At 56.0% G+C, this 60,948-nt stretch overlaps 3 protein-coding genes across 4 annotated transcripts; all 3 read left to right on the top strand.

The window, feature by feature from the left end:
* Positions 1–222: 222 nt before the first annotated feature.
* On the top strand, positions 223–30,433 carry TBC1D10A (TBC1 domain family member 10A). The gene is made up of 9 exons (XM_061168993.1): positions 223–495; positions 19,445–19,544; positions 23,115–23,222; positions 26,640–26,746; positions 27,430–27,544; positions 27,627–27,692; positions 28,392–28,581; positions 28,700–28,854; positions 29,588–30,433. Exons 1-9 carry the CDS (start codon positions 287–289, stop codon positions 30,056–30,058), a joined length of 1,521 nt encoding a protein of 506 aa, XP_061024976.1. The 5' UTR covers positions 223–286; the 3' UTR covers positions 30,059–30,433.
* Positions 30,434–32,783: 2,350 nt separating this feature from the next.
* Positions 32,784–37,385, top strand: CASTOR1 (cytosolic arginine sensor for mTORC1 subunit 1). Of its 2 annotated transcripts, none has more exons than XM_061169480.1 (9): positions 32,784–33,044; positions 33,637–33,707; positions 34,898–35,085; positions 35,171–35,303; positions 35,578–35,701; positions 36,160–36,273; positions 36,445–36,527; positions 36,623–36,717; positions 36,845–37,385. In XM_061169480.1, exons 1-9 carry the CDS (start codon positions 32,932–32,934, stop codon positions 36,911–36,913), a joined length of 990 nt encoding a protein of 329 aa, XP_061025463.1. In that variant the 5' UTR covers positions 32,784–32,931; the 3' UTR covers positions 36,914–37,385. The 2 variants fall into 2 exon arrangements, with proteins under 2 accessions (XP_061025463.1, XP_061025464.1); XM_061169481.1 differs by lacking the exon at positions 32,784–33,044 and adding an exon at positions 33,215–33,427.
* A 13,297-nt stretch (positions 37,386–50,682) lies between these two features.
* On the top strand, positions 50,683–53,712 carry OSM (oncostatin M). Its single transcript, XM_061170172.1, has 3 exons — positions 50,683–50,752; positions 52,390–52,523; positions 53,146–53,712. The coding sequence occupies exons 1-3, from the start codon at positions 50,719–50,721 to the stop codon at positions 53,710–53,712; spliced, it is 735 nt and encodes a 244-aa protein (XP_061026155.1). The 5' UTR covers positions 50,683–50,718.
* Positions 53,713–60,948: the final 7,236 nt, after the last annotated feature.

Raw genomic sequence — 60,948 nt, 5'->3', positions numbered from 1 at the left:
CTAGTGATTGGCAGCCCAGGGGGGAGGGCTTCGGGTGACGGCTGCCCCGCCCCCTCACGTCGGGCCTGTTGGCGCCAGCCTGGGGGAGGTGGGCGGGTCCCGGAGTCTGCGGCGCCCATTGGGCATGGGGGGGAGGAGGTGCCAGGGAAGGCCTAGGGCCCCGCCCCCGGCTTTGTGGCGACCAATGGGCGAGGCTCGTGGGCGGGGCGTCGGCGGCGTCGGCGGAGGTCGGGCGGCTGAGGTGGCTGAGGTGGCCGCTGAGGCTGAGGCGGCGGGCGCGGCCGGGATGGCGAAGAGCCGCGGAGAGAACGGGCCGCGCGCGCCTGCAGCGGCGGGGAGCCTGTCGGGGACCCGGGAGAGCTTGGCCCCGGGCCCCGACGCCGCAGCCGCCGACGAACTCAGCTCTTTGGGCTCCGATTCAGAGGCCAACGGCTTTGCCGAGCGCCGCATCGACAAGTTCGGCTTCATCGTGGGCTCGCAGGGCGCCGAGGGCGCGTGAGTATCTCCGGGGCTCGGAGCCGGGGGGCCGGCGGCCGGGGGCGGGACCCGCGGGGGGTCCTCGACGCGGACAGAGCCACTCTCAGAAAGGACAGACACGTCTCCCTTCCAACCAGGAACAACCGACCCCTTGTCTCCCTTGCCCCACCCCCACCTCGCCCCCAGGCTGACTGACCCACCCCTAGGAAGGGCTGACTGGGCTCTCCTCACCAGTGCGGACTGGTCGACAGATACCTGTCCCAACCCCAGCGCTGCCACCCTCGCCTTAGGGCTGGCTGACTCGGCCAGCCCCTGACAGGCTCATAGGTGGCCGCCCCTCCCCCAGCAGACTGCTATTCTCCATACCCAGCCTCCCACGAGACCCACAGACGCCCTTGTCTCAGCGCCCCACTACCCCCACTTAAGGGGGACACCTTAGGCAGACTTCAGAGGGACGGGCTGCCCTGCCCCCACCGCACTCCGGGACAGACTGAGCCTCACCTCAAGACACACGGACCTCTGGATGAACTGACATTGGTCAGCTCCCTACCACCTTGGGACAGACAGTCCCTTCCCCTAATGGAAGGGTCAGAGAGAGCCCCCCTCTCCCCCCTCAGAGGCAGGTTTCTCCCTGTCACCAGCAACAGGTGGGCAGGCACTGCCTCTTCCCAGTACCCACAGGATGATGGTACCTCACCTCCAGGACAGGCTGTCAGCTGTCTGTGTATGCTGTGGAAGCATGCACCTCCTCTTCAAATGCAGACCGGGCGGGAGGCAAGGAGACAGCAGGGTCCCTGCTCATAGCACACCCAGATCCCCCACACCCAGGCACCCAGCTGGCAGGCAGAGAAATGTGAGGCAGTGGAGCAGCACCTTCCCTCCAGGCAGGGTAAGCTGAGCAGCCACATTCTGCCCCCACAGAACTCCCTGAGTCCAGTCCTCACAGAGATCATATGTATGGGTTGGTGATGCCCTTAGGAAAGATGGACTCCAGACCCCACTCCCAACCCACCTGTCCTATCAGCCTCTCTTATGACTTATGGAAGAGCCTTAACCATCTGTAAGATCCCCACCCCACACCCCATAAAGGTCCCTTCTGAGATTTTCCGCAGTCCCAAAGCCTCACATTCACCAGGCCTCCTTCTCCTTTGGAGAGCTGGAGAGAAATGCAGGCCCCTCCCCTAAGGAGTGTTCTCTTTTACCCACTGGATCTGTCTCCTCCAGCCTCTTCCCACTTGCTCACAGCAAGCTAAGCCTAGTCCAGTCCAGGACTCAGAGAGCACCCCTTATTCTGATCCCTCACCCTGACTTGCAGCTTTGTCACAGTTCCCCAGGGATTAGCTTGTGAGAACCCAAAGGGTACTTAGGGTATATTTTTGAATTGAAGAGCAGACACCAAGGATCAGGGTCCTGGGAGGCATGAGGTCTAGAAAAGTGGAAAAGGAGTTCTCAGTTGCATTTGTGGGTGCTTGGAAGGAAGAGCTCAGATTTGCTGGTGAATTCTGGGAGATAAGAATTCCTACTCCATGCTTATCAGGCAGTTAACCAGGTATCAGGGTACAGAGCAGTGTGATATAGTGGAAAAAGGCCAGATTTAGGAAGAAATCACTCTTGCTGGCTGTGTGACCTTGGACAAGTTCCTGAATCTCTGAGCCTGCTTACTCACTGTAAAGGGAAACAGTAATACCTACTCCCAAGATTACTGTGGGGATTAAATGAGATCAAGTATTCGAAGGTGCCGCTCAAGTAGTGGCCCAGGAAAATGTTGTTTCCTTTCTTTTCCTTCTAAGGGTCTGAAAATTGATGAGAAAATGAGGGCGTACCTCTGGTATTTGTGGACAGAGAGGCCCCAGTGGAAGCACCGCCCTTTGGCTGTAGTCCCTAGCCAAGCAGCCAGACATCTGTCTTTCCCACCCTCCAACCGCAAACCAATGACACTGTCTGCATCATTGGTGTCTATAGCGCTGGGGCTTAGGTGGGATTCCACATCCCTTCCTCTCTCCCTGCCTCACTTTCTTGACCCTGTTGGTCAACTTAAAATCTCTGGTGTCTGAAAGCTTGGATGTTCCCTGTATAGTTTATATTGTGGTTCAAAAAAAGCCAAAAGTAAGTCCCTGCTCAAGGCCATAAAAGAGGAAGTTATGGGAAGTTCCAGGGTGACTGCCCTGAACCCAGTCTCGTGGTTGAGGGCTAGGAGACCATGTGCTATCCCAGAGAAGTGAAACATTAGCACTGATGGCTGCAGTGGAGATGGCAGGGACTCTGGCTCCAGATTAAAGGTCTGTTTCAGCCATCCTGGGCCAAAGGTTGTCTCAAGACAATCAGTTTTGGCAGTTGCCAGGGGTTAGGGGGATGGGGGAAGAAAACAGATCAGAAGCTACCCCACTCAGGTGACTGCTGGGTACCTGGCATGAGTAGATCATAAAATCATAGACTGTTAACGCTGGAAGGGATCTTACGAGTTTGACCAGCTTAACCCTAACTTATTATACAGATGAGGAAACTGAGGTCCAGAGAAGAGAATAACTTGCTTAAGATCACACAGCACAGGGCTTCCCTGGTGGCGCAGTGGTTAAGAATTCGCCTGCCAATGCAGGGGACGTGGGTTTGAGCCCTGGTCCAGGAAGATCCCACATGCCGCGGAGCAACTAAGCCCATGCGCCACAACTACTGAGCCTGTGCTCTAGGGCCCACGAGTCACAGCTACTGAGCCCACATGCCACAACTACTGAAGCTTGTGCACCTAGAGCCCGTGCTCCACACGCAACAAGAGAAGCCACCACAATGAGAAGCCTGCGCACCGAAATGAAGAGTAGCCCCCGCTTGCCACAGCTAGAGAAAGCCCACGCACAGCAACAAGGACCCAACGCAGCCAAAAATGAATAAATTAAAAAAAAAAAAAAAAGAAACATCACACAGCACATTAGTGTCAGAATCAGGACTTGAACCCAGGGTTTCTGACTCCCCAGTCAGGACCGTTTCCACTGCCTTTACCACCCATTAATATGGCATATGGCCCCAGCAGTAAATCGAGTGCTGGACAGGTAGAATAGAAGGTTCCTAGAAGAACCTGTCTGCTCTCACCTTCCCTGGCTTAGGTCAGCACTTTTGACTCCCTCAGCAGTGTGGGAGGCTAACAGGGATGGTCCAGCAAGGATAAGGCTGTGTTGTCATTACCACTTCATTAGACTGATGAGCTTCAGGACTGGAACCAGGCTATTTTTTTTGGGGGGGGGGTGGGCTGTGGCTTGTTGGATCTTAGTTCCCTGACCAGGGATTGAACCCAGGCCCTCAGCAGTGAAAGTGTGGAGTCCTAACTACTGGATCGCCAGGGAATTCCCTGGGACCAGGCTTATTCACTTTTTCCTCAGGCCTGCAGAGAAGTAAATGCTCAATTAATATTTATTTATTGAGTGACATTTATCAGCACACATTTCAAATCAGGAAGCTGAAAGTGAGCTTAGAGATGGCCATCCTCATATGGATAGGTAAACTGAGCCCTAAGAGAAGTGATTAACCTCACCTCTTCAGTCAATTAGGAGCAAAGCCAGGAATTAAACCCAGAACTCCTGATTCCCAGCCCTAGGCCTTTTCTACTTCACCTTGTCCGTCTTTTTTTTTTTTTGGTTGTGTTTGGTCTTGTTGCTGCCTGTGGGCTCTCTCTAGTTATGGTGAGCGGGGTGGGGCTACTCTTTGTTATGATGCGTGGGCTTCTCATTGCAGTAGCTTCTCTTGTGTGGAGCACGGGCTCTAGGGCGCGCAGGCTTCAGTAGTTGCAGCATGCAGGCTCAGTAGTTGTGGCTCGCGGGCTTAGTTGCTCCGCGGCATGTGGGATCTTCCCCGACCAGGGCTCGAACCCGTGTCCCCTGCATTGGCAGGCGGATTCTTAACGACTGCGCTACCAGGGAAGTCCCACCTTGTCTGTCTTTTGAGCCTACTCTACAGGGAACCTTTGCTGGGCCCACGATGGCCCCTGCCTGCCCTTGAGCAGTAGCCAGTGAGTGGGAAGAGGCAAGAAAGCAGCCAGCCAGTGAAGGACCCTGTGGTGGCATGGGCACAGACAGGAGTGCTGGCAACATTAGTTCTTTTGGCTTGGCTGGCAACTGAGCTGGTTGTTGAAGCCCAGGAAGGACCAGAGGAGGAGAAAGAAGTATCCTCAGCAGGGAAGGGTGGGAGGAGTGATGTTACCATTCCTATCACTTCGGGGTAGGAAGAGCAGATCTGTTTGTAGCGGGGTGGGGGGTCCCTTCTGCAGCATAGAGGACTTGGTCAGGAAGGGAAAGAAGGATATCAGTTGGATACCAGGTCTCTGGCCTGAGCAAGATGACCTGAGAGGGGTGGATCCCTGACCTCCCTTTCCTTTTCCTGTGTGATTGCCAGGACTGGCCTCCTGAAGCTGGAGTTTCCCACCCAGCTTCAGTCTGCTCAGTGCTTCAGGCCAGATAAGGTGAGGAGCTATGCTCTCTGGGGTCCTGTGGGTGTTGGCTTCCTGTTAGGGGAGAGAGGGATCTGAACTGGGCCCAGGGAGAAACATCTGGAACAGCAATATTGTCTTTTGCTGATTCAGTTCCCCTGTCCCCTGGGCCCTCCACTACTTATAGCCAACTATGGCAGCCCTATGACTTTGGAAATCTTAGAAGTGGCTTAATTGAAATCCTGATAGTTTGGTCTGTGCCAGTTATTGTTGGGCCAGGGCCCTCCTGACAGGCCAGGGCCTGCCTCCCTGCTTTTCCACCACCTTCTCCAGTTTGTAGGTTCAGAACATCCTCTTTTCTTGAGCTATTACAGTTCCCAGGAGAGCATGGAGCTGGCAGTGGAGTGGTCCCTGGGTAGCCCATCTGGAAAGAGACAGCTGTACATGTGGAGCCCTGGTCTATGACTCTGGGCCACAGATCCTTCATTTTCTCTCCTCCTTCTCTTCCTCCAGTTTCAAAGGAAAATCCGGTTTGGTAGCCCTGTGGGTGTTCTAGGGCCTCAGACAAGACTTGACTTGGTGAAGGAGGGGGCCAGCACACCAGCTGCTGCCCTGGGAAGGTGCCTGTGTGTCCGCCTGCTAGGAAATCCTAAGCTGTGGGAAAGAGATAAAGTGGTGGGACCTGCTTGATGTTTTGTCCTCCCAGCATCTGGGTCTGAAACAGGACCTTCAGGGGGCCGGTGAGGCCTGGCTCTGGTTCAGCCTCGCAATCTGTTTACACCACGGTGGGAAAAGAAGGTGCTCTGTGCTCCCTCCTCACCTAAGCTCTGGAGTCTGGCTGTTTGTGTGACCTTGGACATATTGCTTCACTTTTATGAGCCTCAGTTTCTCACTGTGAAATGGTTATGATAATACTGACTTTGCAGGGTTGTTGTAAGGTTTAAATGAGCTGATGTTTGAAAAGAGCCTGCAGTGAATGCTCAATGAATGTTCTACCTCCTCATAGAGACTGGAGTAGCTAGCGGTCCTGTCTTTTCATTTCCTACTTTCCATCTCTGGCTGTGATGATGAGCATCAGTGAGGTCCATCCACTGTGGGCAGGAGTGACCCCTAACCCATGGTGAACCCTTACGTTCCCCTGAGAGGGGTGGTTATCCCATTTTGTAGATGAGTACACTGAAGTTCTAAGAAGAAAGCGTCCAAGGCTTGCCAGCTGGTCAATGGCAGAACTGGGACTAGAACCTGTTTCTCGACACTGAATCCAGTGACTAAACCTTGCTAAGGTGGAAGCAGGCGAGGCGCCAGGTGCTCACCAGTCCCTGAGGCCCCCACACCCAGAGCAGCAGTTAGCAGGAACCTGGCTACCTCCCCATCCCAGTGTGGAGGGCAAGGCAGGTCTCTCAGTACAGTTGAAGTCCATGGCCAGCCAGGCCAGAGAAAGACCCAGTGAAGATCCTTGGGGAGGCCCTGGAAGCCTGGCCAGATCAGCCCTGGTCTATCCCTCCCATAGGCCAGAGTCTACACTGCTCTTGACCCCAAAATACTGCATAATGACCATCTGACTTTGATATCCAGTGTGTGCCTTTTGGAAGAAGTGTTTCTTTGTAGGTAAGGCAGGAATTATGCACCCCGTACAGGTGAGAAATCTGAGGCTTGGAGAAGCCTTGCCCTTAGTTAACAGTGGAGCCAGATTTGGGAGGGATCCCAGATCTTCTGACTCTCAGCCCATTGCTACCACAGCTACATGGACCTGCCCATTCTCTTCCTCACTCCAAGCCAGTTGAACCTCAGGCCAGGATGCATTGCCCACCAGAGCAGAACCCAGTCGTCATCCACCCATTGTCAGTGTCCTAGCTGATCACTCTCTTTATCCTGCTGGCAGCACACCTGACGGGGAAGAGGCCTCCTTTAGCTGCTTTGTCTGCCCCTGGAAAATCTGCTGCTGTCCTGGGTCCAGGAAGGGAGACCCTGGCAGAGAGAAAACTCCTGGCTGCTCTACTGGCAAACCAACTCTTTAGCTGCTTTGTCTGCCCCTGGAAAATCTGCTGCTGTCCTGGGTCCAGGGAGGGAGACCCTGGCAGGGAGAAAACTCCTGGCTGCTCTACTGGCAAACCAACTCTCCTGATGCTTGACCTGCTTAGAAGCCCCCTTTCCAGGATTTTAGGGAAGCTGCCAACTTAGGCTTTCCTTTTCTCATCTTTCTCTTTCCCTTCTCTATCCCACCCCACCCTACTCTATTCCATGCTCTGTCCAGTTCCTCAGAGGCTGGCACAGCTTAACTCTTCTCTGCTCTTCATGTAGGGAAGTAGGCAGCAGACTCAGGAGCCTGGGAGAGAAAGCCAAGGCTTTACTTTCACCAGTTTATCCATCTTAGCAGTGAGTTTATTTATCAAACATTTATTGAGCCCCTACTCTACCAGCCTCTGTGACTGGGACTAAGGATACAGAGTTGATCAAGACATCTGTGTCTTGTTGCCCTCAAAGCGTTCACAGACTGGTTGGAAAATAGAAGCACAACCAAATCATTACAATGTTGAGCAATAAAGCCTGTAATGGAGGCATGTGGTTGCTCTGGGAATATATAGGAAGAAGAAGCAGCAAGCTCCATCCATAGGAGCCCAGAGAAAAGAAGTGGCATTTGATCCAGGCCTGAGAAGGAGCAAGGAAGGCCATTCTGTTGTATGGGAGGGGACCCGTGTGCAGAGTCCCACCAGAAGCCAGCTGTTTGAGAAATGTGGTGTGCCAAGAGGTGACAAGAAGAATGGGAGGCGGGAGGATGACGTGAAGCAAGGGGAGGGTAGCAAAGTAGGTTGGGCAGACTGTGACTAGCCTTGAATGTCAGACTGAGGCCTCCTATGTTTCATTAAGGTCAGTCTGGTGCTGGCATGGAAGATGGCATAAAGAGGAGCTGGGCCACAGGCAGTGAGAGCAGTTGGGAGAGGTTGGGACAGCCCAAAAGGGCTGTAGAGAGGCCTGGAAGAGCCCTGGAGCTATGAGGATGAAGAGATCAGCAAGTAGGGCTTGGTGCCTGATTGGCTGTGTGGACTGAGGGGAACTGGGAAGGCTTTGGCCAAGCTGAAGCGGCCCTAGCCATTCCGGGGCCTTCTGACCACAGGGAAGGAAGGCCATCTGTGGCCTTCTTTTGAAGCAGACAGTGGGCTGCTGCTGACTCTGCTTTGTCACAGCCCTGGGCTCCCCAAGGTGCCTGGCATGGCTGGCACGCTCAGGGCATATCAGGGGGTTCTTTGTCTCTCTCCAGTAGGAGAGTGGGTTTGGCCTGGTTGGGATGGGGTGGGGTGAGTGGAACTGAGCTTTGAGGTCTCTGCCCAGTAAACATATTGGATAGCAAGGAAGGCTGCAAGAAGGGCTAGACCTCTCCAAGGAGAGAGGAGTAAGGCCTGAGGGCATGGAAAGCCTACCTTAGGATGATATGTAGCTGGGGAGGGTAGGTTTGGGGCTTTTAGGCACAGCGTAAGCTGATCAAGGGGAGGCAGCTGAGGGCTGACTTCATCTCACCTTTATTCTGTTCCTGGAGCTGGTGCCTCAGCTGGGAGGTGGAAGCAAGTCCAGTGCCTATGAGAAAGTGAACCCCTCAGCCCTTTGGGGCACCACCAGCCATTTCTCAGAGATGATTCTGGCTGGATATGTGGATTTAGGCTAATATGGGAAAGGGTTCTGAACCCAGGGGTCAAGGTGCCAGTGCTGCCTCCACCACTGCCCCTGGTGGTATGTGACTTAAGCACGTCCTCTCACCTGACCATGGGGCTAATGCTCCCTGCTTTTCATCCAGCACGTACTATGTGTGCAGCCATGTGCTAGGCTCTGGGGACTTGGTCCTGCCCTCCCAAGACCTAGAGCCTAGCAGGGAAGTCAGACATTCAACAGTAGATAAAAGTGTGGTCTGTGTACAAAAGGATTGTGAGGATCAAATGAGATAACTGGATTAGGAGCATGTGTAAACAAACACTGCTGAACAGGGGATCAGGAGACCTGAGTCCTGGGCTTCCCTGAGCCCCTAACTAGCTCTGCGACCTTGAGAAAGTTGCTTAATCTTTCTAAACCTCAGTTTCCCCTGCATATAAACTAAGACAGTTTTAATGGGTGATGTTGAAGAGGTCTTCTGCTTCTAACATTGAGACTGACCTTGGAGTATATGAAAAGGGCTTTGAGAAGTTTTTTATCAGGTACCACACAAGTGCAAGGGGTCGTCAGGGCACAGCCCACAAAGGCCAATGCTTCCAGCATGCTCTGTTCCTCTTATGAGAGGACCTCCCTTTGTCAGACCAGTGGCCGTCATGTCTTTGGGAGTGCAGTCAAATCAAAGAATGCTTTGATTTGTCTAGCTCTTTGTTCTGCAAAGTGCTTTCTTTCTCATTGCCTTGCAGTAATCCTTACAGGAGCAATGGGAAGTCAGTAGGGTAAGTTTTATTTTGCCCTGTTTACAGACAAGGAAACCCAAGCTGAACGAGTAATGGAATTGTGCCTAGAAGCCAGGGTTCCTCCTTCCCAATTTTCCATCTTACCAAAGCTTGTTGCTACTGTGTGGCCTGTCCTCCCTCTTCCTGTCCCAGCCTTAGGACTTTCAGTCCAGCCCCAAGTGTCTACACTTTTCCTAGTAGGCTTCTCGAGTTGTTTTTGTTGTTGAGTTGTTATAATGGATGGCGCACTTCCTGTCCCAGGTCTCCACACACAGCCCCTCACATATACCCCAAGATAAGGCAGGAACAGCTGGGTAGTAAGGGGCCCAGGAACATAGTATGGAAAACTCTTGTTCCTCCTCTTCTGTGTGTCCAGAAACCATCTTTCCGAGCCAGCCTCTTTTGGAGGATGCTGTATATTTCCCTTTCCTCTCTGTCTTGGTTTCACAAAAAAGGAGAACCTAAATTTGGACTTGGGAGATCCTGGGTTCAAGACACCAGCAGACCTGACTTCAAGCCCTGGCTCTGTCACTTCCTAGCCATGTGACCTCTCTGAGTCTGTAAATGGGCCAGGTGGTGGCATTGGGAGAGGGAACTGGCCCCACGCCACTTATGGTTATGAATATTAAGGGAGGAAATGTTGGTAAAGCACCCAGCACAGTGTATGCCACAAAGTAAGAGTTCAGTGGTACATGGTGGCTCTTATAATTCGAGTGTGAATTATCCTCTAAGGTTTACTTCAGGCCTTTGGCATAATGGTGAGAGAACAAGGCAGCGTGGGTGTGAAGATCCAGACTCCCTCATGTGCTCTGCCTACCCACCCTTGGACCTTGGGGGTAAAACGGAAGCCAATCCCACTCAGCTTGTGGTCTGGAGCTTTCTGTCCTGCCAGGGCAGGTTGGGAATCCCCCAGTCAGTTCCTCATTGAGTCATTTGGAACAGAGCCCTCAGGTGACCCTGACTCTGAGGACCCTGATGCGAGGGCCTGATCTTCTCCTCGGTCTGTGAAGATAAAGCAGAAGTGAGAACAAAAGTGGGTCTCCTGAAAGATTCAATTCAAAGCATGCAACTGTAGGGCTGCCTGGGGCCTCTGCCCTCTTGGGTAGTGGCAGTCACTTGGGGAAGGAGTAAGAGTTTGCTTCATAATTACCACCACCCTCCTGGGTTCCTTGTAGACTTTCATCCTGGGCTTCCTGTCCTGCCTCTGAGTGACCCCTTCCAACCTCCCAGCATAGTCACATGGTAATGCCATTTCACAGAAGAGCCTGCATGGTGGACCATGCTTTCACCAATACCACCTCATTTAACTCGTGAGATATAGTTATTATCATCATAATCTCCATTTTACAGAGGTAGACACCAAATCCCAGAGTGGTAAAGTGACTTGCCAAGCATCACACAGTATATGGCTCTGAGGTCACTAAGTTCCAAGCTCCCTGGGAGCAAGGCTTGTGCTCACCCAGCCTAGTGGATAGCAGTCAGTGCCAGAGTTGAGTGACAGAGCAGAAGAGCAGGGCCCGGGTATACCTCCCAGAGCTGTCCTCTGCTCACCCTGGACATTGGATAGTTACTGGCTTGCTGAAAACCTGAGTTTCTTCATCTGCAGAAGCGGGGGGAGGTGATAATTAGAGGACCTATTTCATGTGCTTGTTGTCAGGATTAAATGAAATAATTTAAGTGTTGAGCACCATGTCTGGTCCATAGCAAGTACCTGGTAAGTGTTATAACAAACATTCAATTATGTTAATTGAATATAGAATTATAATGTTGTAAAAGGCCATCATCAAGCACATCTGGGCTCAGCCCTGTGCTGGGCTTCAAAGAAGATCCAGAGCTGGTATCAGGCCAGAGAGGGAGTGCCCTTTATGAAGCACTTTCTGTGCTTGTGCTTTTCCCATCTGATCTCAAGGTAGAGGATAGTATTCCCATCTCAGTGGGGAGAAAACTGAAACTCAGAGTGCCTGAAGTCACAAAGCAAATGAATCTGTCAACACACATTTATTGAGCACCAGCTAGGTACTAGGCTCTGTTCTAGGGCCAGGACACACTGTGGAGGGTGTGATTGGCAGAGCCTCTGTCCCCCAGGAGCACACCTTCTCGTGGAATGCTGCCTCAGCGGAGTGGACAGTCCAGCAGAGAAGCCAGACTCGCTCCACTGGACTGCTCACATTCCCCAAACAAGCCAGGCCCTTTTCCATTCACTTGTGCTTTCTCATACTGGGTCTTCTGCCTGATATGCTCTTTCCCCTTTCTCACCCTGGCCACTTCCTGTCACCCTTCAAGGACCATCTCAAAAGTCAGCTCCCCTTTAAAGCTTTCTCTAACTCCCCCCACCCCCACCCTGAGGGCTTCTTGCAGTCTCCTAGCACCTTCTACCCTTCTAGTTTTTCTGTGATAGCACCTCTGTGTGTGCTAGTTATTTACTCACCCATCTGTCTCCTCTGCCAGATTGACCTCCCCAAAGGCAGGGACTACATTTTATTCAACTTTGTAGATTCAGAGCCTGGAACACAGGCTCTAGAGAGATGTGTATGGAATGTAATGAGGTGCTGATTGTGTTCTGCTCCTGGAGTGGTTAGGAAAGGCTTCGTAGAGATGAGAGGGTATTCTGAAGGAGGCCTCAGAAGATGAGTGGGCCTGAATTAGAGTTGGGGTAGGGGTGAGGGAGGGCAGCTCAGAGAGAGGGCCATCTAGAAATAGGGCTGGGAAAAAAGAAGGACGTGTAGAAGGAATAGGAAGGCCTGGGAGCCAGGGCCTGAGGTTTCTGTTGAGCAAGTAGGGCAGTAGGGAGCCTTGAAGGAGTCTTGGCAGAGATAAGCAGTGAGTCAAGACTAATTTGATAAGACCTATCAATAAAATTTAGCAGTTTTGTAAGGATGGGTGAGGGGGGATGTAATTGAGTCATGGGGGCCCCCAGGTGCCCACAGTGAGATTGTGACCTGAGGACCCAGTTGCCGGTGGGGAATTTCAAGTAGTACTCTGCCCCATAGGGGTGGGGGGTTGGGGAAGGGTTGTCTTCTGTTGAGAATAGTCTCCATACCTCTCTGCATTTGTCAGGGAGAGCTCCCCTGGGAGTTTTTGCTAAGGTCTGTGCCTTTCCCTAGCTGAGTGGGGGTTGGGGGAGGAGGATTCCTTGCTTTTTGGAGCCAGCAAGGCTGGTGCTTAAAGGAACCATTTCTTGCCTCTGACGTGGGGGGGAGGGTGGGGCTGTGCAGAGTGGAGAGTTGGGCAGAGGCCCATGGCACTGAGGCCAGAGAAGGGTGGAGAGAACCTGTTTACCATTGTGCACTGACCCAGGGCTGGAAGGAGCAAAGCCAGGGAATTCCTTATGGGAAAGGGAGGCAGGCCGGGAACGAGCTTGTACCAGGAGTGGGGGAGAGTGAAGCAAACCAGACTCTCTCTCTCACCCAGACAGGGAGCCTGGACACTGCCCTACCTCCAAGCCAGGGGTTGCCAGGCTGCAGGAGGGAGCACCAGGCTGCTGCAGACCATCTTCCTTTTCTACACTGACTCACAGCGTTACCTTGGGCAGATCACTTACCCTTTGGTCTCTAGGCTTCCCTGGCTGTCTGGGGAGTGGGTGGACTCGTTAGGTAACCTCACAGGCCTCCCAGCCCTGATCATCGGCCATTTGCACACCACCAACCCACCCTCTCTTGATTCCAGTTTCCTGTCATTGGTTATTATGGAGCTGGCATAAAAGCTATTTATACTTTAGTCCTTACCACCTCTTAGGTTAATGAACTCCAGAGGCTGTTACTCAGTGTGCAAAGTAGGTCAGCCTTTTGTTTATTCTCACTTCTTTTTCCAGCTCTGGGTGGGAGAGGGGAGCTCCCCCATCTTTGTTGTCCCTGGATCTGTGATTGCACATCCATTTCCCAATTTTCTGCACTTTCATCTTGCTCACTCTTGCCATCTCAGCACAGGGGGTAGTGGTTCTTACTGGGTGATGAAGGAAAAAGAAGGGAATGTAACAGGTATTGAGGCCCTGTTACATGTGGGTCACTTTATATTTATTGGATAGTTTAGTACTCAGTTGGCAGCCTCTACTTCCAGGCTGTGTAACCTTGGACAGATTATTCAGCTGTGCTAAGCTTTAGTTTTCTTGTCTATTAAGTAGAGATAATAAAAACTACTTCCTTGGGGACTTGTGTGCCTATGTAGTGCTTGGCAGAGCTAGTACAGAGCGAGTGCTGGAAGCGTATCAGCTCTTACTGTATCATGTGGTCTTTATTGCTGCCCTCTGAAGGGGTGGTATTGCCCCCATGTTACACCTGGGGAACCAGAAGCTCAGAGGGTGGAGTAGTCACAAAGTGGCAGAGCTGGGTCAGAAGCCAAGAGTTACAGTCTATGTGTCATTGAGTAAATGACTTAATCGCTTGGGGCCTCAATTGCTTCATGGGTAAAATGGGGATAATCGTGCCCTGCTGCGCGTGTGTATGGACCAGTCAGATGAGAAAAGGGATGTGAAAGTGCTAGGTAAGCTGCAAATACCAGTCACCTAAAGCTACCATTAGCCGACCACCCACCAGGCTGGGTCCTTATACACATCTATTCTTCATTTAGGCCTTATAAAGTATGAGGTATGTGTATGGTCCCACTTGAAGATGAAGTTGAGACTTAGAGGTCTGTCTCCCAGTTGGAGGAGCTGGAATGGAAACCTAGGTTGGTTGGCTTCAAGGTTCCCGCTCTTTTTACTCTCTCCCACACTCCAGCTGGCCTTCCCGATGGTTGAGATGAGGAGGATCAATCCTGAGGTCTGTGACCTTGGGCCTTCTGCTTGGGCTGGTTTAGAGAGTGAGGCTTGGAGGAAGCGGTTACACTGGTTCCTTGGGACCAAAGTTTATCTGACACCTTTCGATAAAGGGGTCATGGGCACAGGCACCACACCTGGCTGAGTCTGCCAACCGGAGGGGCTGAGGTGTGCTTGGGTGGAAAGTATTGATACATGGCTGGAAGGACAAGGCGGAGAGAGCCCAGGTCTTGGGTAGCCTTGGGAACTGGTCTTCTCCCTCTGAGCTCTTGGAAGTCTTCAGCTTCTGGGTTTGGGGAGAAGGCTAGGGAGCCTGCAGAGCCTGGTGTCAATGGAGTGTCACTGCTGCCTTGGGCCATGGCATGGCACAGCACGGCTAAGCCTAGCTCAGCCTGAGAGCCCGACAGAATCTGGGCTCAGTCACTCTCTGGCTGCCCATTTCTGTCTCCTCTGTGCCTCTCTCCCTTAGGAGGTGGTGGCTGAGGGTGTGCTTGTGAGCTTTGCCCATCCAGCATATTGGCCTCACTGAGCATTGCTAGGTAGGGGCAAGCCGCTCACTGAGACAGTCAGAACACTAGAGGAGGGTTTAGACTGTCTCCAGGGGTTTTGGGGCCAGAGATAGAGCTACACAGTGGCACCTGGAGAATGGCCTGATTTCCTCACAGCCTTCCCAGGGGAGTGAGAAGCAGCACATGAGTCACTACGGCAAAGGAAAGCCCTGGTTTTGCCACTTAATAGCCTTGGACTTTGCCCAAGTCATACAATCTCTCTGATTGGGTCAAGTTTCTCATGGGTCTAATGGAAATAGTAATTAATCTATGAGGATCTCACTGGGCTATTAGGGGCACAAATAAAATTGCTGTAGGCAACAGTGGCTTGTAGCCCTGAAGGCAGTACAGATGAAAATAATGATGTCATGGAGAAAACCAGGCAGGCATCTGTTGAACACCTGTGAGGTACATGGTGGGAGTTACAGAAGTTCAAGACCCAGTCCAGTTAGGGAGGGACAGTGCTGAGCAATATGACCAAGTTGTAATGAAATGCTCATTTCAGACCGTATCTTGATTCATTAGTGATTTAGTGCTGAAATCAAATTTAGGGGATTGTGACCAGCATTAAAAGAAGAAGGAAAAAAAAAGAAATAGAATAGAATATAGGGCTTCCCTGGTGGTGCTGTGGTTAAGAATCCATCTGCCAATGCGAGGGACACGGGTTCAAGCCCTGGTCCGGGAAGATCCCACATGCTGCGGAGCAACTGAGCCCGTGTACCACAACTACTGAGCCTGCGCTCTAGAGCCCGCGAGCCACAACTACTGAGCCCACGTGCCACAACTACTGAAGCCCGTGCGCCTAGAGCCCGTGCTCCACAAGAAGAGAAGCCACCGCAATGAGAAACCCGCACACCACAACGAAGAGTAGCCCCTGCTTGCTGCAACTAGAGAAAGCCCGCGTGCAGCAATAAAAACCCAACACAGCCAAAAATAAAATAAATTAAAAAAAATAAATTAATTAAAATAAAAGAGTAGAATAATATAAAAATTGAACTGAAAATATCCGGTACATTAGTACATGTAATAGTAAATTGTTTCATAAAATGTGTTTTGGTTATGTGTGTGTGTGTGTGTGTGTGTAGTCTCAGTCTAAAATGTATTTCTTACTGGGAGTTTCAGTTTAAAAACTTTGAGAAATGGTGTTCTAGGTCAGGATGAAGGTCTTCAGGTTGGAGGACAGCCAGTGAGATCTGGGCAGGCATGGAGGCTGCGTGGAGGCTGCGGGCTTGACCTTTGCAGGCAGAGGAGTATAGTACACAGTCAGGAGCATGGGCTGTAGAGTGAGGCAGGCCTGGGTTTGAATGCAGCTACATGGCCTTGAGCAAGGCACTTAACTTTACTAAGTCTTGGATTCTACTTCTGGAAAATGGATATATATAAGTGTTTTGGAAGATGTTGGTAAGTAGTAAATGATGTACAGATGGTAACTACTATTGCTGCTGTTATTGTTGAAGTTGTCATTTTTATTATTATATTGGGCCCTGAAAGTGTTGCTGTGACTTGGAGAGGGGAGAGGAAAGGGCATTCCAGGTAGGGATGGGTGGATGACAAGGGATAAGTACGTGTGTGCCTGGTGTGGGGCTGATCTGGCTGAGAATTGTGCAGCCTTTGAAGGGGGTATTGAGATTATAGATAGAAGATACCAGGAAAATTTGGGGGAATTAAGTTTTAACAGTAAAAACTTCAACAGTAAGGGTGGCTTTACCTAGAGATAATGAGGCCCCATCCCTGGAGGAGTTCCAGCAGAGGCTGGGCCACTAGAGACTGTTATCATTAGGCTCTTTTGGTTGCAGAGACTCCTTCAGGTCACCTTAAGGACAGAGGGGTTTTCTGAAAGGGTGAGTGAAACTCTCAGACCTGAAGCATCCCCCGTGGGCCGTTTGGTTCCTTAAACTGCCATTTGGTCAGCTTCCCTGTCACTGGAAACTGGCTCATGCTCTCCCCCCACTGTTAGGAGGAAGCCACCTCAGGGCCTCTACACCATTATGCCATTTGCAGGGATACCCAGACCCCAATTCCATCTCACGGCTCCTTTCTGGGCATCTTTTGAGGGTCAATTCACAATGTAGGCCATCCAATCGTATAGGGAAACAGCCTGAGAGAGGGCAAGGGACTATTGTAGAAGGGATTCCTATATCAGACAGCAGTCTGATCAGATGCCTTCTGAGATCCTGACTGACCAGACTGAAGAGTATGTGAACCTTCTGATTTTTAAAAAAATGGGTAGCCTGCAGCTTTTCAGGCGCACATCCTGTATGTAAAGAGAAGTTTACCTGTAGTTAGAGAGCATGTAAAGTGCTGAATGCTCCGTTCAACCAGACCTCCAGACCTCCAGACCTCCAGTGTCTTCCTTCCCACCCTCTCCAGGTGGGTTAAACTCCTCTGCTGTTGGAGGAGAAGGCACTCAAATGACCATATTTCCTCAAACTTTTCCCAATTTAAGATTTTAAAAATCAAAATGGATCTTTCAATTGACATGTACATTTAAAGCAGTGGTGGGTTTTTTGTTTGTTTCTGAGCAGATCTTAGCAAATCAATGGTGTAGTTTAAAATCAGTAGTGTCTTAGAATCCAGGAAATATGGTTGTTTGTTTTGTACCCATTTGAAATTCCGGTTTGAGGTTTGATGTTGGGGCTTTGAAACTGCCAAAGCTGTTATCTGGAATCATTTAAAAGAACACCGAACTTGAACGTGTTCCCCTGTGTATTTGTAGTTGGGAGAATGGGTATCTCTGGGGCCCTGCTGTCAGATCTTATCAATAAAGACAGACTGGAGGGTTGAGGTATCAAATGGGCGTATATTTAATCAGATGGGAATTCTCTGGAAACTGGTAATCTCAGGCGAATGCCTTGCCCTCTTATGAGCGTCCATTTTCTCATCTGCTCTAGGGAGGGATTGGATCAGATATTATCCACATCCATAACTGCCAGCACTTCCTGTTGACTCAGTGTGGGTACCCCTTTTGTTTAGTCAGCTAGAAGGCTCATCCCCTGACTTGTATAAGTGAGTACTTTGTAGGTGATGGGAGGGCACCTGGCCTGTGATGCTGGGCCTTTGGTTTCTGCTCCCTGGGTGTTTTGGGGGCTGCCTGGAGACGTGCATAATTTACATTCCTTTGTAAATTACCTGATCTAAAGGTATGGTCTCAGGTTTTCTCCTATGGGGAGGGATAGGAAGGAGAGTATCCTTGTGCCCTGGTTCCATCTGTAGGTGGTGAGAGGGTCAGCAGTTCCAGAGGGTGGTAGCCTGTGACCCTGTGTAGAGGGGGCCAAGTTTGCCCAAGGCTCTTGTCTCTCCTTGGCTGTTCAGCTCCAAGGCTGCTCTCAGGCCTGTGCAGTTCTCCAGATAAAGAACACTTAAGAAGAGGACCTGCCCTTTGTGTCTGGGGGCCTTTGCTCTGCCAGGGCCCCTCCCTTTGCTCTTCCAACCAGTAAAAGTTATAGCAGTGCATTTCCTTCCGGTAGAAAGAGAATCAGAGAATCAAGGCCTGGGCCAGACTCTAGCCCCACCATGTCCTGTTCCTGCGAGCCTCCTCCCAGCTGCCTGAGTGCCTCAACTTCTTCCTGGGAGGTCAGGCAGCTCCTTCCTGGGAGGTCAGGCAGCACTGAGTGCAGGCACTTGGCTAGGATCTGACTTGGATTTGAGTCTGGGTTTTTCCACTGATTTGCTGTTTGACTCTAAGCAATATACCCTCCCTTGGTATCTTGCCTCTCAATAATGTCAGTATTTTTTTAATTGAAAAAAAAAAGGCACAAAAAAGAAATTTAAAAGATCCATAATCCACTACTTTAAAAATAATTTTAAGAGAGTGTGTATGTGTGTGTAGAGAAGTGCACATATATATTTTTTTCATTGTTGTTTTCTTACCAGTATTGCTCTGTAGGCTAAATAAGGAAGCAGCCTACAAACACTAGTCTCCTTCTTCTGTTTGCCCCTTAGTTACATGAACTCAGGAATTTCCAGGGTCTCACTCCTTGGAAGAAGCTCACTCACTTGAAGCGCCCTCTAAGCCAGGGATTTCGCCTCAGCCTACCTCAGCTGCTTTGGTGCTGCCTGGCGTGGGTCTTCATGCTGAGCTGTTTTCCCCACCAGCTCTAGCGGACATTCAGAGGCCAGTAGGAGGGCTGGGAGTTTGTTTTTGTCACAGGAGTTCTTCTAGGAGTGCTTCTAGGGCCAGATACCCTGGCCCTAGAGCAATGCCTGCGTAGCTGTGACAACTGCACAGTTAGTAGATGTACAAATACAAGTGGCATTTGATGGGGCTTTGAAGTGTATTTAGGATTTTGATAGGTAGAGACAACTCGGAGAGCATTCCAGCAAAGGGACTGGCATGAGCAAAGGTTGAGAGGTGGGAAAGGGCCAGGGGGTAATTAGGGAAACTATGAGTAACTAGTTTTGTAGAGTGCAGAGGTGAGCATGTTATTTCTGTACTTGTTTGACTAGTTTTTTCGTCCAGCTCTGAACCTTGCATGCTGGCCCTGCGAAGAAGCTTATTTATCGGGACAGACCCAGCATGGGAATGCTTTGCCATGGTGCACAGGTGCAGGCATTCAGGCCTCTGCCCCAGAGAGGCACGGTGACCCCTGGCCCCTTGACGCATTGGGGGAGTGAGCACTTGAACCTAGTGTCTCTCCAGCCTATGTCTTCCAGGGAGGGGGTTGCATTCCCTCGCATCTGTGTTAGGGTGTCCATGAGTTAGCAGCTCCAAAGGGAACTGCAGGGATGGAGGGCAGGGGGAGGAATGCAGACCGACCAGGCTGGTGGCTGGGGCCTCAGCCAGGGCCTTTGCTTCTCTTGGCACCTCTGACAGGCCCTGCCCTCTGCTCCACAGGCTAGAGGAAGTCCCCCTGGAGGTGCTGAGGCAGAGGGAGTCCAAATGGCTGGACATGCTCAACAACTGGGACAAGTGGATGGCCAAGAAGCACAAAAAGGTGAGGGTCCTGGCCTTGGGCCTCAGGCTGGGAGTCGCAGCCGGGGGAGGAAGTGAAGGGGGAAGAGTTGCATCAATTTGGAGGAGCAGGAGCTTCTCCAACCGCCAGCTGCCTTAGGTGTCCCCACCTGCCAGCTTGGAAGTGCGGACAGAAGCTGGCTGGAGGGCAGGTCCCAGGCTTCACTTGGTCCTCCCAGATGACTTCAGACTCTCACAGAACTTTGTCCTGGAGTCAAACTTCAAAGCCGCTCTTAGCCAAAAGCCCTTCAGGCAGCTTTCTTCCAGCTCTCCTGGGGGAAGTCCTTACTGCTGCTCACCACCTATCAGGGAGGACTTTATAATACTAATAATAGCCAATGTATGTTAAACACTTGCAGTGTGCTGGGCACTTGACTTGGATAATCCTTACAACACCCCAGTGAGATTGGTGGTGGTAATATCCGCACTTTATGGATGGTTACAGAATCAAGGTTTGAACCCGGGCAGTCTAACTTTAGTGCCTGCACTCTTCACCACCACAATAAGGGGCCTTCTTCACCCTCTAGATTAATTTGATGAGTTCCCTCTTGCCCCTTGGACAAAGCAAAAAGAAAGAAAAGTAACCTCACAGTTTAATGGTCTTATAAAAATGAAAATACCCTGTGGTCCTTTTCTGGTGGGCTATATTTAGGCACTAGCTCTATCACCCCGTAGGAACATCCTTGCCCACCACATGTATGTGTTGATACTCTTGTCCACCTCAGCAGGGTCTACTTACTCCCTGGCCTAGCGGAGGCCTGTCCACAGTCCCACAGCCGGGGTCTCTCTGCACAAGTACCCAGTGCACAGTGACCCCGCTGGCCTGCTGTTGTCTGCTGACATGCTGGTCTCCAGGCTGGCACAGCTGGCTGCAGGGCTTCGCAGAAAGTCCAGGACCAAAGGTCACATAAGGGCTTGGGCCCAGCCCCACGGCCTCCCTCTCTTCGTGCCTGTGGCTAGCTGTGTGACTTTGGGTGAGTCACTTCACCCTCTCAGCCTCAGTTTCCCTGGTCAAGTGGGAATGACAGTCCTGTTGCGAGGCTCCTACTGTAAAGCCCTGAGCCCAGGGCTCTTTCTTGCTGTTCTATGTGGGCTTTGGGGCATTCATTTTTCGCTTATTAGAAAAACTTTCACTTTAAAAAAAATATTTTTTTAGGGCAGCTGTTCTTCAACTGCTTCCTGACTGACTCTGGGGTCAGTTTTCCTGCTTCCTCAGCCCTCGGGCTTTTACCCTGAGCTTCAGCTCCCTCTCCACTGTCTGCTGTGGTGACTAGTGGCTGGCAGGGAGATGGCTGTGGAATTCTCGCCCCAGCCTCCCTCGCAGATGGGGATTCCAGAGGGGAGCCTTGGGGAGCTCCTCTCAGCAGAGCAGCCAGCATCACTTCCTCTTCCCCTTTGCTTCCCTGGCACTGTGGTTAGAGGCCAAGGCTACTCCTGCCCAGCAGGGGCCAGTGCAGGAGGCTGCACCCTCCCCTCCCCAGAGGCCCTAGCCCTCTGCTTCTCTCCTGCCATGCTGGCCCTGGGAGCTCTTACTGCCTTGCTGTGCAGGCTTGGGCTTTCCCCATGGTCAGGAAGTTGTGGCACAGGAAGGACAACACCTGCATCAGGAAGTGGATCCAGACCCACTGCACTTATCCTGAGTCCCCAGGACTGGGGCTAGGCCCTGCAGGGAGGCAGGCTCTAGCTGGAATTCTGTCTTCCCCTGTAGGGCTCTGCTCAAAGTTTGGCCCTGCCCTCCTGGAGTTCAGCAGGCTGGGTGTGGCTTCACACTATTGTCATCAGAGCTCTCCTTTCCCAAGGCCTTACCTCAGATAATGATAATCCCTTGTGCTTTCTGTTTGCTGAGCACTGTCTCTAGCTTTATCATTGCTGATCCCCACCTTTGCCTCCTCCCTAAGGAGGAGATTATGATCTCCAGCACCCCTGTGCTGAGGATTCCAGAGGCCAGAGTGGGAAAGGCTGGTTGTATTCCTGGCTCTCCATCCCCACCTCCCCAGCCTTGGGCCTGGGTGAGGGTGCGGCCTCTTTGAGAACTTAGTGGACCTAAGGTATTCCTGGGCTCCCCTGGGGCAGGCCAAGTTTGATAGGGCTGTGATATGTGGGGGCTGGCTCCAGCTGAGCTTGGCCCTAGGGGAGCCTAAAGGGCCTGTGGCTCTGGGCCATACTGCCTCCCCTTGCCAAAGCCTGCCCAGACCAAGCGGCTTCCTTCAGGAGACCCTTGTCCCACAGCAGCAGGAAACTGTTCGTGGAGTCTGGGGCAGTTTCCTTCTGCTCCCTTCCTCTCCCCCCTTTGCAGGCAGTCCCAGAAGCTCAACTTGGCTCCTATGACCAGCCACTCTGCTCTTCCCCTACTGCCCTCAGCCTGTCTGCCTGTCTCCTTCCTGGTTCTTGACTCTCTCTGACCCTTGGAAAATTTTGCCTTGTTTATGCTGGTCATCAGGAAGCCCGGGCCTTCTGTGCTCCCTCCTCTGAGAGCTTCCAATGGGACTCTTTGAGGGGGTTTCCAGGTGAGGGGAAGTTAGGTGCGAGCCCGAGGCCCAGGGCTTCTGTGTCAGGCATCCTCCTGGGATTGGAGGGGTGGAGATGAAGCCATCATTTATTGAATACAGACTGTGTCAGGCTAGGCATGTCCCCCCCGCCATCACCCCACTTCTAATAGAATCATAGTTGTTATCATTTTGATCTTACTGTTGATGAGAAGTGATTGGCTCAGGTCAGTGCTGTGAGTAGTGGGGAAGGCCTGTGCCATTTTATTTAGCAAGGGCTGGAATCAGGACTTGTACCCAGGCCAGCTGCCTCGGCCGCGGTCTGGTAATCCTGGAAGCTTAGGGTCAGGGAGAGGAGAAGAGATGGTATTCTTGACCAAACAAAGAGGGAGCCATTTTGATCAGCTCCCATCTTCCTTCTGAATTCTGCTGAGGTCTTTCCTCTAGGCTGGATGTGTCCTGCCACACAGCTGCTTAAACAAACACTCCCATGAAAGTGCCCAGGCCATGTGTCTGGGCACATTCTGAGTCATCTCGTGAGCTACTCGCCCTGTGGCTGAGCTGTGTTCCACATTGTGCAGATCCCTTCCTGGTGACATCCCATGGGGATCCTCTAACTTGTATGGTTCCATTTTAATTCAGAAAATGGTGATGGGGATTCATAATCCTGTGGTAGACTTCAAGAATACCTGTGTTGGGGACTTCCCTGGCGGTTCAGTGGTTAGGACTCCGCACTCTCACTGCTGAGGGCCCGGGTTCAATCCCTGGTAGTCGGGAAAATAAGATCCCATAAGCCGCACAGCATGGTCAAAAAAAAAAAAAAAAAAGAATACCTGTGTTATCACTGGACCAGAGAATATGGGGACTCTGCCATCACCTGGTGGCAGCATATCTGATTGCAGTATTGTAGCCACAGGGGAGAAGTCCTCTTTTCACCACTTTTCTGCTCTTGCTGACGTGCTCACTGAAGGCCTGACAAGCACCAGCAGAAGGGGTGGGCTAGCACACAGCCTCTGCGGGAGCAGCCCAGCGGGATGCATAGGCACAACCCTCCTTTTGACTTTCAGATCCGTCTGCGGTGCCAGAAGGGCATCCCACCTTCTTTGCGGGGCCGTGCTTGGCAATACCTGTCAGGAGGCAAGGTGAAGCTGCAGCAGAACCCTGGAAAGTTTGACGTGAGTTGCCCTTCCTTCACCCTGTCCTCCCTTCCTCGTCTCTTGACTTCCTTTGCGTGGCAGTGATCCTCTGTGTGCTCACCTGGACCTCAGCAGTATGAGTGATTATGAGATCACTTGTCAAGAGCCTGACTGCCAGGCCTGGTCAGTCTGTGACTCCTGGGGGCTCTGCTCATCTGAGGCTCCAGCCCTGAGAAGGCCTCAGTGGGATGGACAGATTTGAAACCCCCCAATTCCAGCTCTTTCTCTTGACAACCGCCCAGGTTTGCTCTCTTGGACTCAGTGGGCCACCTCCCAGACTGCCTTGGGCCCTGTGCTCTGGGCCTTTGGGGGCCTGCCCAGCAGGGCCACAGAACCCTAACACCTCTTGGCCTCCCATCCTCTACTCTTTCTCCTGCCTTGTCCAAGCCAGCTAGACATGGTTCACCTGTGTTGCTTATGGGCTTGTCTGCACTAGGGATGGCAGAGCCAAACCAGTATCCTTAGAGGTTAGAAGCTAGTCAGGGTCAGAGAGGTTACCCTCTGCAGCCATGCCTTCCCCTCCTGCTGCCCCCTGGCTCCATGATTGCCAGGGTGAAGAACACCCCCTCCATTCATGGGGCTTCTTGGGGCCCACCTGGGCTGGGCAGCTCCGCTAGCCTGCTCCTCTAGGGAACTAGGGGGGTCAGTTGGCTTCCCCGGGGTTGCCCCGGCTCACCTGCCAGACTCGATCCCAGGCATCAGTGTATCTCCCAGGCTCTTGGAGCTGGTGAGAGGCAATGAGACAGAGCTGCCGGCCACCAGCTCTTTGTTGACATGCTTCATGCTTCAGTGAACACTCCTGTGCCGCCAAACCTGTTCCTTGAGAAGAGTAGGCAGGGTAGCCTAGAGTTTCTGCAGTTGACCTGGAGGAGGTGAGAGCTGTTTGCTGGCAGCACTTGGCCCCGGGGGATCGGGGGTTGGTGGAGTGTCTGGCCGGGGTCAGACCTGAATCAGGGCGATTGGACTGTCCCACAGAGCACCAACATTGTGCCCCACTCAGGCGGCCTCTGGACTCCAGAGTCTTCCATCTCTTCCATTTCAGGGGGCTGCATCCTGGGCAGAGTGGGAGGTTCAGGGGTGGGAGTCTCATCCCAAGCCCATAGCTTACCTTTGGCTGCCAGAGCGCAGGCATGAGAGCCAAGACTTGGGTGGCCCAGTCAGCCTCCTGGTTCCACAGTTAGCAGACGTGAGCGCATCCTGTGTGAGCAGCGGAGCATGGAGTTCTGTGTGCTTTACATGTCTGGGGAGTGGTACGTCCAGAGAGGAATTGACCACCTCTGTGGAGTCTTGAAGGTTGCTTGTGGGAGGAAGTAGATTTGCCAAGAAAGGCCTTCAAGATGCTCTGAAGCTGAGTGGTGGGTCCCCAAAGCAGTCCTGGGGGCCAGAACAGTGGTTTGTGAACACACCGGAAGGACTTTGCCTGTGGGTGAGGTAGAGGAAGTGGACGGGGATGAGAAGCTCCCTCTGGCTGCTGTGGGCACAAGAGCCCAGAGGGAAGGGTGCAGTGATGGGGCTGGTGGTGGCAGCATATCCTGCTCCTGTGCTCCCCTGCAGACCCAGGCGGCTGACCCCAACCTCAGCTGTCAGGGCAGGTTCCTCAGCCCCTGGTGGCTCCTTCTTCTCAGCACTTGCTACTTCTTCCTCCTTCCTTAGGCAAGGCAGGACCTTCCAGCCTTTTTCTTACTTGGTTTTCTTCTCTGGCTTCACTTCATGATGGCACCAGTGCCTGCAGGCTCTCTGGGGGCTGCGGTAGCTGCATCATCCCCAGCGGCCCACACCTGCCTTTGATTCCCAGTACCCTTTCTCCCTGCAGGCCCTTCAGCTACACCTTTTCCTTTCTCACCCACCCCTGTGTGGCCGAGTGCCTTGGGCTGCTGAGGTCACCGGCGAGCATATCCTAGCAACTGACTTTTTGGGTTCCCAGGCCCCCACCTCACTAGAACCTTCAGGAGAACTTGTGGGACCCTCCTCTCCCTCCGACAAAAGCAAACCTGCATTGTACTCGGACAGTATCCAGCCCTGGGTCTGACCTGCAGGGTGCATAGGACACACACAGGCCCCCATCTTGAGGGTGTGCGGGGCCCTACAGGTTGCACGTCCACCTCTTCAGCCATGTGCCTGCTCCAGGGCCCTCCTTGGAAGCGCCTGGCCCCTCCCTCCACCCTCCAGCCTCCAGCACTGCGTCAGCTTTTTCTCTCAGTACTTCTTCTCTCATGTCAAATTACCTGGCACCCAAGGGCCCATATTTCAATGCTGGGACACCCCCACTGAGGGGGCACAAAAGGCAAAAGGGACTTATATGAAGTCACCTGCTGGGCAGGGACCTGGGTCTACACCCATCCATGTGTTTGCTGAGGACCCAGCCTTCCTCCTGGGGGCCTCTCCTGACACTGCCCAGCATGGAAGGCTATGAGTACTTTGTCTGCTTCCCTGCTCAGCCCTCTAGGTTTCCTTCCCGTTGATTTTTTTCTTTCTTTGGTTAAAGTTGAGGTATGAACTTATGTAAAGTAAAATGCACAGATCTTGACCATGCTGTTCAGAGTTTGGACAAATAATAAATACCAACAAGCAAGTCAAGAATATAGAACATTTCAAATGACAAAGTAATGATTGTTTTGTGTGTAGTAGCTTTGTTTTTATAAATGGAACTCATGCTAAAATGCTCACGGAAGTTCAAAGAAAAGAGTAAAAGTTTGTTGAAACCCCAGCACCCAGAGATGGCTCCAAGGCTAATGGTTTGACAGGTGTCATTACAGTGCTCAGTGCAGCAGGGCACACACACACACCCCTTCCTGAATATGTGGCACCACTTGTACAGGGAGATGGGCAGCAGAGGAGTTGGGATTGACAGCTCTGAGTCAACCTGGCTTCCAGGCCCAGCAACACCGTTTTTGTAACCACGAGGCATTGGGCAAGTAGCTTTTCTTTGATCCTCAGTTTCCTCATCTGTGAACAGTGTAATGATAGGACCTGTCTTTTGGGGGTTGAGGAGGACAGTCAGTGAGGCCCACGGGTGCCGTCTTGAACAGTGCTCAGAGTGGTGCTTCCACGTGGTAGCCATTGCTTTGATAGTCGCCTTCCATCTTAAGGGTGTAACATAAGGTGTCTGAGTCCTGAATGAAGTGCCTAGAGGTTATTTCAAGCCACAGCTATGATGGACACTCTTGCCCACACTGGTCTTCCTGGAGCCTGGATCACCTGTCAGGGTTTCCAGGACTCTGCTCCGCTTGTCTCTGCCCCTGCCCAAGCTTTCTGACCTGTCCTCGGGAAGGCCCAGTCTCTGATGGGATCGGGTGGACATTTTCCCTGGTGGTGGGTGCTCCTCCAAAACCTGGGACAGTTGTATCCTCCTAGCTATCCCTAACTCCTAAGAGATGCTCTTGACCTTGCTTCCAGGAGCTGGACATGTCCCCCGGGGACCCCAAGTGGCTGGATGTGATTGAGCGTGACCTGCACCGGCAGTTCCCTTTCCACGAGATGTTTGTGTCCCGGGGGGGCCACGGGTGAGCAGGCTGGGCCTTGTGGGCTGGAGGTGGCTCTTCACCCTTTCCCTCAGAGGGAGAGAGGAGGTAAAATGAGTTTGAGGGTATCTTGGGGTCCCAGGAGTTGGGGGCCCCAAACTACACTGTTAGTTTCCCCTCTTTTGTTTGAGTCTGATGGGTCCTCTTAGTTTCTCCTCTTACGTCTGGGGCAACTTCATCATTTACTCCCCAGAGTGCTAGGGCTTGCCTGGCCTGGCCTTCTTCTGGAAACAGGTTTTGGTGGGGAGAAAGAAGGATAGAGAGAGTTGGGTGGGCAGAGGGTATGTAGGAGAGGAGAGATATGGCAGGCCAGGCCCTGGGACCAAGACAGACACCTGGAACAAAGCTGGCCTGGCTAAGAGGCCACAGCTGCTGAGTGAGGGGCCTACACTTCCAACCCAGACACATCCTTACCCTGTATCTGGCATCTTGCCCTGGCCCTGACCCCTGCTTTCTTTTTGAGCCGCTGCCCTCACCTGTCAAATGGGGGAGGTGAGAGTCGATGTGCTACAGTGGGAGACTGACCTCTTGGTGACCACAATCAGGTCACATCCCTCTCCAGGGAAGTGCAATTCTGAGACAGGTTCGATCTGGTGGGGCACAGGTGAGGGTAGTGGGTGGCAGAGTGACACCTGTCATTCCTGCCCCGCTTGGCCTCTCCACAGCCAGCAGGACCTATTCCGTGTGCTGAAGGCCTACACACTGTACCGACCTGAGGAGGGCTACTGCCAGGCCCAGGCGCCCATTGCCGCCGTCCTGCTCATGCACATGCCTGCTGAGGTACCGCCAGGCTTCGGGCGGGCGAGCGGTGGGTGGGCAGGGAACAGCCAGCAGCAAGGCCTCACGTCTCTTTTGCCCACAGCAAGCCTTCTGGTGCCTGGTGCAGATCTGTGAGAAGTACCTGCCCGGCTACTACAGTGAGAAACTGGTGAGTACTTGCTGGGCCTGGGCCCTGGCCTCAGACCCACCCCAGCCTGGACGCCCTTTGTCTAGGCCTTAACTCTTTAAGCCATTCCTGTCCCCGCTTAAGTCCTTCCCAGCCTTCTGTTGCTTTCAGGCTGAAGTCCCAAGGCCTGCCAGGGTCAGGGCTCCCAGGCTCCAGCCTCATCAGTCCCACACTCCCTCCTTCGCTGCCTCCAGCCGCAAGGCTGTTGGGCAGGATCGCTGTTCCTCCAGTGCACCGAGTTCCTCCCTGCCTCGGCCTTGTCATAGGCTTAAACCTCTGCCCCTTTCCTTCCACTTCTAACTCTACTTTTCCCTCAGCTTTCAGCCCTCCGGAGCTGTCCTTGACTCTGACAGGTGGCACCTCCGGCACACGCTCCCCCAGTGTTCCTGTTCCTGCCATGTTCTGGTCACTTAGCCCCCTCCCTCTCCCCTCCCTCTGGTCTCATTGCTTCTGTAATTCATGTCTGTCTGGCCCTCTGCACGACATGCCCCATGAGGGGGACTTAGCTGTGTCCGGTTTGCTCACTGTTGTAACCCAGCACCCAGCATGAGCTTGACACCCTCCAACATTAGCTGCCTGAGGAACGAATGGGTGCCTGCCTGGAGCTGGGGCCGGGCGTAGTTCCCGCCCTGGCTGCTGTGGGCCCATGGTCATGGCCCTGTGGCTTCACTGTCCCCCCAGGAGGCCATCCAGCTGGATGGAGAGATCCTCTTCTCGCTGCTACAGAAGGTGTCTCCCGTGGCCCACAAGCACCTCAGCCAGCAGAAGATCGACCCGCTGCTCTACATGACAGAGTGGTTCATGTGTGCCTTCTCGCGCACCTTGCCCTGGAGCTCCGTGCTGCGTGTCTGGGACATGTTTTTCTGCGAAGGTACCAGGCTGGGCTCGGGGGAGCACCCTTGCCCCCAGCCCAGCCCACAGGAGGCCTCTATTTCCAGAGAAACTCTCTAAAGGCCCCCTTGCACTCACTGCCCGCTTCCCCCATGCAGGAGTCAAGATCATCTTCCGGGTGGGGTTGGTGTTGCTGAAGCACGCACTGGGCTCCCCCGAGAAGCTCAAAGCCTGCCAAGGCCAGTACGAGACCATCGAGCGGTTGCGGAGCCTCAGCCCCAAGATCATGCAGGAGGCCTTTCTGGTCCAGGAGGTACAGCCCAGCCCACACCTTCCCCTCACCACCGGGAGGGAGGGGGAGACTTGAGGGCCCTTTGGCAGGGGGCCTGGTAGCCCTCTACCCCTGAGGCCTTGTGCTCAGCAGCCCAGAACAGTGTGGACAGACCTCATCCTTCTGTCTGAACAAGAAGAGGGGGAACAGAGAGGCCTAGGTTCGAGGGAATGAAAGTAGGTGCAACCCACCACCCTCCTCCTCCCTGGCCCTACAACCATGGCCTTGGCTTTCTTTTCTTTTTTTTGTGGACCATTTTTAAAGTCTTTATTGAATTTGTTACAATATTGCTTCTGTTTTATGTTTTGGTTTTTTGGCCCCGAGGCATGTGGGATCTAGCTTCCCAACCAGGGATCGAGCCCTCACCCCCTGCACTGGAAGGCAAAGTCTTAACCACTGACCACCACCGAAGTCCCAGCCTTTTTTTCTTTCTTTTGTGGATTTTTGTCTCTCTGGGGCTGTAATGAGGTGACACATATTTAGGCAAGTGGACTCATGAGCTTTCTCCTCTGAGGCAGTGGGTCTCAAGTGCCTGGCTCACCTGGCCCTCACTTCTGGGACTTGTGACCATCATAGGGTCCAGACCCCCCACCCTTCCTGTGGTCAGCCTTTAGTGACCAGGGCTGGGGGAGCTGAGGGAGAGCAGGGGCCCAGGCTGGGAGGCAGAAAGGGAAGGTTCTTCCTGGTGCCCACCCGCCTGTCACTGCCCCCACAGGTGGTAGAGTTGCCAGTGACAGAGCGTCAGATAGAGCGTGAGCACCTCATCCAGCTGCGGCGCTGGCAGGACACCCGGGGTGAGCTGCAGTGCCACTCTCCACCCAGGCTGCACGGTGCCAAGGCCATCCTGGAGGCAGAGCCAGGCCCGTGGCCCACCCTGCAACCTTCACCGTCCATCCGCCTGCCCCCAGATGCCCCCCTCCCTGGTTCCAAAGGCAAGTACAAGCCGCCCAAGCAGGTTCAGAAGGAGCAACGGAAGCAGGCAAAGGCGAGTGGGCAGCGGGACAAGCCCCCAACCCCAAGTCAAGCCAAGGTGGCAGCTGCTGCGGGAGATACATGTCCCCCACGGGATGTGCCCCCAAAGGACCTGGTCTACCAGGACCCCCAAGACTCAGCTCCCCAGGACTCAGCCTACCACTGCTCCCAGGAGAGCCTGACGTCCCAGGAGAGTGAGGACACCTACTTGTAACCCTGGCAGCTCAGGCCCCTGGGCTGGGGTCTCCACACACCTACACGGTTCACGGACTGACACTCCAGGGCCTGCCCACGCTCTGAGGGCCTGGCTGCCTGGCCCCTGGGCGGCAGAGAGTCTAGCTGGCCCAGCACAGATTCTGCCTGAGCCTCCTTATTTATTTTCTCCAGAGTGGAGCTCTGGCCGGCCCAGCTGGGGCAGGCAGAAGTGAGGGCTGATGGGTGGGGCCTCACTCAGCCCCCTCCTCCTGGGGGGATGCTCCCCAGGGCTAGGGCACTGACGTGAGGGGAAAGGGAGGGGAAAAGGGTGGGGTGCTCTTTGTGTAAAATAGAAACATGGTTTTGTACAGAAATAAACACGCTTGTATAGAGAGCTGCTGTGCAGCTAGGGACTGGGAAGGGGGTGCCAACCCTGGTGCTCAGCATCTCTTCTGCACACCCTCCAGAGCCCCCCATCCTGGTCACAGCCCAGCACTAGAACCTCTCTGAGAAGTACCTTTGCCAGAGGAGATGCCAGGTCTAGGGCCAGCCCCTATTCCTGGCCCCTGTATCCCCTTACTCCATCCCCTCTGCCCCATGGCCACCATCTGCCATGGATGAGGGTCACCAGTGCTGGGGCAAAGCAGGGCCTGCTCCCAGGCTTTGATGCCTACCCATCACAGAAGGGGAGGGGCTCCTTAAGGAGCCTTCCTCCTTTCAGGGTCTTCCTCCTCCAAGGGCTGGCCTGGCTGCCACTTCGGACCCCAATAAGGTACTGAGTGCTCATTCTGGGTCAGGTGCTGGTGCCAAGGGTGGGTGATCATGAATGCCCTCACATGCTCAGCCCAGGCTTCCATCAAAGTTAGAGGGGTGTGGGGTGAGATCTGGATCTGTGATAAAAGGTCGCCTGCCATTTACTGAGCACTTAGCATATGCCTGGCTGCACTGGTTGTGTCACGTGTTTGATCAGGTAGGCTTTATTATTATCCCCATTTTACAGATGAGGAAACAGAGGAGCTGAGTGGGAAAGATGAAGCTGATCCAGATTTGTACCCAGAGCCCCTCAATACCTCTCCTGACTAGGGTGATCGGACTCTGCCATCGAGGACCCATGCAGGCACTATGGTCACAACTGATGACCAGCAAGGGCGAGGACAGGGTGTCCCTGGGAGAGGCCCCCCTTCTGCTGAGGAAGCAGCTTTTCCAGTCAAACAATAGTGGCTGTTCCTGGCAGGCCACCAAGCTGGGCCAGGCCATGGGGGAGGGGGGAGAGAGAGGAGTAGAGCCTCCCTGGGAGCTTTTAGGCATTGCAGGGCCTTGGCCTGGAACATCTTGTTCTGGTACAGCTGGGGATACTGAGGCCTGAGGAGGTCAAGGGTCGCATGAACCTGTCAGGGCAAGCCATCCACTTCCTACCTCCTACCCCTCACCCCTGTGGCTCCCTACCCCATCAGCACGTGCCATCAACGAGATGAGGGGCTCAGCCTTAGAGGACACTCCCCTCCCCCTGGCCCTCCAGGGGACTGGCCAGGATGTGGTGGCTTCAGTGTTCCACTGGGATCCACCATGCCGGAGAGTCCAGCGGGAAGGGTGCTGCCCCACTTCCATCCGCCTACAGTAGAGGCCCCCGAGCAGGCAGGAGGCCTGCTCAGGCCTGCTGGGTCCCAATCAGACCTGAGGCTGCTTTAACCTGTTTGGTTCAAAGCCTTGCATCTGAGGCCTGCGGATGCTCGGGCCAGACAAGGGCCCCTGGAGCGTGTTCCGTCCTGCTAGGAGCCAGCCTAGGTGTGCTGATGCCTGCTCAGCACTGAGGTCTTCGTAGACCTGAGGAGGCCTGAGCAGAGCCCAGCCCTAATGTTGAAATGAGCCCAAGTTGGCACTAACAAGCCTCAGATCTGGGGTGTCTGCCAGTGCTGGGGGGGCCTGCTTGGGCATGAAGCAAGTTTAGATGTGCTCAGGCCACGTAAGTTCTGCTAATGACTGCAGGCTGAAGTCTCTGCTGAGAGCTGAGTACCCAGTGAGCCCCAGATGCATGGCCCTGTTCCCCCAAAGTTTGAGTTTTGGGCAAGTGTTAGGCCTGGCCACCTAACTTTTTCTGAAAGTTGGGTGAGAGGAACACATGTGGGGGCCACCAAGTCCAGGTTAGGTTTCACCTTGTCAGTCCACTGACAGGGCTCACAAAGCAGGGAAGGGTACATATCAACACCAGTCCTGGACAGCCCTTGCTGGGGGACTTTTGTCTCCGCCACCCCCGCCAGCTCTGGTGGCCCTGCACCATGCTGAGCCATGAGAGGAAGGAGGGGGAAAGACACCAGGACACTCTTGGCTGAGAACCACAGGGTCGCCTGGGCTGCAGAGTGGACCCCACCCCTCCGTGTTCCACGGATTTGGGGGCAGCGTTCTGTCCCAGCCCAGCCCCGGTTCGTCTTGTGGCCCTCCAAGGCTCAGTGAAATTAATCATAAGGCCCACATGCGGGCCCAAGAACAGAAATGACCCCAAGCATCCGCTGGCTCCGGACCCCGGCGCAGCTGGCGTCCAACGGAAAGGGCGGAGCCCGGAGAGGGGGCGAGGCACGGGCCGGGCCTAGAGGACTCGACGGGGGTGGGGTCAGAGGGTGATTCCCGAGCCACTGACAAGGGGGAGGAGGCAGCAGGGGCGGAGTTCGGCGGGCTGGGAGGAGAGGAGTGTGGCTCCGGCGTTAGGAGGAGGCGTGGCCACCCTGGATTGGCCGCTCGTCCCGCACGGCGTGGCCGTCAGGGAGCTGGCGTAGCTGGCGGCGTGGACTCGGCCGCCCACCGGCTCCTTTAAGCCCCCCGGCACCGCCCCCACCGACCCGCCCCCAGCACGGCCTGGGCCAGGTTGGCTCCGGGGTCGGCTCCGCGCGGGCCGCGATGGAGCTGCACATCCTAGAGCACCGGGTGCGGGTGCTGAGCCTCGCCCGCCCCGGTCTCTGGCTCTACACCCACCCGCTCATCAAGCTGCTCTTCCTGCCCCGCCGAAGCCGGTGCGCGCCCGGGTTCGGGGCACATATGGGGGTGGGCTCCACTGTCGCTTTGGGACGGGGTCGGGAGATTAGGACCGCCGCGGGGCCAGCGGCAGCAGGCGGGGAGAGCCCTCTCTGCCACCCTCCCTCCCCCCGCCCGCGGCCGCCATCCGGCCTGGGCCTACCCTCCCTGGGACCGCCGCCTATCCGGCCCCGTGAGGCCCCCTCCCAGGGCCGGTTAAGGCGCAAACAGCCTGGGATGGTCAATGCTTAACTCCTAGTGGTGTCAGGTGGGGGCATTCCTTCCTGGCGACCGCGGGGAGCTTTTTCCAGATGCCTCCCATCGGGTCAGAGGGGCTGGTCTTGGGGGCCCAAGGTCCGACGCCCCGGGACTGTCGCCGCGGGTGAGCCTCTCCTCCCTCCCGGAACGGAGGGGCAGGGGGCTCCTGCGGAGGTCGGGGAGGCGGAAAGGAGTCCGCAATTCCGGAGATGGGGCACACACCCCACTGTCCTGGGGAGAAAACTGAGGCTTGAGGGGGCAGGGAGGCGCCCGGCGGGGGTCTACCCCCATCCGCCCCACCCAGGCTGAAGATGCCCCCACCCCCCCAACCAGGTGCAAGTTCTTCAGCCTGACGGAGACCCCCGAGGATTACACGCTCATGGTGGACGAGGAGGGCTTCAAAGGTGGGGGCTGGGCTGGGGAGGGGGAGTAGGGGAAGGAGACTGCGCTTTTTGCGAGATTCTCACCGAATGCTAGGATCCAAGGTCCAAGGTCGCAAGAGCTGGGGCCTTGAAGGAGGATGGATCTGGGTTCGAATCCATTTCCACTATTCACTGGCTGTGTGCCCTTGAGCAAGTCACTTCCCCTCTCTGAGCTGTTTGTTTCCTCTTATGTAAAGTGGGTATAGTTATGGTTCTGATCTTATAGGGTCCCACGAGGGCTTTATAATGGGGCTGTGTGTGGAGGACACTTAGCAGCCGCAGGCCAGCAGCAGGGCCTCAGTTACAGTTCTGGGGCAAGAATCGGGTTCCTGTGGCTGTTTCACCACCACCCCCCTCTGCCTTTGGACTATTTCTCCTTGGACTTCTCTCCCTGGTGTGGGTCACCCCCTCCCGGACTGGTCTGGCGACTCCAGGAGTCTGAGGGTTGGGGAAGGAATGCAGGCAGTCAACCCAGGGCAGGGTCCTGGCCCGGCCTCCTAGCTGTGCTTGGGCGATTAGCAGCCCGCCTGGTTGCGGCCCCTTCTCTGGACTGGACGCCAGCCTGGTCCCTCCCTGTTCCCTGGAGCTGACATCTGCCTTCTACTCCTGCCAGCTTGACCCATCCTGACAGGCCTGGAGCCTCAGGCCAGCCAACTGGGGCTTGGTCCATCCCGCATAGCGCCACTTCAGGCCTTAGTTTCCCTATTTGTGCAGCAGAAAAGTCTGGGTCTGCTCAGAGGGAAGGGCATCCCCCAGCCAACGTGGTCTGCTGGCTCCCCCTGATGGTGCCATGTGGTATAAGGTATCTGTGAACCCACAGAGTACTGTCATCCCATTCTACAGAGGAGGAAACTAAGGCTCAGAGAAGTTAAATCATTTGCCCCAGGTCAGCAAAAAGTAAATGGTGAGGCTGGGGTTGGAAACCAGCTCTGTCTGGATTTGGAGCTCCGATCTTAACTGGGAAGTTTCAATCCCTGACAGGCCAACACCTGAAGCACCTCTCAGTCCTTGCAGACATGCAGGTCTCAGGAGCAGAACTTGGGGGAGGAAGACAGCTCCAGTCTCCAGACCTGACCTGACCTTGGTAGAGCCCTCCAAGGCTCAGACAGGGAAACTGAGGGCAGGGTCCAGCCCTGTAGGCCCTGACTGGGCATGTGCCCCCTGCCCCACAGAGCTGCCCCCATCTGAGTTCCTGCAAGTGGCCGAGGCCACGTGGCTGGTGCTGAACGTGTCATCCCACAGTGGCGCAGCAGTGCAGGCTGCTGGGGTCACCAAGATCGCCCGCTCAGTAATTGCACCGCTGGCCGAGCACCACGTGTCGGTGCTGATGCTATCCACCTACCAGACAGACTTTATCCTGGTGAGTTTCCTGCAGGTGCTGGTGCGGGGCAGGGTGGGCATGGGTGCCTGGGGACCCATGTTTTGTGCCATCTCCTGTGGCCCAGGTGCGGGAGCAGGACCTGTCCGTGGTGATCCACACGCTGGCCCAGGAGTTCGACATTTATCGAGAGGTGGGCGGGGAGCCTGTGCCCGTTGCCAGGGATGATTCCAGCAACGGCTTTCCCCGTGCCCAGCATGGTGAGGGCCGCCCTCTGACACCCAGGCCTGGGCAGGGGCTCCTCTTCCCACTGGGGCCCTTCCCTTGTGCAGGTGGGTCTGTGGGCTTAGGGAGACCAGCTGACACTGACCCCCTCATAAGATAGGCAGATGGGGCCAGGAAAACTCAGGCAGGTTCCTGCATGTAGACCGTGACCCGGCACCCAGCCCTGGCCTCCTCTCTGGCTGGCCACCAGGGGGCGCCGCAGCCCACAGTCGCCCTTTCACCCGCCAACACCTTGTCCCTCCTGAACAGGGCCCAGCCCCACGGTGCATCCCATCCAGAGCCCAGAGAACCGTTTCTGTGTCCTCACGCTGGACCCTGAGACGCTGCCAGCCATCGCCACCACCCTCATTGATGTCCTCTTCTATTCGCACAGGTGGGCCTTGTTTGCGTTTGTCTCTTTGTCCTCATACCTTGTTCCCCGTGCTCTTTCCCACCACCTTCTGCCCATCCCTTGGTTCTGCGGGTTCTGTGCCCTGTTCTGTGTCTGGGGTTCCTGGCAGCCTGCGATGCACACGTGTCCTGCACTGAGGTTCAGGCAAGGTCCTGATGCCGCAGCTGGAGCCCTCCCCTCTGGTGTGGGCAGAGCCACCCCTGAGCTGTGCCCTGGCAGGCCCTCCGGCCCTGGGGTCTGTGTCTTTGGCACAAGCAGGGTTCGTCATCTTCCCCCATCCCCACCTACACCAGCAGGAGGTCAGGGCGCTTGGAAGGGGAGAAAGTGGCCCAGGGACAGGAGGGTCTGCCTAGGGCCAGCTGTGCCAGTTCCTTCCCAGGTGTGGAGGTCGACGGGGAGGTGGAGTGGGCAGAGCACCTGAGCCTGTTCTCCCTCCCCAGTCCCCCTAAGGAGGCAGCCTCCGGTGGTCCTGGATCCAGCTCCATCACCTTCTTTGCTTTCTCCCTCATTGAGGGCTACATCTCCATTGTCATGGATGCTGAAACGCAGAAAAAGTATGTGACCCCTGACCCTAGGTGGGCCACAGGCCCTAAGTCAGCCCCAGGGAGGGAGGTAGGAGGTAGAGCGTCAGACTCCGAGGTCACCAGGCTGACCTGCCCAGGGAGCTCCTAGTGGGGCAAGGAGGGGACAGGGGTGCCCTGCCCACTGCCCACCTGCCTCCCCAGGTTCCCCAGTGACCTGCTGCTGACCAGCTCCTCAGGGGAGCTGTGGAGGATGGTGCGCATCGGCGGACAGCCCCTGGGCTTCGGTGAGGGCTGCACCTCGTGTGTCGGGGGCTTGGGAAGGGCCGGGGGTGGGGGTGGGGATCAGGGCGATCCACATGGACCTCTCCTCAACCCTCAGATGAGTGTGGGATTGTGGCCCAGATCGCAGGTCCCCTGGCTGCGGCCGACATCTCTGCCTACTACATCAGTACCTTCAATTTCGACCATGCCCTGGTGAGCGCTGCTGGCTGGGGCCAGGGCCCCTGGAGGGACGCTGAGGGGGTGGGGTGGCAGGAGGTGGTCCCAGCTAGGCCAGAAAGTTGGGCAGCCCTGACCCCTCCCTCTGTCCACCTGCCCGCAGGTGCCTGAGGATGGCATCGGCAGTGTCATCAAGGTCCTCCAGCATCGGCAGGAGGGTCTGGGTTCCTGAGGCCCCGAGGGGAACAGCAGCCTCCAGGCTCTCCCCTTGTCCTCAAGCTTCCAGAGACTTCTCAAAGCTATTTCCTCAAGCTCTGGGATGTTCCTGTCGGGGGACTCCTCCTTCCGCTCTGTGTATGTAAGCTGCGTGCAGACACTGGCTCTCACGTGGACACGCGTGTCTGCCCAACGCAGGGGAACACGGTGCTCAGGGCTTCCTCCAGGAAGCCCTCAACCCATCACTCCCTGCGGGGCCTCGGCATTTGCACATTCCCTGCCTGAGGCCCGAGCCTTCCCCCTCTCAGCGCCCTGGGTGGGCCGGCTGCTCCCCAGAAGGCCTGATCTCCCTTCTGCCTCTGGCTCTGTTGCCTTCCCTGGCCACGTGAGTTCTGACAGTGCCTTCCCTTCCTGGGGCCTCCAAAAAAAGTATTTTTACATCTCTCTATCTCTCTTCTTTTTTAATCAACTTGTTAATAAAGAGCTTGTAGTGAGCGGGCCGGGCTGTGGTCCTTGGGGTTGTCCGAGCCTTGGCCATGCCTGCCCCGCAGCTCCTCAGGGCCCCTCTGCCTGAGGTCCTGGACTCTCCCCGCGCAGCTGGCTCCGGGCCGGGCTCGCCTCACCTCCCTCAGTTCTCACCTCAAGAGCGTAGATGAGCTATCGTTCTCCAGACAAAGGACCTATGCGCTGGGAGGTGGAGTGACTTAGGCAGGGTCACGTGATTCCTGTCCAGGGCTGCCTGGCTCTGAGGTCCGGGCTTTCTCTTCATTCCTTGCTGCTTCTGAACAGCCCAGAAGGTTCAGAACAGGGAAGAGACTCCCAGACCCTCCTGCCTGGGGGGTCCCCCAGCCTCCCTGCCACCTTAGGTGTGGCTGGCCTGTTGTAGAACCCCCTCAAGGAGGGGAGCCCTAAAGCACCTCTCCTTCAGGCTGCTGCCTGCTTTCTTTTGGACCACGCCTGAGTTCTGGCTGTCCCTCACGGGAGCAGTCAGTTCTTGCAACCAGGGCTCTCCTGGAGCAGTGGTGGGAGGGGGCCAGGCAGAGTGTGCACCTGGGAGTCTGCACACTGGGCTTCCCCTGGCTGGGGGGACAGGACAGGGGCCTGGAGGCCACCTGGAGCCCCCTCTCCCCTCGATGGCTGCACGCTGGGGCCAGAGGCTCCGCACATCTGGGCCCGGGTTTCCTGTCACAGAGGGGCCACCTCCCTGCTCTGTGAGCTGGGATTCCGCTGTGGCCCGATGGGGCCCCACAGATGTGCTGGGGAGGTTATCGGGTGCCCTCAGCCCAGACCCGCCCGCGCTCAGGAAGGGAAGAAGGGTGTGACTTCAGCGTACTCAGAGGTCGTGGTGGCTCCCCAGAAAAGCCAGAACGGGGCCAGACCTCTGGCAGTGCGCCCGCCCTGCCCCTGGGAATCTGGGGGCTGAAGATCAGAGGAGCAGGGAGCACAGCCCAGCCCGGTGAGTGGCGGTCGGGTGCCCTGGGCCAGCCCCTTCCCCTTGGCCTCCGTTTCCCCGAGGGCATTGAGACCTAGGAGGCAACTCCCTCAGGATCCTATACCCTTGGGCCCTGGGAAGGGGGTGTTTGTTTGTAGTTTGTCTTTGGGTTGGGGAGGGTCCTGCTTCTCTCCCTGGAGGGGCCACCGTGGGCCTTGGCTCGAGGGATGTCCTGGGCTGAGATGGGGGTTTTAGAACCAGAATTCTAGGGGCTGCCTGACCTGTAGCTAGAGAGCTCCTGGCCGCATGTCCAGCTCTGGGGGTCTGTCCATCTGTCTGTCAGCTTGTGAGTCACTGCCTGATTTGGGTGTTTCTGTCATCCCAGTTTTCCAAGTGTGTCAGGTCTCACCTGGTCCCCCAAACTGGGTCCTAACCTGGCAATGGTTAGATCTTGCGGCTGCCCGTGGGATTGGCCTGGGTGGGAGGCCACAGGCCCGCCCCGGTGGGCTGGTACAACTCAGGCCCAGGCCTAGAGGCTAGCATGTCCACCTGCGTCTCCGCCACACGCGTGCAATTGTGTGTGGGGTTGTTAGCTCCCAGAGCATTAGGGTCCTTGGGGGTCACTGGGCCGGCTCTCAGCCTTCTTGGCAAGTTACAGATGGGGAGACCTGCTCGGGGAGTGCGGGAGACCGAGACCTCCCTGGGGCTGGGGCACAGGGCTTGGGGCACAGGGCTTGGGAAGTGCTTGGAGAACACAGCTTCTCTGGGAAGGGGGTATGACCCTGGCCTTCTCGCACAGCTGATGCGCTGGGTGCTGTCTGACAGGTAGGTCTCGAGCTGTCCCAGGCCGGGGGAGGGGGGACTCGCAGAACCACTTCCTTGTCCACCCAGGCCCCAGAGAGTTCTAGGGAAAAGGAAGTCGGTCTGGTCAGCCCAGGCCTCGGGTTGGGTCATTCATAACTGAGGTTGGGGGTGCTCATTGGCTCACCTGGAGCCCCAGTCCACCTGTCTGCCTCAGCGCGGCCACTCCTGAGCGTGAGGCCGAGGACCGCGGAGCCTGAGTGCTTGTTCTCAGAAAGATGCAGCCCATGCCCGGGGAGGGCCCTGCCCGCAGTCCCTCAGCCCCACGTCCAGCATCTGCTGGGAGGATGTGAACCAGGGTGGGGGGCTGTTGGGTGGATGGGGACGGGAGATGAGCAAACCTCAGGCGTGAAGAGTCCCAGGCTCATTTCTCCCCTTTCTGATCTCCATGCTCATACAGAAGAAGTGACCTCTTCAGCCCTCCTCGAAGGCATTTGAGCAGAAATTCAGGGTTTAAGGTTTTCATCCCCACCCCAGCTGGGTAGGGCCGTGAGGTCCCACGCTCACCAAGTTGCTCCGAAGTGGGGTTATTTTCCTGCGTAGAGGGGAGAATAAGGCCACGCCCTCTCCATGTTCTACCTGGTCCCACCGGGTGGGACTGGTCCAAGCAGGAGGGAGGAGGGGCAGCCGTCTGCAGCTGGCTGACTGTGAGCCCAGGGAAGCTGCTTCCCCATCTGTACGTGGGGGAGGGGAGCGTGTGTTCCATTAATTCATGTATTCAACACACGCTCTCATTATCCCCCTTTTACACAGGGGAAACGAAGCACTTCACAGAGGGGTGAAGTGACTTAACCAAGGTCACACAGCTGGGCATGGCAGAACCATTATTCAAAAAGAAGGTCAATAGTGCCCCTAGGGGCCTGGGGAGGTTTCCTGGAGGAAGGGATATTTTAGCTGAACTCTGAGGGACCCGGAGGATTTTGCAAGATCCCTCGCAATCCCAGCTGTCTGCGTTGGTGACTGGGTGTCTGCCGCCACCGGTGACAATGGGTGCGTGGGCGGGCACGTGAGGCGTGGCCCTGCCTCCTCCCTGACCCTGGGCTGGGCTGGGTGAGCCCGTTGGGCAACAGGCGGGGTTTGTGTCTCGCTTTCCCACGCGGGCCCTGGTGCTGGGGTTCCCGAGCCAGGGGTATCTCAAATGGGGTATCTCAAATGGGGGTGCCCAGAGCTCCCTTCCCAGGGGGTTGGTCACGGTGCCACGTGGATGGGTGTGCTGCACCGGTGTGTGCACTCACAGTGTGCAGGCCTTCATGGGCATCTACAGGCAAGTCTGTTTTGTCCAGAAAGTGTGTGTATGTGTGTCTGTCTACACGTGTGTCTAAGTGTCCGTGTGTCGTTGTACTTATGGCTCCATGTCGGAGGTCTGGATGTCTATGGCTGTACATGCATCCAATTTCTTATAAACATCAGCTGTGTGCCTGGCTCCGTGTCTGCATGTGTCCCGTGTATGTGTGGCTGGTGTGTGCATCTATGCCTGTGTGTGAGCATTTGTGGCATGTATTTCTGTGTGTCTGTTTTTGTCTGTGGCTGGGGCAGTTTTTCTATGTCCACGTGTGCGTGCACACGTCTGCATCTTTTGTTTTCACATTCACACCTGTGCCCGTGTACACCCTCTTGTCCACTTTCCTTCTGTGGACCCACATTCCCTCAGGGCCCCCTGCTCTCCCTCTCCCTGATACCAGAAGGCCCAGCTCCCTGCCGTCCCCTGGGGAGTGGTGGGCTGTGCTGCCCAGCTCCCCAAGCCCTACCTCTTCACCTCTGCCCTCCGCCCCTGGCCGCCTCCGCCCCAGCATCTCCCGTCTCCCTCTCCCCTCTCTGCCCGCTTCTCTGTCCCTCTTCTTCTGTCTACAGCCCAAAGGGAGCCTAGCCCTGCTTTCTGTCCCCCTGTGCATACGCCCCTCAGCCTGAGCTCTCTGCAGTGACCCAGCCCCAGTGCCCTCTGCAGCTCAGCGCCCCCCACTTCCCAGGGCCCTGAGTCAGGCCACGGTTGTCCCCGCCTATGTGGCCACCCCAGACCTCCCGCTGGTCTTCCTGCCTGGGTCTCCCTCTCCTCTGGCTGCAGAAGCATATTTTCCCCAGCACTAGTGTGCTCCATCCCTCCCCTGTCTCCAGCCTTCCGCAGCCCCCCTGCTCTGTCTTTGAGACCAGCCCCCCCATCCCCACCCCATCCCACCCCTGGTCCCCCTCCCCCTCCAGTGTCTCACCTATACTTGCTCTCTCCTCAAACCAGGAGCCTCCGCTCCAGGCAGCTTCCAGGCCCTGTCCTGAGCTGGCATACCCTGGCCTTTTAAATTTAGGTGTGCCTTTTCTAAGTTGACAAACAAGAGCCCATGCACAGGGACTTCCCTGGTGGTGCAGTGGTTAAGAATCCACCTGCCAGTGCAGGGGACACGCGTTTGAGCCCTGGTCCGGGAAGATCCCACATGCCGTGGAGCAACTAAGCCCGTGAGCCACAACTCCTGAGCTTGTGCTCTAGAGCCCATGAGCCATAACTACTGAGCCCACGTGCCACAACTACTGAGCCCACGTGCCACAACTACTGAAGCCCGTGTGCCTAGAGCCCGTGTTCTGCAACAAGAGAAGCCACTGCAACGAGAAACCCGTGCACCGCAACGAAGAGTAGCCCCCGCTTGCTGAAACTTGAGAAAAGCCCGCGCGCAGCAACGAAGACCCAACGCAGCCAAAAATAAATAAATAAATACATTTATTAAAAAAAAAAAAAAGCCATGCACAGGTGCTCACCGGGCAATAACACAGGAGGGGCTGTGGGAGACCCTCTGACTCTCTCCAGCCCCTTTGGAGTCGACTTCCTGCTTCCCAGCCTCTTGGTTTTCCTGGAGTTGTGTTCTTAACTCTGCCTTAAATTTTTATTTAATTGAAGTGAAATTCACATAATATAAAGTTGACCATTTAAAAGTGAATAGTTGGACTTCCCTTGCGGTCCAGTGGTTAAGACTCTGCACTCCCACTGCAGGGAGCACAGGGTTCGATCCCTGGTTGGGGCGTGATTGCGCAGCACAGCCAAAAAAAAAAAAGTGAATAGCTACCTCAGTGGCATTTAGTACATTCACAGTGTTGTGCAACCATCACCTCTTTCTAGTTCCCAACACATTTTCATCACCCCAAGAGGAAACCTTATACCCCTTAGCTGTCACTTCCCACTCCCCTCCCCCAATCCCTGGCAGTCATCAATCTGTCTTTATGGATTTCAGTATTCTGGACATTTCCTGTAAATGGAATCATCTAATGTGTGACTTTTGGTGTCTAGCCTTTTCACTCAGCATGATGTTTTGAGGTGCATCCAGATGGGAGCGTGTGTCAGTACTTCATTCTTTTTATGGCCGAATAATATCCCATTGTATGGACATAACCACTTTTTTTATCCGTTATCCGTTGATGGACATTTGGGTTGTTCCCACCTTTTGCCTGTTAAACTCTGTCTTCTTGACTATGGGGATACCCGGCAGTTGTGTTTAATGCCACACTGTCCCCCTTCTCTTCCTTACACACTTGTCTGTGGACAGGGTGACCTGGTGCGAGCTGGTCACACCCTGTCACCCATTGAATGGCCAGCAGCTGGCCCTTGGACAGAGCAAGCTTTGATGGCCTTTTCTCCCCTTGGAGCTGCAGGAGGTTTCTTTTTTCATATCAAGATAAATGCTCAGAGTTTCCTTAGCGTGTCCCCAAGAACAAGAGGAAGAAGAAAGCAAGTCTTCCCAGCACCTGTCCCAGGTCATTTCCTCCAGACCAGTAATCGGCATCCCTGCAAGTGAGTCCTGCCTCTGTGTCCCAATTTGTAGACAGCCCCATGGGGACCCTGGCCTGTTCCCCCATTTCTTCCAGCTGCATTCTCTGTTGAGCAAAGCTTCTGAGCTTTGGCTGCAGCTGGCACCCAGAGCAGGCTCAGCCCATCCTACTTCCTCCCTCCGTGCCCTCCACCCCTCCTGCCCCCATCCTCATGCTTGTGAGGACTAAGGACTCCCCATGGCAAGTGCCGGGAAACCAGCTCAACTAGCAGAAACGGGACTCTCATCACGTCCTGTGTAGTTGGGACCTGCCGCGTGGTTGGCCCTGGCTTCGTGCAGGGACCAGGGGCTCAGGGAAATCCCTTGGCCTTCCTGGCTGCACCAGCCACCCTCTTGCCCACTCGGCAGGACCCCACCCCCGCCTTGTGACGTCCCAGCGCAGAAACCCCAGCCACGCAAGGGAGGCGTGTCTCCTGGGTCTGCCGTTATTCCTGGGAAGGATTCTGATTGGACCTGCTCAGGACGCAGGTGCATTGCTAAACCCCGGGGTACCACGAAGACCAGGCTGGGTCGGACCCCTCCTGGGGCAAGAAAGGGGCAGCCTGGCAAATGGATCTTCCAAGCCCCTCCACGTGCTGGATATTGGCCTGTGTGTTTATTCATCCTTCACGGTAACTTCACTCTCCTGTAAGTTAGCCTTGTCTTTCTTGCTGATTTATCCCCCGCACCTGGCCTGGTGCCCCACACACAGTGTTACTTATTAAATACAGGTTGAATGAGAGACTGTAGGATTGTCTCCTCCAGTGAAGACCAGCCCCTTTCTACGAGGCTGTCAGGTGCCGCTTATGTAGAATTTGTTCTGAAATGTATTCTTTAAAGGAAGCAGGAGAAATGCCTTGGCTTTTTCTTTTTCAGTTTGTTTCTCCAGGAAAGTGTTGAAATCTGCCGTGGCTAAAGAATAGGTTTTGAATTCGCTTTAGAAAAATCATCATAAAAGAAAAAGTTAGTGTCTTTAAAATCGAGGCTTCCTGAAAAAAGAGATCACATGCTTTGGTGTATTGTGAGTGATGTGATTCTGATGTCCTTGGGGAGAGGGCATGGGAAAGGCTCCAAGAGGGCCTGTTCCCACCCGGCAGCGAGGTGGGGCTGCACTTGTAGAGGCCCGGCTACAGGTGTACTCGATGTGGGATGGGGCTGCGCCAGGGCCCTGCAGCCTGGGGCTTCTGCAGATGGCCACATCTGTATGGCCATGCATCCATCCATTCACTAACGATTTATTGAGCACCTACTACGTTCTGGGGCCTGTGCTGTGCTCTGGAGACAGGCGATGGGGAGCCACCACCAGAGATCACACCCTCTTGGAATTTACAGTCTGGCTGGGGAGACAACTCCACAGTTGTAAGAGTTTACAATTCTGAAAAATGCTACAGAGAGGGGTACGTGGTACTCTGGGGTGGAGTCAGGGAGAGGAACCAGACTGGGGTAAAGGAAGGTCACTGGAAGAGGTGAAGCTTGGACTGAACCTTGTTGTCTGATGGCAGTTCAGTAGGTGGAGTGTTCAGGCAGTGGGTACAGCATGTGCAAAGGCCCTGGGGTGAGAGCTCAGCTCCTCCGTGGGGCTGAGGAAGGTCAGAGAAAGTGGCGGGCTAGAGAGCTGTTGGGTGAGGCTGGGGAGGTGGGCAGGGCCTGGGGGGCTGAGGTGATGACTTTGGCCTGAATGGCAACAGGAAGCCAGGGAGTGTTTTGAGCAAGAGGATGGGACCAAGCTGTGTTGTACAAGCCCCTCCGGAGGGGCTGCAATGGCAGCAAAGCTGTTTTGTGGTGGCTTGGTTTTCTCCTCCCTCCTTGCCTTCCTCCCTCCCTCCCTGTTCGACTTCCAGCCACACCCGCCGTTCTCTAAACTGGTCCAGTGAGATCCTATTTGCCCATCAGCTCATGCAGTTCTCTCAACGTGGAATTTGTAGCATTTCTTTTCTGCCTTTCTGCCAATGAAACCAACGTTGTCTTTGCAGACCTGCAGAAATACCGACCTCCACCGCCAAGTCCTCCCCAGGCAGCCGCCCCATGAGAGCCAACCTCCCCTCTCCCGGTTCTGGGAGCCGCTGGTTTTTGTTTCTGTTGAGCCTTTGCTCCCTCCCAGCTGTGTGACCTTCCGCCAAGTTCCCCACCTCTCAGGCCTGTTTCCCCACGTACCGGGCGGAGACCATGATTTCTGCCTCATTAGGAGGTTTTGAGGATTCAGGGATCTGGCCCATGTGAAAGGCCCGGAACTGGGCCCGGCACCCAGAAGAGCTGCAGAAATGGGCCCGAATGTCACCACTGGGCAGACAGCACGTGCCTGGGGCATCAAAACATTTTTGGCAAGAATGTGATGTTTCGGGACTTCCATGGTGGCGCAGTGGTTAAGAATCTGCCTGCCAATGCAGGGGACATGGGTTCGATCCCTGGCCCGGGGAAGATCCCACATGCCGCGGAGCAACTAAGCCCGTGCGCCACAACTACTGAGCCTGAGATCTAGAGCCTGCGAGCCACAACTACTGAGCCTATGTGCCACAACTACTGAAGCCCTCACGCCTAGATCCTGTGCTCCGCAACAAGAGAAGCCACCGCAATGAGAAGCCTGTGCACCGCAACGAGAAGCATGTGCACCGCAACGAAGAGTAGCCCCCGCTCGCTGCAACTAGAGAACGCCCGTGCACAGCAGCAAAGACCCAACACAGCCAAAAATAAATTTATTTAAAAACAAAAAGAATGTGATGTTTCAAAATAGGCGTTGTATGTTGTCATCATGAGAAAAGTCAGAACTCCGTTGGACTTCCTGATCCAGTTTAATGATTAGGTTTGCTTTTCTTTACAGAGCCATCTCAGTGTTTAGGGCTGCCATGGGACCCCTGGGGCTTTATAGGGTTGTGGGTTCTCTGTGGTCATCTCGCCTGTCTCCGAATCTCACAGAGGGGACCCTGGGCTCAGAGAGGGTGGCCTGGGGGTGGGGACCGTCTGCACCCTCAGCTCCTGGTTATCCCACCTCAGAGTAGACGAATCAGCCCCCACCCGCCTTCCTCTCAGCCTAGGGGTTCGCTGTGGCAGGGCCTGGTCTGGGGGCCGATAGCTGGCGTGAGGCTCCTGCACAGTAGCCAGTTCCCCCCCACCTCTGCCTTTCCCTGAATAGGTGTTCAGGCCCCTGGAAGGGGGATCAGTCAGTTACCCAACTGGGCAGAGCCACTGGGTGCAGGGGAGGGCATGGAGTCCCATCCCCATGGACACACCAGGTCCCAGAAGAACTGTGGCAGGTCTCGAGTCAAATGACCCCCCAGCTGACGGTGACCTCACTGACCTCATGGGGGCCCTGGAAGATCCTTGCTCACCCGGTGTTTATGTAACGCGTGTTTCCCAACCGCCCTCAAAGTCACCCTGTGACACAAGCAAATGCGCACCTTCATCTGCCCCAGTGGCAGGAGGGATAAGTGGTCATCAGATACTTGCTATGGGCCGGGCACTGGCGTGCATTCTTCACTGAATTACACTGACCGTCCAGTAAGGCAGCATTTGCTCCTGCATTTTTAAAATCGAGATACAATTCACATACCATCAAATGCTTTTAAAGTGTATAATTCAGTGGTTTTCAGTATATTTACAAGACTGTGCAGTCATCTAGTTCAAAAACATTTTCATCCCCCCAAAAGAAACCCCGTACCCATAAGCTATTACCCCTGGTCCCCAGATCCCCCACTCCCTGGCAACCACTAATCTACTCTCTGTCTCTATGGATTCACCTATTCTGGACATTGCCTATAAACGGAATCTTATGTGGCCTTTCGTCAATTTTTTTTTTTTTTGGCCGTGCCATACGGCATATGGGATCTTAGTTCCCCTACTAGGGATCAAACCCACACCCCTTGCAGTAGAAGTGTGGAGTCTTAACCACTGGACTGCTAGGGAAGTCTCTATGTGGCCTTTTGTGACTGACTTCTTTCACTGAGCATAATGATTTTGAGGTTCATCCACATTGTAGCATGCATCAGTACCTCATTCCTTTTTGTGGCTGAATAATATTCTATTGTATGGATAGACCACATTTAAAAATCCATTTTCTGTTGATGGGCAGTTGGGTTGCTTCTACATTCAGGCTTTTGTGAATAAATGCTGCTGTGAACAATTGTGCACAAATTTTTGTGTGATTATATGATTTCAATTCTCTTGGGTGTATACTCAGGAGTGGAATTGTTTGTTGTATGACCTTTTTATGTTCACTATTTGAGGAAGAGACATATTTTTTCCAAAGTGGCTGCACCCTTTTCCATTCCCACCAGCAGTGCACAAGGGATCCGACTTCTCCACGTTCTCTCCAACACTTCCTATTGTCTGTCTCTGATTATAGCTGCCCTGGTGGGGGTGAAGTGGCATCTCATAGTTTTGATGTGCATTTTCCGGATTCCTAATGATATTGATCATCTTTTCATGTACTTCTTGGCCATTTGTGTCTGGTTTGGAGAAATGTCTATTCAAATCACTTGCCCATTTAAAACCTGGGTTGTTCTGTCTCTTTAGTACTAAGTTGTGGCACTTCAGTCTACAGAGGGGAAACTGAGGCTCAGAAAGGGGGTGTGACTGGGCCAGGAACACTGGGCCCACAAGCAGATGGAGACCAGAACCTGGGCTGGTCTCTGCCCCCCACCCCGCCGGCCTCTGCATACAGCCCAGTGACCTCCTGCTCCAGTGTTGACCTGCCCCTCAGGCCATGCCGAATCCTGTCCTTGCGTTTAAAGATGGAGGGCTCCCCAGCCAGAGGGTGGGCCGGAAAGGCAAGGAAGCAGCAGTTCTGAGGAACCAAGCCGGCCCTCTCTTCCCCTCCGAATCACGCGGACCTGCCTGACGTGGCCCGGGAAGAGGGGACAGCCCGGGCCCTGTGGTCGGGGAGCCTATTTATACCGGCAGGGCCGTGTTGCAAGCCCTTCCTGATGGCGAGAGGGACGTCACCGGGCGCTGACCTCACCAGAAACGCTGACGCATCTTCCCCTCACGCTTTGCTCGGATGGGGAGCAGGGCCTCCTCACCTTGGGGCCTCACCTTGGGGCCACTCCCCGTCCTCCTGAACATCATGGCCCCTCCCACCCAGCCCCGGGTTCCCCCTGCCAGTGTCCCCGCTCCCTGCTGCCCTCCAACCATGCCCTCTTCTTGCAAGCTTTTAGGGGCTGAATTGTGTCCCTCAAATTTGTGTGTTGAGGTCACAACCCCCAGCACCACAGAATGTGTCTGTCTTTGGAGATAGAGCCTTGAAAGAGGTAATTGAGGTCAAATGAGGCTATTGGTTGGGCCCCCCTCCAGCGTGACTGGTGTCATTATAAGGAGAGGAGATCAGGACAGACATACACAGAGGGGTGACCATGGGAAGAGATCATGAAAAGGTGGCTGTCTACAAGCCAAGGAGAGAGGCCTTAGGATGAAACCAACCCCGCCAGCACCTTGATCTCAGACTTCTAGCTCCAGGACTGTGAGAAAATACCTTTCTGTCATTTAAGCCCCCAAGTCTGTGGCATTTGGTTATGGCAGCCCAAGCAAACTAATATATAAGTTTAAAGCCTCATGCTCAGAGCAAGGTCTTTCAGATGTGACAGCCCTAGTTTGAACGCCCCCCTCCTTCTAAAGGTTTCTACAAAGGGCAACTGAAGGAGGGGCGACCTCAACGTCTCTAGGTCTTGGAGGCCTCCTTAAACCGAGGAGATCTTACGGCTTCTGGACCGAGGGGTGAAAGCACCGGGCTGTCCTACGAGTGTGGAGGCCGGTCAGCAAGGAGCCCCTGAGAGGGGCACGAAGCTCTCCAGTCAGACCTGGCTCTCCTGCCTGGAGCCCGGCCCTGAGCTTCTCCGAGATTCCGTTTCCTCGTTAAAGAGAGCTGAGGCATCCCTGCCCGGCCGCTCTCCCTCCCAGGGCTGTAGCAAGATGAGATCAGGGATGTGAAATGAAGCAGGATCCCGGACTGGCCTGGGCCCCAGGAAGCCGCCTCTTGGAGGTGGGCACCGAGATGAGAAATCGAGCGGAAGTGACGTTCTTGGGAGGAGAATCCGGAACTGGGGTGGCGGATTGCACCCTCAGGTGTGGCAGAATCCGCCCTCAGGGGTGGCAACGGTGCGATGAGGACCATGCTAGGCGCCAGGGAGTGGGTGGGGGTGAGGAGAAGCCTCCTGGTGGTGGGGTGCCTCTGGTTTTGCCCACTGCTAGATCCTCAACACCTGGCAAAGCGCGCGGCCGAGTGAAAGTTTGTCGACTGCATAAATGAGCGACGTGGGCGTGTCTGCAGAGGGGAGGGCCGATGGGAACGGCCCTGGTGGTGACGATGTGTGCCGGGGTGGGGATGGGTGGGAGGCTGCCTGGCCCTCCTCCTTCTGGCCACCTTGGCTTTCCTAGTCCGGGCTCCACAGGGCCTGAGCAGCTCAGGCCTCCCTGGCAGCCCCCAGGGGCCCCACCCTGGCTCCTCAGCCTTTGACATCCTCCTCCCCACCGAGCTCCTCAGGGTGCAGGTCAAGGACCCTCGTCCAGGTCTGCTGGATGTGCTGGGGCTGCCAGGCACGGCATGCAGGCCGGGGCCAGCCCCTCAACCCCCTCATCTGCCCTCTCCTGGGCCTCAGTTTATCCTGCGCTGAAGCAGCAGGTTGGCTGGGGAGGCGCTGTCTCTGGCCCCTTCATTCATCTGTGAGAAGCAGAGGACTGACTCAAGATCACTATCTTTCAGAGAAAGTGAAACCTGGTCCCCAACGGTCGCCGCAGCAACTCCCCATCTCCTCCGGCCCCCCACCCCACCTCCCGACAGCTAGTACTTAGAATCAGACTTTCATCTTTCCTTTTGCCTTCAAAAGGCTTTTGCCTTGTATGTCCATGACTGCAGCAGCCCTGTGAGGTGGCTGGGAAATACTTTTCAAATCCTCATTTTACGGTGGGTGGGTGGGGCTCTGAGGCCCAGAGAGGTTAAGTGACTTGCCTTGGGTCACACAGCATGTCAGTGGGCTTGAACCCTAATCTCCTGTTTCTCTTGCCTCAAGTGCCTTGTTCTCCCCAGAGGGCCCTGTCTATAGAAAAAGAGCCTGGCTGTGGGCAATGGGCCTGCGATGGGGAAGGCTGGTTATGTGAGGGGTGCCTCGTGGGGGAAAGGAGATGGCTGGGAGCCCCGCTGGGGGATGCAGGTCCTGGGGCCAGAACCACAATCTCGGGGCTGCCAGCCTGGGTCTGGCTCTGTGCCCAGAGCCCGGTGGTTTCCGCTCACAGATGTCCCAACAGCCCTGGCAGGAGGGCGGGAAGGGCACTCAAGAAGGAAGATGTCTCGCTCCCTTCAGCCCCAAACCACAGAGGCCTGTGAGGCCGATGGCTCCTGGGCTGGGACTGGGCTGTGGGCCCTCCAGGAGCCCAGCTGGTGGACTCTCCCCTCCACCCCGGGCACAGCCCCCTGCAGCGAGCACGGACCCCCTTGCTCCCTGCTCGCCCCAGGAAGGCTGAGGCTGCGGTTTGCATCATCCTTGGGCGTGGGGCTGACCTCGAAGAACGAATTCGAAGAAAACAGGAGGAGGAGCAGGCATGCCACCGCACCCAGCGCCCATTGGCCGCCTGTGGAAACTTTGGTTTTTGGGGTCATGTTCCCAGAAGGCCTGCCCTCCCCCCTCCCCCTCCCCACCCACCTCACGAGGTGTTGGCCAATCGTCCCGGCGGGCATAAAGTGGCTGCCAGCCCGCAGGGCTCCAAGCCTGGAGGTGTCACCCCCAGCAGGCGCAGGCCAGAGCTCGGTCACCCAGCATGCGGGCACAGCGTATGCGGAGGACACCGCTCAGTAAGTACTTCCTTCCTCCCCACCAGCACCTGCTTGCTGTGCTCATGGGTGCCAGCGGGGAGCAGGGGCACTCTCTGTCCTCCAGGAATAGGGGAGGCCAGGCGCCGGGCAGAAGGATGCTGAGAAGGGGAGAGAGCCAGGGGGTCAGGCAAAGAGAGGGATCCACTGAGAACAGAGCATCTTCACAGGGTGGAGAAGGATATTACCAGAGGGCTTCCAGGGGGAGGGTGATGTAGAGTCAACTCTGGGAGCAAGGGAGTGGAGGAAGGGGATCACCACGGGAGAAGCCAGGGAAGCAGGTGGGAGGTGGGAGATGTGCTGGGGCAGAGGAGGAAGCCGCAGAAGCTGAGCAGCATCATGGTGTGATGTCTGGAAGGGCTGTGGAGCCTCCTTCTTGCCCCGATTTGGAGGCTCTGGGATGAATGGACACTGTCAGCCGGGCCTGGGGGCCCTGGAGCCCACATAATCACACAGCACACATAGCCACACCCACAGGGTGACATGCACACAGAGCCACGTGACGTCATCTGGAACCCTCAATCTCACCAATCTGGGAACCCCCGCATGCAGCCCGGGGCCCCTGCCGTGGATGGGACACAACGGTTGTGTGTGGCCAGCTGTTCCCTCGAGCCTCGCGCAGATCTAGACGCACACCCATGCAGGCACCCTAGTCCCACGTGCGCTGTGCCCACACCAGCCCCCCTGCCCGAGCCCAGCAGCAGGTACCTGGGGGGCGGCGAGGGGTGCCTGGTAGTCATTGTGCCTGGGCGCCTGGCCCCTTGGCCTCCCCAGCAGCATCTTCCCCAAGGGGCCACAGTTCTTAGGAAGGGAAGGTGGTGTCACTGCCTTCCGGGCCATTGCGCCACAGGCCCTTCCGACCACGTGGCTGCCAGGGCCTTGTGGGTGGGTGGGGAGAGGCGGGGGAGTGGTAACTGTACCCGCCCCCCAGAATGTTCTGGCTCACAGAATCTCTGGTGGGCCTGACAAAAGTGGCCACTTACGGAGAGAGGAGGGAGGTTTGAGAGATGGGGGCACGGGCTGGCCTTGGGTGACCTGAGCAAGCCCTTCTCCTTTGGAGCCTTGGTTTTCCTGTCAGTCAAATGGGGGCATGGACGAGATGGTCTTGCGCATCCTTTCCAGATGGAAACTTTGGGTAGAAAGGCAGCCTCTCCTGGTTCTGCAGACATAGCTCAAGGTGTCTGGTTGCTCCTGGGCTGCAAAACCCTCCAGAGCCCACCTGCGTGGGGGGTAGGGTCTGTTACAGCAGGTTCAGGGCCTGCAGCAATGGCCACCCCTTAGCCCAGAGGACTTGGGGGGAGCAGCCCCACCTGGGCCACCCCAGGTCAGCTCCTGAGTTTGGCAGGCTTGACTCCAGCCAGGCCCCACCACCTCTTCTCAAAGTCTTATTTGGTGAATTGCAACCACTGTTTTGGGTGCTGGGCAGTGACTCGCTGGGAAGGTGGTGGTCCCAGCAGGTACCCCCGTGCATGCACCGTGCCCAGCCCCGCCCCCAATGGCAAAAAGCCAGGGATGATGGGCTGTGCCCTCTGAGGCCCACTTGAGTGACCTCCCCTCTGAAAGGCACCCACCTGTGGCTTCCTCACTAAGGCAGGTGACACGTCCCCTCTCTGCCCCAGGTGTGATCCTCGGACTCCTGTTCCTGAGCATGGCAGCCACAAGCAAGTGCTTGGGCAAGTACCATGAACTCCTCCTGCAGCTCCAGCGTCAGGCGGACCTCATGCAGGACACCAGCACGCTCCTGGACCCCTATGTGAGTGACCGGCCCCTGGGGGCATCTGAGTCTCAGAGAACTGTGGGGTTAGGGCAGCAGTGAGTCCCAGAGAGGACAGGCCCAAACCCCACTCAATCTGAGGCTGGGGGGAAAACGAGTCTCCGTGTTATTCCTGGGCCATGGCGAACATCGCAGGCCTAATCCTGAGATGCCACGGAGGCAATGCAGCTCCCCCAGCTTAGTGGGCCTGGAGTGTGAACCCCAACTCCATTGCCTCATTCATCCGTTTGCCCCATGTGCTCATTGCACACCTACCACGGGCCTTGTTCTAGGCACAGGGATGTAGCAGTGAACAGTCCCACCCTCCTGAGCTCATGTCACCGCCCGTCACCTCCCCAATGACACACCTCATGCCACAATCACCACCTGTGTGGTCACCCCTCCAGCCCCCCGGCATCCCTCTAACCTCACCTGCAGTGATCCAGGAGTCCTCTCCCCTCTCGGGCCTCAGTTTCTGGATCTGTACTATGGGAGGATTGGATGGGGGGATACATGAGGTCCAGTGGTTCAAGGCTGAGCAGAGCAGATTCGTGTGTGTGTGTGTGTGTGTGTGTGTGGTAGGGGCTCCAGCTCTCATCCCTGGATTGTCCTTTCCCCACAGATCCGCATCCAAGGCCTGGACACGCCAGGACTGAAGGAGCACTGCAGGGAGTGTCCCGGGGCCTTCCCCAGTGAGGACGCCCTGCGGGGGCTCAGTAGACAGGGCTTCCTGCGGACCCTCAATGCCACGCTGGGCCTCGTCCTGCACAGACTGACCGCTTTGTATCAGGACCTTCCTGAAGCCCAGCAGTTGGTGGGACTGAACATCCGCGGGTTCAGGAGTAACATCCACTGCATGTCCCAGCTGCTGCGCAGCTCCTCGGAGGCGGAGACACCTGAGCCCACTCAGCCGGGCCCCGGGCCCACGCTGCCGCCCACACCGCCCTCAGACGCCTTCCAGCACAAGTTGAAGAGCTGCAGGTTCCTGCGTGGCTACCACCGCTTCATGCACTCTGTGGGGCATGTCCTCCGGGAGTGGGGGGAGAGCCGGAGCCGGAGCCGGAGACACAGCCCCCGCCGGGCCCCTGGAGACACAGCCCCCGCCGGGCCCTGCAGAGGGGGGGCCCGCAGGACGTGGCCCCTCTGGAGGGACAGGAGACTCATGCCGAGGGGACAGCTGCCCCGGTAGCCTTAGGGGCACCCCTGCCAGGTGAAAGGTCAGCAGGTACTCTGCAGGATGGCGCAGCCCCGGGGCCTGCCATCCTGCTCCCCTCTGTTCCCCACCTCTCAGAAGTGCACTTTAAGGGGTGGGAGCCGAGCAGCCCCTCTACCTCCTCTGGGCTGGGCTAGGGACATAGGGTCAGGCTGTTGAGCCCCCCAGCCCTGAGTTCCTCAGTCTGGTGGGGTGGCCAGGTCAGGTCCACACGGGGCCAACTTTCCATTGATTCAGGGGTCTGATGACACAGGATGACTCATGGCCAGACTGGCCGCCACCCCCTGCTCTGCTCCCCGGAGGCCTGCCGGACTGTCCCTCTCATGACTTGCAGGGCCGTTGCCCCCATACTTCCTCCTTTCCCTAGTGGCCTGGTTCCAAGGGGGGGAGGTCAGGGCCTGAGCTGGCCTACTATGCCTCATCACGTCTCGGGCCAGACCCCTGGATGTCTGGATGACCTCACTTTAGGCAGCTGTGATGGGGCAGAGTGTACTAGAAAGAGCACTGATTTGGGGGGGGGGGTCCAAGGTTGGCCCCTAACTTGCTGTGTGGCCTCAGCAAGGCCACTTTACCTCTCTTTACCTCAGTTTTCTCTTTGTGATTCGAAGGGCTTGGGACTGTGTAAAGCCCTCTCTGCCTGTCAGTTGCTGGGACTCTGTGACATAGGGTGGATATCAAATTCTCTCCATACATGGGGACACGCAGTACAGATGGCCACTGGGCGCAGACTGAGTTCTCTGGAAGAGACCTAGCTAGCACCTGGAAGCGCCTGGTCTTGGGTCTTGGGTGCTGGCTGCTCCCCCTGGTGGTACATCATGGTATTTTCTCATGCTGAAACCATTGCCCTCCTGGAGGGGGTCCCAGAAGCTACTGGGCCAATTCCTTGGAGGGACATGACTAATTTATAGATTTTTTAAATCAGTTTTTATCTGTTTCCTATTTATAAGGCTTATTTATAATGTGTATTTAATGTTATTATTGTGCCAACATATATTTAAAACTTGCCTGGTTTCTAAAGCCCCTGTGTCTCTCTGCTGCCTTGTGGGACAGGATTTGGGGGAGCCTCTTGGGGGGGTGTCCCTATGTGGTAAGGCCACAAGCATCCACCACCTGGGGCCTGGGCTTAGGGGGTCCTTGCTCTATCCAGGAAGGGAAGTCGCCCACCCCAGTCAGCTGGGGGCTCTGACTGTGGGGCATCTCAAGCACAGGCAAGGTGCTTGTTGTTTCTGAATGGGTCTCTCTTGAGAAGTTGGGGACCAGGGGTGTTGGGGTTTGGGAGCCAGAGGGGAGGGAGGAAGGATGGAGTGTACGGGTTGCTCTGGGCCCTTGTGGGTGTCTGGCTGGGGGTATGTGTGCTGATGTGTGTTGTGTGAAACAGACAAGATAATAATAGATCCTGCCTCACATGTGGCCTGTAACCTGGTAGGTGCTTGAAACTGCTTCCTGAAGGGCCCCAGGGTGGATAGGGATTCCACCTGGCTCTCCCTGGATGCTCAGGGCCCCGCCTCGGGAGGGTCATCTATAGGCTGATGACATGCTGAGGCAGCAGCTACAAAGGAAGGGCTCACAGAAGCCGATGAACTTGACCTGGATCAGTCCCATTTCTGGTGAGAACAGGACTTAACATGGGGTGGAAGAGAGCCCTGTGTGGGACTCCCCGCAATAGATATGACCCACTTTGCCGATGAGAAGACCGAGGCTCAGAGAGTTTGAGTCCTCAGAGCAAATTTACTGGGGGCGGGCACATTTTATATTCAGGTCCGTTAGACGCCAGGGCAGGAGCATCCTCCTGTCACCTTTCAGGCTCTGTAAATCCGCTGACAATTTCATGAGTCCCCAGGGGCACGGAGCTCCCAAGTGTGGGGGCAGACAGACAATAGACAAGCAAAAGAACCAACAGGAGCATCTGAGGTTGCAGTGTGAGCTTGAGTCTGGCAAAAACAAAGCGGTGATGTAATAGAGAGTGAGAGTCAGGTGACGTGGGTTGTCAGTGTGGTGCCTGGAAGAGGTGATGTCCACTCTGAGGACTGAATGACGCACAGGAGAAGGGGTGGAGCCTGTAGGTGGCAGGAACAGCTAGGGCAAAGGCTCCGAGCATTCAAGGATGAGGATATAGTGAGTGAGGGCATTGCTGATTTATCAAAAAGGCCCAGAGAGGGGAAGCACCTTGCTCAATGTCACGGAGCCAGTTAGTGCAGCGCTGGGGCTAGAACTCCAGGTCTCTTACTCCCAACCAGCGAGCGCCCAATGTATTCCAGGCTGTTTACCAAGTACTTAGTAAGGGTCTCTACTGCCCCCCAATGGGCTCTCTCTTGCTCTCGGGCTCCTGCCCCACCAGCCGCTTTTGGGATCCCAATATGCCCAGGGTACCCTCCCACCACAAGGTCTCTGCCTATGCTCTTCTCTCTGTCTGCAATGCTGTGCTCTGTTCTTTTGGTTAGTGCATCCTCGGCTATTCTTACCCCCATCCGTGTTCTGGGTCTAACAACTTAGTTATTTTTTTTCTCAAAACTGTCATGTGGGGGGCCTCCCCTGGTTTGCTTTGCCATCTGCCTCCCCCGCTAGCCTGGAGTCTCCAAGGATGGAGACCACATCTGCCTTGCTCTGCTCTCAGCACAGTACCTGGCACCCAGCAGGAGCTCAGTGAGGAGCAGGGCAGGGAGCCTGGCCTAGACAGGTGCTACCCAGGTGTGGCCAAAGGCAGGGGCTGGCCTTGCTCTTTTCTGCCCTGCCCCAGCATGGGGGTGGGGCACTTTCCTCGGGCTGGGCTGCTGGGAATCTCGGGGTGGGAGGTGGCAGACACCGAAAGCCAGGCACCCTCAGGCTCCCGGAGCAGAAGGGGAGTTGGCATTAGGGCAGCATGTGGTTGCCCACGGAGAGGGTAGAGGTTGGTCTGCGGAGGAAGAGCTGGGAAGCCCAGGGAGGTTGTTCTCCACCCCTGCCTGGGCCCCCTGCCAGCCTCTAGAGAGGTGGCTAAGCCCCGGGAGAGATGTCTGGGGCTGCCTTTGAACTGGAGCTGCACCCACCCGGCAGGAAGCAGATCAGGGAGCCCCAGACTCTGGGGTGGGGTTCTTGGGGGTCCTATCAGTGAGGACTTGTCAATTCCACACTGTCTTCTGATGAGACCACAGCTGCAGGTGCCACCTCCAGCCTGGTCCCAGATCCACAGACCCAGCTGCCAGAACATCTGCTGGGTGCCCTGTGGGTGCCTCAAGGCCGAACTCAGCCCCAAGCCCACACCTTTCTGCTTCCTAATTGCCCCCACTGAAGTTCCAGAACCCCAGCGCACCTCCCTCAACCTCCCTCAGCCTCAACCTCTTCTCTCACCATTGATCCTGTGATTTCTCCAACGCCCCGTCCCTGGCACGTGCCTCCTTCTCTCCCCACCGCCAACCAGGTCCTGATTCCCTGGACACATCTGACTGTCATGTCTTCTGCTCACAAACCTTCGATGACTCCTTCCCACCCTGCTGCCCGAGGCATCGATTCCAAACTCCTCAGCACAGCCGGCCAGGGCCCTGATCTCAGGCCCAGCCAACTTTGCCAGTTCATCTCTGCATTTGCTACGTGCTCAGCTGGCCCCCAACACATCCAGGCATCCTGACCTCCCAGTGCCTGCATTTCCCCCTCCCCACGCCTCCCGCCCTCCCAGGCCCCTCCTCCTGAACTCCCCATCTAGTGGCTGGCGGGGCTTCCCTGGGGCTTCAGGCAGGGCAGCTTGCAGGGGTCGTTTCTGGTGTCTGCACCTGGAGTCAGAACGAGCCCTCTTGGATCGTCCCCCCCCCCCCACCTACTACAACGACAACTGCTGTGAGATCAGGGTTCCCATGACCATCCGGCGTGAGGCGTAGTGGGGGGCGGGGTTCTAATAATGCTTTTGTGCCACAGTGTGAAGCTGATCCCCCACAAGGCATGCTTTTCCCAGAGTGGCGATGCCCTGTGAGCCTGCAAATAGCATATGCTCCCCCCAGTGGCTCATGTGAAGGGACAAAGCAGCCGTGGGCCATGGGCGAGCTGGTACAGGGTCAGGGAGATAAGGAGTCCTCGGGCAACCCTGCTGCTGGAATCGACCACAAGCTGGGTTTTCTTCTCTTTCTCAAGTTTTTCAGGGTGACAGTCACAGCCCCTCAGTCAACCCTGAACAGGACACACACGGATGGAAAGTTCCCTGGGACGGGGGGCGTGGAGGGCAGGGAAACTGCAGGAAAAAAGGCAAGGATGGAGTGCCAGCGCTTATAGTCTGTCTAAAGAACAAACTCCCGGCTTGCAAATGGCAGATCTGGGTCTCTGGCCTCCATGGCCTCAGCGCCTTCGCTGCCCGCCAGTTCTGATGTGATTTGAACGCTCTCTCTCAAGGGACAGGAAAGTACTTGGGAGTTCAGCAAAATGACTTCAAACCCCAGCCCCGTGGCCCGTGTAACCTCCGGGCTGAGCCTCGGCTTCCCTGTCTGCACAACAGACTCAGTTAATTGGCCACCTCCCAGGCCAGAGCAGAGATTTTCTGGGAAACAATGCAACGCAGGGTCTGTTGGCGCTGCCGTCATAAGCTGTCACAGAACAGGTGCCTGAGCCGCGTCCTCTTTATTTTCTCTCCCTCATTTTCCCTTTTCCTTGTTGGTTTCTTTCTTCGCAGCTCTTCTGTCTTTGTCCCTGTCCCCCCTCCTCACTGCCACCACCCACGCCAGGCCTGGGACCCGGAGCGCCCACAGAACCCCTTTTCCACGCCGAGGAAAGGGTCACAGTCCACGGTCAGAGTGGGGAGGCCCTGGGCTCAGCCAACCCTGCTCCCTGCTTCCTGGGGCGTCCCCGAGGGCTGGGCTCCACTGACTCTGGGAGGGGCGAAGGTCTCTGAGGGAGGGGGTTGGGCAGGTGGGGCCCCAGAGCCCGTGGAGGAGGGCGGACCAGATGGGCCAGGTGGCTCCCGGGTTCTGAGGTGGGTGCCAGGGCAAGGAGTGGTGGCTGAGGGGCACCGTGTCCGGGGGGGTGGCTGCAGCCCTGTGACTCCTCCAGGGATGGGGACAAGGGGACATGGCCCTGGTGCACACGGCCTGTGGCAGGTCTGAGTCAAAACACCTAAGGCCGACCCCGGCCGGTCATGTGGAGGGCTGCCCAGTCATCGCCTTATGCCGGCCTGGATCACCCTGGCGGGCTGGGCGCGGCCCAGTCAGCCGTGAGTCAGGCCCCGGCGGCCTCGCCACGCAGCACAGGGCAGGGGCCGCCGGGCCCAAGGACGCCCCCTCCCCACCCCTGGCCCTGCTTCTCCCTCAACCAGCCTGAAGACCCTGCCCCATCTGTGTCAGGTGCAGTCTAGCCAGGGACCTGGGCTTCCCGGCCCCTGTTGCCCCCAGCCCTTCAGCCAGGGGGTGGGGTGGAAGTGGGGGGAGCCTCAGGGCCACCCGGCCCTGGACGGGAAGTCAAGTCGGGGGCGGGGTGAGGAGCTGTCTCCAGAGAAGATTCAGCAGGAGAGAGAAGCAGAGGAGCCTGGCCCAACGTCGATGGTGCCCCACTGAAGACCCAGCAAGCACCCCGCCAGACGCTGGAGGGTCCAGCGCAGCATAGACCACGGTAGGCTTCCCCGAATTTATCCTCAGCACAGGCAAACATCACCTTTTCCCTCATGTGTCGGGGGCACCTGATGGCCCACCCGGCTCTCCAGGCCTCAGTCTCCGCATCCACGTAATGGGCATGGTAAGACGTGCCCTGCACATCTCTCTGAGCCTGTGGAGGCAGAGTTCAGACCAGATGTGAAAGTGTCATGTGGACACCCGAGGGGTTAAAGATCATGGCAGGTTTAGAGGGCAGAGGAGAGAGTACTGGATGGGGAGGCCGGAATCCTGGCTTTGCCATCCTGAAGGGGTCACCCCTGGGGGTCTTGATTCCTGGATTCCCAAGGGGCCCTCAAGTTCCCTTTTCCCCAGAGCAGTGGAGGGTTCTGAGTTCGTGGCGGCCTAGCTTTCCCTGGGATGGAGACCTGGCAGGTAGAGGGTCCCTGTCCCCCCAGAAGGGGCTGCGGTGGGTCACAGGGTGGCCCCTGCCTGCCTCTGCTTTCGGGAGAAGAGAGGGAGTCTTTGCTAAAGTGAAGTCCCTCAAGGGAGGCTCTGAGGTGTGTGGTTGGTCAAGGTCATGGCCCCTACACTTTTGACCTTGACCCAGAGAGGACTCGACCTCTCTGTGCTTTGCTTACTCTGTAAGATGGGCTTAACTGTGGGGGCACCAGCTCACGGGACCATGCAGGGAGAAAGGAGAAATATAAGTAGTCTTCACAGAGTTTGGCACTGGCGGGCGGGGGGGGCGGGTGGCACCTTGGCGTAAATAACCTGAGAAGAGGCTGGACCCCAATCTTGCCATCAGCAGTTCCCCAGGACTGGGGAGAGGCTCCCAGGAGGGCAGGGACATTGTCCCCAGAACCTGTCCTGGGTGGGGATTGGGTGGTCCTGGGGCTTGAAGGGGGTGGGAAGGGACATAAGTCCCCCTCCTCCCCCTCCTTCGCCTCCTCTCCCTCCTACCCACCCCACCCCCCACCCCCGCCCCTCCTCCCAGAGCTCCCGCTGGAGGGAGGCACGCAGCCCCCACCCCAGGCCCGCTGCATGAGGTCTCTGGCACCCCCTTGTGGCCAGTCCTCAATGCACTCCCCACCCCCCCACCCCCAGCCCCAGGTGCTCAGCAGGGCAGAGGCTCCTACAGGACCCCTCCACTGGCCTCCTTCCCCGCCCTGGCTGATGGCCTCGGCCTACCCTCCATTCCAAGCCCCAGGCATCTACCCCCACTTCCTCAATCCCCAAATCCTGCCCTGCCCAGCCCTAGGGGAGGCACTGACCCAGTCAGGTGGACCCGGGGCTGGAGGTGCCCCTGCCATGGTGCCTGCTGCCCACTGGTCAGTGGGGGGCGCTGCAGCCCGCGGCTTGGGGCTGAGCTCAGTGGCTGAGTGCTGGCAAGCGCTGGGCCGCGAGCCCTGGACCTGGCCCTCACCCCCGCTGCGTCCAGCGCTCCAGGGTGCCTGGGAGGCTTTCTCTATCCTCCACCACCCCATCCCATAGTTAACACCTCAAAGAGCCTTTCTGGATCCTTGGAGACGGATGGCCTTCTCCAGGCTGGTTTTACAGACGGGAAAACCGAGACTCCTAAAAGGTTCTTTCTGGAATCCTCACAGCTAATCAGGACTAAAACCTGGGATTCCTGACTCCTTGTCTGGGAGCCTGAGGGAGGCACGCA

This window comes from Eubalaena glacialis, chromosome 15 (genome assembly GCF_028564815.1).
Source record: "Eubalaena glacialis isolate mEubGla1 chromosome 15, mEubGla1.1.hap2.+ XY, whole genome shotgun sequence".
NCBI lineage: Eukaryota > Metazoa > Chordata > Mammalia > Artiodactyla > Balaenidae > Eubalaena > Eubalaena glacialis.
Note: the sequence above shows the minus strand (reverse complement) of the source record. Positions and strands in the feature narration are given on the sequence as shown.

Coding starts and splice junctions, on each gene's coding strand:
- TBC1D10A (XM_061168993.1), top strand. CDS start 287: ATGGCGAAGAGCCGCGGAGAGAACGGGCCGCGCGCGCCTGCAGCGGCG. Junction 23,223..26,639: donor AGAACCCTGGAAAGTTTGAC/GTGAGTTGCCCT, acceptor CCTTGCTTCCAG/GAGCTGGACATGTCCCCCGG. Junction 27,693..28,391: donor GCTACTACAGTGAGAAACTG/GTGAGTACTTGC, acceptor CTGTCCCCCCAG/GAGGCCATCCAGCTGGATGG.
- CASTOR1 (XM_061169480.1), top strand. CDS start 32,932: ATGGAGCTGCACATCCTAGAGCACCGGGTGCGGGTGCTGAGCCTCGCC. Junction 36,274..36,444: donor GATGCTGAAACGCAGAAAAA/GTATGTGACCCC, acceptor CTGCCTCCCCAG/GTTCCCCAGTGACCTGCTGC. Junction 36,528..36,622: donor CGGACAGCCCCTGGGCTTCG/GTGAGGGCTGCA, acceptor CTCAACCCTCAG/ATGAGTGTGGGATTGTGGCC.
- OSM (XM_061170172.1), top strand. CDS start 50,719: ATGCGGGCACAGCGTATGCGGAGGACACCGCTCA. Junction 50,753..52,389: donor TATGCGGAGGACACCGCTCA/GTAAGTACTTCC, acceptor TCTCTGCCCCAG/GTGTGATCCTCGGACTCCTG. Junction 52,524..53,145: donor GCACGCTCCTGGACCCCTAT/GTGAGTGACCGG, acceptor CTTTCCCCACAG/ATCCGCATCCAAGGCCTGGA.